At 45.1% G+C, this 72089-nt stretch overlaps 2 protein-coding genes and 1 pseudogene across 2 annotated transcripts; 2 read left to right on the top strand and 1 right to left on the bottom strand.

Moving 5' to 3' along the window:
* Positions 1 to 41333: 41333 nt before the first annotated feature.
* LOC139833831 (uncharacterized) lies at positions 41334 to 42967 on the top strand (annotated as a pseudogene).
* A 2599-nt stretch (positions 42968 to 45566) lies between these two features.
* LOC127314364 (uncharacterized) lies at positions 45567 to 51200 on the top strand. The gene is made up of 2 exons (XM_051344822.1): positions 45567 to 46003; positions 50810 to 51200. Exons 1-2 carry the CDS (start codon positions 45642 to 45644, stop codon positions 50925 to 50927), a joined length of 480 nt encoding a protein of 159 aa, XP_051200782.1. The 5' UTR covers positions 45567 to 45641; the 3' UTR covers positions 50928 to 51200.
* Positions 51201 to 53361: 2161 nt separating this feature from the next.
* LOC127314365 (BTB/POZ and MATH domain-containing protein 1-like) lies at positions 53362 to 54832 on the bottom strand. Its single transcript, XM_051344823.1, has one exon. The coding sequence runs from the start codon at positions 54577 to 54579 to the stop codon at positions 53515 to 53517; it is 1065 nt and encodes a 354-aa protein (XP_051200783.1). The 5' UTR covers positions 54580 to 54832; the 3' UTR covers positions 53362 to 53514.
* Between the last annotated feature and the right edge of the window lie 17257 nt (positions 54833 to 72089).

Raw genomic sequence — 72089 nt, 5'->3', positions numbered from 1 at the left:
TAGGTGACCCTCCTGCAGAAACTGAAACCGATGAAGTAAAAGCTGTTTACGAGACTCGGAAAACTCGGTACTCTCAAGTTCAATGTGCCATCCTGTGCAGTCTGGAATCCGATCTTTAAAAACGTTTTGAGCACCACGATCCTCATGAGTTGATGAAAGAGCTGAAAGCTATTTTTGAGACTCATGCGGCCGTGGAATGCTATGAAGCATCGAAACATTTCTTCAGCTGCATGATGGAAGAAGGCAGCTCCGTTAGTGAGCACATGCTCGCCATGACCGGGCATGCGAAGAAACTCAGTGACTTGGGAATAGTGATTCCTAACAGACTGGGGATTAATCGTGTCCTTCAATCACTGCCACCAAGTTACAAGAACTTTGTGATGAACTACAATATGCAGAACATGAACAAGGAGTTACCTGAACTCTTTGGCAAGCTAAAAGCTGCTGAGATTGAGATCAAGAAAGAGCACCAAGTGTTGATGGTCAACAAGACAACCAGTTTCAAGAAACAGGGCAAGTCTAAGGGAAAATTCAAGAAGGGTGGCAAGAAAGCTGCCACGCCTCCTATGAAACCTAAGAACGGCCCTAAGCCTGATGCTGAGTGCTATTACTACAAGGAGAAGGGACACTGGAAGCGTAATTGCTCCAAGTATCTGGCTGATCTGAAGAGCGGCCTTATCAAGAAGAAGAAAGAAGGTATATCTGATATACATGTTATAGATGTTTATCTCACTGGTTCTCGTTCTAGTACCTGGGTATTTGATACTGGTTCGGTTGCTCATATTTGTAACTCGAAACAGGAACTAAAGAATAAACGAAGACTACTGAAAGATGAAGTGACGATGCGCGTTGGAAACGGATCCAAAGTCGATGTGATCGCTGTCGGCACACTTCCTTTACATCTACCTTCGGGATTAGTTTTAAGCCTAAATAATTGTTATTTTGTACCCGCGTTGAGCATGAACATTATATCTGGATCTTGTTTAATGCAAGACGGTTATTCATTCAAGTCTGAGAATAATGGTTGTTCTATTTTTATGAATAATATCTTTTATGGTCGAGCACCAGAAAAGAATGGCTTATTTCTGTTAGATCTCGATAGTAGTGATACGCATATACATAACATTGATGCTAAGCGAATTAAATTGAATGATAATTCTACTTATATGTGGCAATCGCTGCCTTGGTCATATTGGAGTGAAACGCATGAAGAAACTCCATACTGATGGATTACTTGAATCACTTGACTTTGAGTCACTTGATAGATGCGAAGCATGTCTAATGGGTAAAATGACTAAGACTCCATTTTCTGGTATGATGGAGCGAGCTACTGACTTATTGGAAATCATACATACCGATGTGTGCGGACCAATGAGCGTAGCATCGCGCGGTGGTTATCGTTATGTTCTAACCTTCACAGATGATCTGAGTAGATATGGGTATATCTATTTCATGAAACATAAATCCGAAACTTTCGAGAAGTTTAAGGAATTCCAAAGTGAAGTAGAAAATCACCGTAACAAGAAGATTAAATTTCTACGATCTGATCGTGGAGGTGAATATCTGAGTTATGAGTTTGGCATGCATTTAAAGAAATGCGGAATACTTTCACAATTGACACCGCCGGGAACACCTCAACGAAACGGTGTGTCCGAACGTCGTAATCGAACTCTCTTAGATATGGTTCATTCTATGATGTCTCTTACTAATTTGCCGTTATCCTTTTGGAGTTATGCATTAGAGACAGCCGCATTCACTTTAAATAGAGCACCATCAAAATCCGTAGAAACGACACCGTATGAATTATGGTTTAATAAGAAACCTAAGCTGTCGTTCCTGAAAGTTTGTGGTTGCGAAGCCTATGTAAAGAAGTTACAACTGGACAAGCTAGAACCCAAAGCGGAGAAATGCGTCTTCATAGGATACCCTAAGGAAACTATAGGGTACACTTTCTATCACAAATCCGAAGGCAAAATCTTTGTTGCTAAGAACGGAACCTTTCTTGAGAAAGAATTTCTCACTAAAGAAGTGACTGGAAGAAAAGTAGAACTCGATGAGATTGATGAATCTATACTCGTTGATCAGAGTAGCGCAGTACCGGAAACTGTTCCTGTACCGCCTGCACCGGCAACAGAGGAAGCTAATGATAATGATCATGAAACTTCGAACGAGGAAACTACTGAACCTCGCAGATCGACAAGGGTGTCGAGGGTACTCCTCGCCAATGCCCTCCGATAGGGGCTTAGGGTTGATGGAATCCTGTAGGCTGACACGAGACATCGGTTCACAGACAAGCGGGGAGAGCGATTTACCCAGGTTCGGGGCCCTCGATGAGGTAAAACCCTTACGTCCTGCCTGTCTGTTCTTTGATTATGATGACAATGGGTTACAATGGGGTGCCGAATACTTCGGCTGAGATCTAGTCGAGATTGCTATTGCTAGGGTTACCTAGCTCTAAGCTTTTCCGGGCTAAGATTGCTAAGATTGTTCGTGTCCCTCGGCAGCCCCTCTCCTGGCCTTTATATAGGAGGCCAGGTCTCAAGAGGTCTAACCGAATACGACTAGATTTACAGTAGTTTAGATCCAATCTTTCCTTGTTTGTTTGCTTCCTTGTCTTGCCCGTCAAGGAATCTTCTGGTGCGCCGACCTAGTGGCCCATCTCGCCTTTAGGTATCTTCATGGGCCTCCAATTTGTCAATACCGGATAGGGCAATACTGGTTACCCGAAGGGTAATGCCCACGTCAAAGGGAGCGTGCCACTCTTGATTGGTATGATCCTTGTCTAAATGTCATGATTGTGGATAACAATGATGAGGACCCTGCAACGTATGAAGAAGCGATGATGAGCCCAGATTCCAACAAATGGCAAGAAGCCATGAAATCCGAAATGGGATCCATGTATGATAACAAAGTATGGACTTTGGTAGACTTACCTGATAGCCGAAAGGCTGTCGAGAATAAATGGATCTTCAAGAGAAAAACAGATGCTGATGGTAATATTACTGTCTACAAAGCTCGACTTGTCGCAAAGGGTTTCCGACAAATTCAAGGAGTTGACTACGATGAGACTTTCTCACCTGTAGCGAAGCTAAAATCTGTGAGGATTTTGTTAGCAATAGCTGCATTTTTCGATTATGAGATTTGGCAGATGGATGTCAAAACAGCGTTCCTTAATGGAGACATTGAGGAAGAGTTGTATATGATACAACCCAAAGGTTTTGTCGATCCTAAAAATGCTGACAAAGTATGCAAACTTCAGCGTTCAATCTATGGACTGAAGCAAGCATCAAGAAGTTGGAACCGACGCTTTGATAAGGTGATCAAAGACTTCGGGTTTATACAGTGTCATGGAGAGGCCTGTATTTACAAGAAAGTGAGTGGGAACTCTGTAGCATTCCTGATATTATATGTAGATGACATATTATTGATCGGGAATGATATAGAACTATTAAGCAGTGTAAAAGGTTATTTGAATAATAATTTTTCAATGAAAGACCTTGGTGAAGCATCGTATATATTAGGCATCAAGATTTACAGAGATAGATCAAGACGCCTAATAGGGCTATCACAGAGTACATATCTGGACAAGATTCTAAAGAAGTTTAGAATGGACGAAAGTAAGAAAGGGTTCTTACCTATGTTACCAGGCAAGGTCTTGAGTAAGACTCAAGGACCGGCTACGGTAGAAGAAAGAGAAAGGATGAGTAATATCCCCTATGCCTCGGCAAAGAGGATCTATCATGTATGCCATGCTATGTACTAGACCGGATATAGCACATGCTGTTAGTTTGACTAGCAGATATCAAAGTGATCCAGGAATGGAACACTGGACAGCGGTCAAGAATATCCTGAAGTACTTGAAAAGAACTAAGGATATGTTACTTTGTTATGGAGGTGACCAAGAGCTCGTTGTAAGCGGTTACACCGATGCAAGTTGGAACACTGATCCTGATGACTCTAAGTCACAATCTGGGTACGTGTTTATATTGAATGGTGCTGCAGTAAGCTAGGCAAGCTCAAAGCAGTGCACAGTGGCGAAGTCTTCAACAGAATCAGAGTACATAGCGGCTTCAGAGGCTTCATCAGAAGCGGTATGGATGAAGAGGTTCATTGTAGAGCTCGGTGTGGTTCCTAGTGCATTGGACCCATTAATCATTTACTGTGATAACATGGGTGCCATCGCCAATGCACAAGAGCCAAGGTCACACAAGAGGCTGAAGCATATCAAGCTGCGTTACCACTCGATTCGCGAGTACATCGAAGATGGAGAAGTAAAGATTTGCAAAGTACACACTGATCTGAATGTAGCAGATCCGTTGACTAAAGCTCTCCCTAGGGCAAAGCATGACCAACACCAGAATGCCATGGGTGTTAGGTATATTACAATGTAATCTAGATTATTGACTCTAGTGCAAGTGGGAGACTGAAGGAGATATGCCCTAGAGGCAATAATAAAGTGGTTATTATTTATATCTCTATGTTTATGATAAATGTTTATATGTCATGCTATAATTGTATTAACCGAAACATTAGTACATGTGTGATGTGTAGACAACAAAGAGTCCCTAGTATGCCTCTTAACTAGCTTGTTGATTAATGGATGATTAGTTTCATAATCATGAACATTGGATGTTATTAATAACAAGGTTATGTCATTATATGAATGATGTAATGGACACACCCAATTAAGCATAGCATAAGATCTCGTCATTAAGTTATTTGCTATAAGCTTTCGATACATAGTTACCTAGTCCTTATGACCATGAGATCATGTAAATCACTTATACCGGAAAGGTACTTTGATTACACCAAACGCCACTGCGTAAATGGGTGGTTATAAAGGTGGGATTAAGTATCCGGAAAGTATGAGTTGAGGCATATGGATCAACAGTGGGATTTGTCCATCCCGATGACGGATAGATATACTCTGGGCCCTGTCGGTGGAATGTCGTCTAATGTCTTGCAAGCATATGAGTAAGTTCATAAGAGACCACATACCACGGTACGAGTAAAGAGTACTTGTCAGGAGACGAGGTTGAACAAGGTATAGAGTGATACCGAAGATCAAACCTCGGACAAGTAAAATATCGCGTGACAAAGGGAATTGGTATCGTATGTGAATGGTTCATTCGATCACTAAAAGTCATCGTTGAATATGTGGGAGCCATTATGGATCTCCAGATCCCGCTATTGGTTATTGGTCGGAGTGAGTACTCAACCATGTCCGCATAGTTCACGAACCGTAGGGTGACACACTTAAAGTTGGATGTTGAAATGGTAGAACTTGAATATGGAATGGAGTTCGAATATTTGTTCGGAGTCCCGGATGAGATCCCGGACATCACGAGGAGTTCTGGAATGGTCCGGAGAATAAGATTCATATATAGGATGTCATTTTATGTGAATTAAAATGATCCGGAAGGTTCTATGGAAGGTTCTAGAAGGTTCTAGAAAAGTCCGGAAGAAACCACCAAGGAAGGTGGAGTCCCGGAGGGACTCCACCTCCATGGCCGGCCAACCCTAGAGGGGGAGGAGTCCCAAGTGGACTCCCCCTATGGGGCCGGCCAACCCCCCACATGGAAGGGGGGAATCCCACCCCAAGTGGGATTCCCACCTTGGCTAGGTTTCCCTATCACATGGAAAGTTTTGGGTTCGGGTCTTATTCGGAGACTTGTAGTCCAACACTTGGGGCTTCCACCTATATAATGAGGGGCCAAGGGGAGGGGGCCGGCCACCCCAAGACCACAACCTGGCCGCCCCCCTTGAGTGGCCGGCCACCCCCTCCCAAACCCTAGCCGCCCCCTCTCCTCCATAAGCTCCCGCACGCTTAGCGAAGCTCCGCCGGAGTTCTCCACCGCCACCGACACCACGCCGTCGTGCTGTCGGATTCAAGAGGAGCTACTACTTCCGCTGCCCGCTGGAACGGGAGGTGGACGTCGTCTTCATCAACAACCGAATGTGTGACCGAGTACGGAGGTGCTGCCCGTTCGTGGCGCCGGAGGGATCGTGATCAAGATCTTCTACGCGCTTTTGCAAGCGGCAAGTGAACGTCTACCGCAGCAACAAGAGCCTCATCTTGTAGGCTTTGGAATCTCTTCAAGGGTGAGACTCGATAAACCCCTCGTTGCTACCGTCTTCTAGATTGCATCTTGGCTTGGATTGTGTGTTCGCAGTAGGAATTTTTTTGCTTTCTATGCAATGTTATCCTACACGGAAAGCAGCCGAGGATGAAGCCGTGTGCTTGGAGGGAGAGCAGAAGGAGTATGACCAACTGGTCATGCAAACTGACGCGCTCGCACTTCGTAAGTTCTTCTTTTTCTGTTCCGGCTTCTGCTTATAAGCTTATCTCTTCCGGTAGCATGTGCTTATCTTTTTTCCTTTGTCTTGTAGGGCTCTTTCCGGATTCGCAGGCGTATGCGGTGAAGAAGGTGGCAGAGCGCCGGGTCGCGCAAGCATACAAGAACCTGGATGCGCCCTGGGACCCTGATGACCACCTGGTCGCGCTGTCTGCCCGTGTCTCCCACATGCGTGCGGTGGATCGGAATCTCGTCGACATCCCTGAGGTGGCAATCCAGCTTTTCAAGGTGCTCTGGCCTGAGGAGGAGGTGCCGGCTAACTTGTTGCTCACCAACGATCGCCTGAAAGGTGCCGGTCGGAGGATCCGGGAGTGGCAATGCTCAGCGGCCCGTGCCGGAGCGGATTCGGCGCTACGCGTCGCCTGCTCCTGGTACCCGGACTTGGACCTGGACGCCCTCATTGGCGTGCGCGAGAATGCTCCGACTGACCTGGATCCGGTCCTCACCGCGAAGCGGCAGGATCGAGCCTACCGGATCGCAGAGTACGCCTCGGTCCGCACCTTCATCCCCCCTCCTCCCGACGTCAAAGACTATCTCAGCGACGAGGAAGAAGGAGAAGATGAGGAAGATGAAGGTGCTGGAGCTGGTGATGCGCCTCCGGAAGCTCCAGATGCCGGTGTCGTTCCTCCCGAAGCTCCTTCTGCTTGAGTGCCTCTTACAATGTGTTTGCCTGTCCTGCTTATCTCAAAACAATGCTCATCAAATTCTACCACGGTATACAGGGGTTTATGATGTAATATAAAACTTAGCTGTCCTTTTGGTTGTGCTACAACAATTTATGCCGGTATGTTATACCGGTAGCCTATTAACTTATGTTTGTCTTAGCATTTTGCTCGTTGTGTTGTTTTTATCTTGCACTGCCGGAATTGTTTCCGCATCCAATCCGATGCACACTTGGCTCTTTTGCTCTGGCTCTGCCTACCTTCTCTGGGAGTTTTGGCGTATGAGCACAAAGTTCTTTTACCAAGCAAGCACTTTCTTGAACTTAGAAATAACTCGAAATTTTCACAAAAAACCGGTTTAACCGGGGTTAGTTAAACTTTTCCGGATTGTTCGTTCCCACTCTCTCTTTTCGCAGTTCACGTGCTTAATTCCTACCGGTTTATCTTGCTTGCCATGAAGCCGGGTTGCGGACAGCAGCAGAGTCGAAGATTCCGATAGGTTTAGCACGTTACTAAACCGGAAAGAAAAAAAATTCAACAAGCAACCGGTAAACTGAAAAAATAAACATATTGCATGCAATTTAGGTAGGGGTAGTCCCCGAGATTCATTCGAGGTCCCGACATCTTTTATTCATAGCAAATAAGGTACAAAAAGGAACTTCTTACACCACAACTTCAAGAGTAGAAAGGACACAACAGAGCTACGTTCCACGGACGCTTGGTCTCCTCTCCGGACCTGTCTGCCTTTCCTTTTTTCCATTCCTGTGCATCGATCGGGTAATAGGCATCATTGTGAAGAGCTTTGCTCACAATGAAGGGTCCCTCCCATGGGGGTGAGAGTTTATGCCGGCCTTCAGTGCGCTGCACTAGGCGCAACACCAGATCTCCTTCCCGGAATACTCTCGGGTTAACCTTCCGGTTGTGATAGCGTCTGAGATTTTGCTGGTAAATGGCTGTTCTTGCCAATGCCAACTCTCTTGCTTCTTCTAGCAAGTCCACATCATTTTCTCTGGCCTCTTTTACCTCTTGCTCGGTATAGAGCTGCACTCTTGGTGAGTCATGGAGAATGTCGGTTGGTATGACCGCTTCTGCTCCGTAAACCATAAAGAATGGAGTGTATCCGGTGGACCGGTTTGGAGTCATTCTTATGCTCCACAACACTGATGGTAGCTCATCAAGCCAACACCCCAGTGACTTTTCCACCGCCTCGATGAGTCTTGGTTTGATACCGGAAAGTACCAAAGCATTTGTTCTTTCCACCTGGCCATTGCCTTGTGGGTGTGCCACTGAGCACAAATCCAACCGGATATTGTTATCCTCACAAAATCTTTTGAACTCACCTTGAGCAAAGTTGGTTCCATTGTCAGTGATAATGCTATGTGGGTAGCCATACCGCAAGATAACATCTTTTAAGAACTTCACCGCTGTGCGCCCATCACATTTTGCAATAGGTTTTACTTCTAGCCACTTGGTGAATTTGTCCACCATAACCAAGATGTGGGTCATATTTCCCCTTGCAGTTTTGAATGGGCCAACCATGTCAAGGCACCAAACAGCAAACGGCCAAGTTAGCGGTATGGTTTTTAAACCGGATGCTGGGGTATGATTTTGCTTGGCGTACCTCTGGCACCCATTGCACTTTCTTACCAAATCCTCAGCATTCTCCAAAGCAGTGGGCCAATAGAACCCATGCCGGAACACTTTTGCCACTAGCGCTCTTGACGAAGCGTGATGCCCAGATTCTCCTTGGTGAATCTCTGCAAGCATTTGTTTTCCCTCTTCTGGTTCCACACACCTTTGAAGGACACCGGTGACACTTCTCTTGTACACCTCGCCATTGATGATGGTGTATGCTTTGGACCTCCTCTGGATCCTTCTGGACTCATTTTCGTCATCCGGCAAGGTGCCGTTGATCAGGAATTCCTTAATAGGTTTAACCCAAGATGGTGCCTCTCGAGCCAGAAACACCGGTATGTCTATCTCCATGTTATCCACCGGCATTGTTTCTTCCGGTATGGCTGCAGTAGTCCCCGAGCTTACCGGAACAGTCCCCGAGCTTGCCGGAACAGTCCCCGAGTTTGCCGGAACAGTCCCCGGGTTCCCTTCATCGATATCCATGGGTACCACATGTGATTCCGGTACGAAAATTGATTCCGATTCCGGGCTTGGTTTGATCGATGGTACTCTTAAGTGTGCCAATGCTATTCCGGGAGGAATTTCTTGCCTAGATGAACCCAGCTTGGACAAAGCATCCGCGGCCTCATTTTCCGCTCGTGGCACATGGTGAAACTCACATCCTTCAAAGAAGCCGGCAATCTTTTGCACGTGAAACCGGTACGAAGCCATGTTGGCATCTTTTGCGTCCCAATCTCCGGAACATTGTTGCACCACAAGATCTGAATCTCCATAGCAAATGATCCGGTGCGCACCGATTTCTTTTGTGACCTTAAGTCCGTGAATCAGAGCTTCCTACTCAGCGACATTGTTTGATGCCCTGAAGTGTACTTGCAAAACATACCGGAGATGATCTCCCTTAGGCGATGTAAGTACCACACCGGCACCCAATCCCTCTTTGAGTTTGGATCCGTCAAAGTGCATCTTCCAGTATTCTATTTTTTGGTCTGGCGGCTTGTATTGCATTTCCGTCCAATCAACAAGAAAATCAGCCAAAGCTTGCGATTTTATGGCATCTCTTCTTTCATACAACGGTACATATGGTGATATCTGGATTGCCCATTTTGCAATCCTACCGCTAGCATCTTTGTTGCACATGATATCGGAAATGGGTGCCTCACTCACCACTTTCATTGGGTGCTCCTCAAAGTAATGCTTAAGCTTTGTGGCGGCCATGAACACGCCATAAGTCATTTTCTGGAAGTGCGGGTAGTTTTGTTTTGAGAGGGAGAGCACCTCGCTCAGGTAGTATACCGGCCTCTGCACAGTTTTTCCTTCCTCTTCTCTTTCAACCACAACTACCACACTCACAACCCGGTTTGTTGCTGCTATGTATAATAGCATAGGCTCTCTTTCTAGAGGTGAAGCCAGTATAGGCGCTTTGGCCAGCATTATTTTTAACTCTTTAAACGCCGCGTCTGCCTGAGGGGTCCAGACGAACGTATCGGATTTTTTCATCAAAGCGTAGAGTGGCAAAGCCTTTTCTCCCAACTTGCTTATGAACCGGCTTGGCGATGCTAAGCTTCCGGTAAACTTTTGCACGTCCTTGAGATCGCGCGGTATAGTCATTCTTTCGATTGCCCGGATTTTTACCGGATTAACCTCAATGCCCCGGCTTGATACTAGAAAGCCAAGCAGTTTGCCGGCGGGAACACCGAAGGTGCATTTTGCCGGATTGAGTTTCATCCGGAATCTTCTTAAGTTATCAAATGTTTGCCGGAGGTCATCGATTAAGGTTTCTTTTACCTTAGTTTTTACTACAACATCGTCCACATAGACTTGCACATTTTTTCCGATTTGATCAAACAAGCATTTTTGCATACAGCGCTGGTACGTTGCACCAGCGTTGCGCAAACCAAAAGGCATAGTGACATAGCAATAAGCCCCGTGCGGGGTAATGAACGCAGTTTTTATTTGATCTTCCTTTTTCAGGGGGATTTGGTGGAAACCGGAATAGGCATCCAAAAAAGACAACAGTTCACAACCAGCAGTGGAATCAATCACTTGATCGATCCGGGGCAAAGGGAAAGGGTCTTTCGGGCATGCTTTGTTCAGGTTGGTGTAGTCGATGCACATGCGCCACACCTTTGGAGCTTTTGCTTCTAGGTTCTCTTCTTTCTTCTTTTCGACCAGCACCGGATTGGCTAGCCACTCAGTATGCAGCAATTCCACAATGAAACCGGCAACCAGCAACTTTGTCACCTCTTCTCCAATGATCTTTCTCCTGTCTTCAGCAAACCGGCGCAGCGGCTGCCTTACCGGCTTCGCATCCTTCCAGACATTCAAAGAGTGCTCAACCAGCTCCCTCGGAACACCTACCAAGTCATCAGTAGACCAGGCAAAGATATTCCGATTCTCACAGAGGAAGCTAACGAGCGCGCTTTCCTATGCCTCATTCATGCCGGCACCGATACGAATGGTGCGCTCAGGGTAAGCCGGATCCAGCACAATGTCCTTTGTTTCTTTTGTCGGCTTGAATGCCGGTGTGCCCAAGTTCGCACTCATTGCCGCTAAGCTCAGCTGTGAGGACTGAGCCAGCGCAACAGCAGTTTGCATCCTCCTTGTTTCCTCTGCGATCACCAGCGATTCTGCCAGGTTTGATCCGGCTGAAGCGGTTTCCAGTGAGACTTTGTAGTTTCCTACCACAATTAAGGGTCCACGAGGTGCCGGCATCTTCATCTTGAGATAGGCCGTGTGAGTTGAGGCCATGAAAGCTGCCAATGCCGGTCTCCCCAGCAATGCGTGGTAGGGGCTATCTAAGTCTACCACCTCGAACTCAATGTTTTCAACCCGGCAATTGTCACGTCCTCCAAATGACACATCCACCCGGACTTTTCCAACCGGCGAGCAGGACAAGCCCGAAACGATTCCGTGGAAAGTTGTACGAGTTGGCTGAAGCATGTTTTCTGTTATGCCCAGCGTATGCATGGTGTGCCGGTACATGATGTTTATGCTACTTCCATTGTCTATCAGCACCTTGCTGAATCTGACTCGAGCGTTTGGCCCATGCATGATTGGGTCTACCACAAGAGCGTAACCACCCGGATTAGGCATTACCTTGGGGTGATCCTTGAACGACCAGGAGATCTCTTGATCTGACCATAGCATGTATTTTGGCACTGCCGGCATCACTGCATTCACTTCCATAGAACGGCGATGCAGGCTTTGTCTGTCGGTTGGCTCAGTGACGAACACAACGCAGCACATATCTGGATCATGGTAAACATTCCGGCCCAAAGGTGCCGGTGGAGGTGGTTGGCCATTGCCTTCTCCCACCTGGTTAACTTGCTGGTACTGTTGTTGCCGGTTTGGCTGAGGCTGTACCGGTAAAGCATTTGCTCTGGTAAGCGGCGGTGGTGGTGGTAGTGGATGTTGATGTAGCATATCTTGAGATGGTGGTTGCATTGTGGAGCACCCTTGTGCTTGCGCATCTTTTACTGCTCCCTTGAGCATCAAGTACTTGGTCCAAGAACAATCCTTCGTCAGATGATTTGATGGGTGAGCCGGATTCGGAGTGTGCCACCGGCATGGTTGATCCATCGTGGCTTCCATGGTATATTTCACAGGTTCCTGCCAATTCTTTTTCTGGCCCCAGGGTTTCTTTTCGACCCATTTCTTCTTTGGACCCGCCCATGGCTGCGATCCGGTTCTTTGCCTCTGACTGCCACTGGCCTCAGAGTTCTCTTGTACAGCAGCAACTTGCTACGGACCGTATCTTCGATCCGGGAAATCTTCCCTTCTTTTGTTGTTCCGGTTATCCCGGTGTTGCTCTTGGCGCTGCTGAGGCGGGTTTGATTGTTCCGGCTCAGCTAGTACTGCCGGTTGCAATGGGTCTCCCAATGCGTAGTTATCTGCCACACGTATCATTTCCGCCAGAGTTGCCGGCATGTTCCGCTGCAGCTTTTGCCACAACGGCGAGCCTCTTCTGCACCCACTGCTAAACCAAGCAATGGCTTGCGCCTCTATCACCCCTTCACAGGAGTTCCTTGTGGTGTTCCACCGGGCCAGGAAATCCCGGTGTGTTTCATTTGGGTGCTGTATGCACAAGGCGAGCTGCTGCGGCCTGTTTGGCCTCCGGTACATGCTGCTGAAGTTACTTACAAAAGCCTCCTCAAAGTCCAGCCAACCGTTTATGCTTCCTGTCGGCAAGTTGTTCAGCCAGATTCGTGCTGGTCCCACCAAGAATGATGGTATGATTCTCACGGCCCAACGCCGGTTTCCTCCTCCAGCTACGGTTCCTCCGCCACCAGCGACGTATACCGCGGTCACGTAATCCGCGAGCCAGTCTTCCGGCTTAGTGGTGCCATCATACGTTTTCGTGTCACGGGGCAACTGGAAGTTGCGAACCGGTGGTCCCTCTTTCATGATCCTTGGACCAAAACATTTTGGGCCCGGAGGACCTTCTGCCTCGATCATCTCCGACAAATATACTCTATCCAGACGGTGCCTCGCATCCCGCTCTGGCAGGTATCTTTCTCCTAGGCGTTCTCCCAATGGGTTCCGGTGTGCTGTGAGTCTTGTTGAATCAGCCTCATCATAACAATCCGGTACCGCGGCCCTTGCCTGCCGGTACCTCGGGGGAAGCATTTCCTCCTCCTCATACGCCGCCCTTGCAGCTTGATAATTTTGCCCGGTCTCATGTTTACCGGCATGATTGTTTCTGACATAGCCTCCTTTGGCGTATCCTCGATCTGCCCCTTGGCTTTTTCTACCGGCGTCGTGTTGCCCGGCCTGTTGTTTTCCGGCAAGAACCGGATCATACACAGTCATCTGCTGTGCATTCATCTCTTTTTCTCTTCTTCTGTCCGGATGGGGGGACGAGGCCTGCCCATGGGACTTGCTACCGGCATTCTTTGTTGAACGCGCGGATTTTGAAGCCACATCCTTGTTCAGCTTAGCAAGCTGCTCAGCGTTTTGCTGCTCGATGGTTTCAAGCAGCTCCCGGACGCGCTCTTGTTGTTTTGCCAGAGCGTCCCCGGAAAGCGATCCACACAGCTCTACCGCAGCCTTAGCAGCTTTTATGGTTTTATCCGGGCTACTGTACTTAGGTTTCTCTACGATGCTCACAGATGCAGAGACACTTTTGCCAGCAAGAATTTCCTTACGCAATTCCTGATCTAGATTGCGAGCCTTAAGCCGGTTTTTCGGTATCCTAGCAGCATGAGCGCTAACTGAAGCAAAGCCATGGGCAGCGTTATACTCACGTATGGTTAGGTTCAGCTCGCGCTGCGCCCTGACGACGTCTTTGCCGTTCTCGAGCAGCTTCTGGCGCTGCGCCTCCAGCTCCGCCTGAGCCGCTGCCGGGTCGATGTTTTGCGCGATGGGCGTGGCGAGGACGCTCATTGCCGCTTGGAGTGGTGTCTCCGGTAGCGCGGACGATGCTCCCACAGCGCCTGCGTCGCGCTCCAGCGGTGGCTTGGCCGCACGGGTTGATGCCGCATGCCCATCACCTTCATCCACAGCTTCCTTGCCAGCGCCGACCATGCCAGCCATCATCACCTCCACGCTGCCGGCGGCGCGGCCAGCACATAGCCACCTTGGCGGATCCGGCGCCACCAGCACCGGCGAAAGGCGCTGGCGCACAGGGACAGTGCCGAAGTAGACGCGGTGGCTGCCGAACTCGATGATGCGGCCGTTCTTGGGGAAGATGCCGCCGTTGGCGAAGCAGCCCGCATTGTCGTTGATGAAATCCATGGAGTAGATGCGCTGCACCAGCGCGGACACCGTACGCTGGCCGGCGACGTCGAGGATGCCCGCCCGAATGTGAACTCCAGCAAGCGCCACTTCATGCCCCACGGTGGGCGCCAACTGTCGTCGTGGTGAACGAGCAGATGCCATGGGATGGCTTAAGTTGGGGCCGAATGGGTGCAAGAGGATTCGGGGGAGGGTTTTTGATTAGATAGGATGAACTTTCGGATGGTTTCTTCAAGAACTCAGCCAAAGGCAAAGATAGAAGAAGAAACACACAAGGAAGAACTCTGCTCTAGATCTTTCTCTTCATTGATCTCAACAAGATACAGGTTTGTTCATACATGGTTTCTCTAGTGACCGATCATCTCGTGTACGGGTGTGCCCCCTCTCCTTATATAGGGGAGAGGGTGGCTTAGAGGGGAAGAAACCCTAATGGCATCTTTGACTAGACAAACTACTTTACAAAGTTACTTTAATCACAGATGACGCCGGGGTCTTCTTTAATCAGGGAGGCTGACGTCCTCCGGCTTCTTTCAGCGTCACGTTCCTCTTTGGCGACAGGGCTTCGTTTAAAGCTACTTTGCTTAGCTCATCTTTGTCCTCTAGCTCTGAAGAGAATCTTTGACCAGTCTTGCCAACATGCTTTTCTTACCGGCAGACCGGTGTCTTCTTTACCCGGTTCCGGTATGCCCCTCTTGGGGATACCGGCTTAGCTTTACTTAGCCAAACACTTAACTTTGTGCTCCGGTAAACATTAAACCGGTATCTCGACGGGCCAAACCATCCGGTTTGGCATGCCTTTGGCATACCGGGGGTCATCCCCCCAACAGTCACAGTACACGATGTAATTATTGCCAACTTCCGGAACTGCTAACACCGGTGCCGTGGTGAGTTTCTCCTTCAGAGTTTGAAAACTCGTCTCACACTCCTCCGACCACACGAATGGTGTGTTCTTCCTTAACAGCTTAGTCATCGGTCCTGCTATCTTGGAGAATCCTTCAATGAATCTCCGGTAGTAGCCTGCCATTCCTAGGAATCCTCGGATTTCCTTGACAGTCTTGGGTGCTTCCCAATCTAAAACTGCTGCTACCTTGCTTGGGTTAATAGCTATTCCATCCTTGCTAATAACATGACCAAGAAATTCCACTTGATCTAGCCAAAATTCACACTTGCTGAATTTGGCATAGAGTTGATGTTCTCTTAGTGTTTGCAGCACTAACCTCAGATGTTCAGCATGTTCAGTTTTATCTTTGGAGTATATCAAGATATCATCGATGAATACGATGACAAACTTGTCTAGATATGGCATGAAGATCTTATTCGTAAGATTCATGAAGATTGCTGGGGCATTGGTTAATCCAAAAGGCACTACAAGGTATTCATGATGTCCATACCTTGAAACAAAGACTGTTTTCGGAACATCTTCCTTCTTTATCTTTATCTGATGATAACCGGACCTTAGATCAATCTTGGAAAAGACTCCTGCGCCTCTAACTTGATCAAATAGATCTTGTATTCTAGGAAGTGGGTACTTGTTCTTGATAGTAACATTATTCAGATTCCTGTAGTCTCTGCACATCCTTCTGCCTCCATCTCTTTTATCCACGAAGATCACAGGTGATCCCCATGGTGAAACACTCTCTTGTATGAATCCTTTCTGTTCCAAGTCATCCAATTGCTCCTTAAGTTTCTTCAATTCCTTGGGCCCCATCTTGTATGGTGCCTTAGCAATCGGAGCTGTTCCTGGAATTAGGTCGATAGTAAATTCTATCTCCCTATCTGGTGGCATTCCAGGTAATTTCTTAGGAAACACATCCTGGAATTCATTTACTACAGGTATATCCTCCAACTTCACCTCCTTCATGTTGTTCAGCTGTAGCTCGACTTCGATCTGTGTATGCTTGTCTCCTTGGTAGATCATTCTACTTCCATCAGGGCTTTTCAGAGACACAGTCTTATTCACACAGTCGATCAATGCTCCGTTGGCTTCTAACCAGTTCATACCAAGAATGACATCAATGTCCTTCATCGGTAAAATCAACAGGTCTGCGTCAAACGCGCATTTATTGATCATAATGACTTGTTTTTGTTTGGTATGGGTTACTACTATCGTTCCCCCCGCGGAAAGTATGGTTATGGGTGTATCTAACTTAGTGCAGCTAATCCCATGTTTGATGATGAATTGCTGAGAAATGAATGATGTAGTTGCACCAGTATCAAAAAGTACTTTGCCAGGATGAGTAAGTATCTGGAGCGTACCTATCACTGCCTGATCGGAGTTAACCACCTCCTCCAAGCTGGTGCAGTTTAACTTGCCGAAGGGTTTCTTGTTCTTCCAATTCCCTCCGTTGTTTCCTCCTCGGCTTCCTCCTCCTCCTCCAGATTGACCTCCTCCACTCTTTTTCTTAGGGCAATCCCTAAGCATGTGTCCTTCCTCACGACAACCAAAGCATATCACTCTTGGCTTCTTGCAATCCTTCGAGTAATGCCCTGTATATCCACAGCTTCGGCAAACTATTTGCGCCATGTTAGGATTGCTTGGAGCCTTCCTGTAGTTGTTGTTGTTGTAGTTGTTGTTGTTGTTGTTGTACCTTGGTTTGAAACTCAAGCCAGTATTAGGCTTATTGCTGACATACCTCTTAGGCTCAAATTTAGCCTTCTTCCTCTTCTCCTCCTGCAGTTGCTTGAAGTCATCTTCAAGAGTGATGCTGCATCCACCAACTCTTGGAACTCAGTTGCTCTCATCATTCTGAGCTGAACTTTGAACTGGGGATTCAATCCCCTCATGAACCTCTTCTTCTTATTGTCCTCGGTGTTGACCTCCTCAACGGCATACCGAGACAACTTCGAAAACTCCCTGACATAAGTCAGGATGGCCTTATCCTTCTGCTCGAGACTTTCAAATTCTCGACGCTTCAACTCCACAATGCTTTCAGGGACATTGGATTCCCTGAACTTCCTCTTGAACTCCTCCCAGGTGAATACCTTCTCAGCCGGATAAACGGCTACTATATTGTCCCACCATGATGCGGAAGGTCCACACAACAAGTGTGTTGCATATCTGACCTTCTCCAGGTCATTGCATCCAACGGTGTTGAGCTTTCGCTCCGTGTCCATCAGCCAATCCTCCGTGTCCATAGGCTCGGGCGCGTATGCGAAGGATATTGGTTTTGTGTTCTGGAAGTCTGACAGAGTGACTCCCTGATTATCAGGTCTTGATGACCCACAAGTATAGGGGGTGTATCGTAGTATCTTCGATAAGTAAGAATGTCGATCCCAACGAGGAGCAGAAGGTGTTGACAAGCAGTTTCGATGAAGGATTCACTGTAAATGCTCACAGACAAGTATTCAGGGGGTTTTGATGTAGCAGATGAATAAAGTACGAGTAAGTAAAGTGCGAGAGTAACAATTGCAGCGAGTGGCCCAATCCTTTTTAGCACAAAGGACAAGCCGGTTTGTTTACTTATAATGACCAAACGTTCTCGAGGACACACGGGATTTTAGTCTAGTGCTTTCGCTACATACGGCTAATTAATCTTCATTGTTTTGATAAGTGTTGTGTGGGTGAACCTGTGCTAATGTACCGCCCTTCCTAGGACTAATACATACTTGTGATTATACCCCTTGCAAGCATCCGCAACTACAAGAAAGTAATTAAGATAAATCTAACCACAGCCTTAAACTCTGAGATCCTGCTATCCCTCCTGCATCGATATACCAACGGGGGCTTAGGTTTCTGTCACTCCGGCAACCCCGCAATTGGCAAACGAGTACAAGATGCATTCCCCTAGGCCCATAAAGGTGAAGTGTCGTGTAGTCGACGTTCACACGACACCACTAGAAGAATAACACCACAACTTAAATATCATAACATTGAGTATTACTCAACCATACTTCACTACTAACATTTAGACTTCACCCATGTCCTCAAGAACTAAACGAACTACTCACGAGACATCATATGGAACATGATCAGAGGTGATATGATGGTGAATAACAATCTGAAGATAAACCTTGGTCCAACGGTTTCACTCAATAGCATCAATAACAAGTAGAAATCAATACCGGGAGAGTTTCCCCTATCAAACAATCAAGATCAAACCCAAATTGCTACAGCGGTGACGATGTGCAGCGGTGGAGACGGCGGTGATGATGATGAAGATGATGATGATGGTGATGGAGATGATGTCCAACTTGATGGCGGTGGCGATGGCGTCGATTTCCCCCTCCCGGAGGGAATTTCCCCGGCGGATCTCAGCCCGCCGGAGAGCTCTTTTCTCTCTGGTGTTCTCCGCCCCGCAGAGGCAGCTGTAACTCTTCGTGAGGTACCCTCTGGAGCTTAGGTCTTCGGGACGAAGGATTTCGCGAAGAAAAGGAGGCGAGAGGGGCTGTGGGCCCCCCTCCTCACTGGGCGGCGCAGCCAGGCCCTGGGCCGCGCCGGCCTATGGGGTGGGCCCACCTCGGGTCCACTCAGCTCCCCCTTCTGGCTCCCTTCGTCTTCTGGAAAAATAGGATTTTTGGTATAATTTCCGTCAACTGTTGATCTTCCGAAATATTGCATTCTGACGGTGCTTTTTCCAGCAGAATCCTAGCTCCGGTGCTCGATCCTCCAATAATCATGAAACATGCAAAATAGATGAAATAACATAAGTATTATGTCCAAATATGAAATATATCAATGAATAACATTAAATTATGATATAAAATAGTGATGCAAATTGGACGTATCAGGTCTCTCCACCTTGTTCTGTTGAAGCAGCTCCTGGAAGAACTTGTTCTGCTGCTCCAACGTTATACGTTGCCTTTCCTCCAACATTTGCATGTATTGGAGGAAGTTTTGCTGCGTCATGGGTGGTGGTGGTGGTGGAAACTGGTTTCTGGCTGCTTCATTAGCCCCCTCCTTCTGCTTGGCTTCGCGCTCCATGCGCTGCGCATCACTCTCCTCACCTACCGGTCCCGACATATCCCCCTAGTTCTGCAACACAAAGTGGTACTCATAATTACTCCATGCGCAAGTTTTCTGAGCTCAACTTTGTGCACAGAACTAGTCACACAATGGAAATCAAGAAGCAAATCCAAATCATTCAAAACATATACCATGTATATACATACTTAAGTGGTTTTATTACAATACTCAGTGATGATGTGAGTATGCAAACTCACTTATTGAAGTATATGTACAAATTTCTACAAATATTACACACTACAATACATATGGTACTTTTGTATTGTAGTCACGCCTCCCTTGGTGGTCTCTAGTCATGCTTCACTCCCGGTACATCCCAGGCTTCCATCCGGTCGAACGTGTCGTCCTCCTGATAGAATCTGGAACGTAGGGTCTTCCCGTCGGCTGGTAGTCGGAATCAGAGGATGATCCGAGGGAGAAATATGTGTTCATGAATTGATTATTCAAAACATCATAATCCACCCATCGGGTATACTCCCCTGTGACTCCGCCATAGGTATTACCTCCATCAGTATTTGACTCAATCAGTATAGGGTACTCCTCATAGTCACCCCTATTATACTGATTGTCCTGGAACTTGGTTGTGGCGTCCTCATTCATCTCCGCATTATTTCTAACTGTATCGCCAGAGTTTCCTGTGTCTGACCCCCAACGCCAACCTGTTGAGTTCTCTATAGGAGTCTCGGAACGCTGATGGTTTCCGGATTCCTCTCCACCCTCATATCCTCCACGGGAACTACTAGGATAGTACCTAGGTGTAATGGGTGTGGTTTCTAGTTCGGGATGGTCAATACTAATGTAATCACCAGCTGAATAAACTGGTGTGTGCACTTCGTTCTCCATTGGTTCCTTCCCTTTAGTCTCCTCCTTGGGCTCAGTGAACTCCTCTAGCATTGTATCAATTGCCCCCGACAGATGTCGGTTCAACTGAAAGAACAATGACAGTAAGTTGCGGCTATTGTCCATGTACTTAGCGGCTTCTGCTGGTTTGCGTTTTGCAAATTTGAAGTGGTTAAGCATAGGATCATCTTCCTCCTCCATATGAGGAATGTGTGAGAATTCGGAACCCATAAGCTCTTTCGTCTTATGCTCCCGAATATCAGTGATGGCTCTCATAATGGCTATGTGGTAGGCTGTTTGGGTAGTTCTAGCCTCACCTGCTGGCATCACTATGCTCATTCATAGGGATTCTGGAAGTCTTAGTCCTACCCTACACTTCGCCAATACAGTACCGTCGTAGTACATGTATTTCTTTACTTGGATCTGGGGATCACACCCAAATTCAAGTAATATGGCACGAAGAATATCTGCGAGTCCTCCTTCATATTCACTCAGTGTTGAATCCATCACTTTCACGTTTCGTCCCGGACGTGAACTTGCCATAGTTGGCTGTAGAATAGAAAGAATATAAGATTAGTAATAATGCATCATAATAGAGATAATAAAGAATTATCGCACTAAAAGATATGATTGTTTTATTCTCAAGTGAATACACACCATATTTTTAGAGAATTCTTTACTAATCCTATTTGACTCCTAACATTCTGTCCCATTTACTAGGTTCCAACCTAAGGTCAAAGCTTTTGCTCTGATACCAACTGTGGTGACCTTGCATACCACTGCATGTTGTAGTATGCTAGTCGTTGATATAACATTCACGAAGTACCATTCCGCAAATATTACATCCCTCAGAGTAGTACAACAGAACATAGCAGGTCCATAACTCATTCATTTATTATTACAAGCATAATGTACATATCATCTCGGAGCTCCTCTTGGGTCCTAAGAGGGATACTCCTGGGTTCGAGGCGAACCCAACTTAGCTTACAATATAGAAGTCTTACTAAGTTATACATTTATTCCCACGAGTAGTAAAGTACTAAGAGTTCGTACTGCTCGGATACTAGTACTACTAGGTAGGTCTACACGTGCTCTCCTCCGGAACCCTCCCCGGTTCCGTAGACTATGAGGTAGTCTACACCTTCGACACCTCCCGAGAGGTCTGGTTCTTCATAGCCGATGATGTCGGCTCCGTCAGAGTTGTGGTTGTCCTCCTCCAGATGGTTCAGACAATCTAAGCAGGGGATTTGTAACAACCCAAAAATTTCAAAACAAAACAAATGAATTTCCCTAGTTCCAAATTTTGGAACCAACAAAAACTTTTATTAAAATAAGATTGATACAAATAGATCTTGTTCAAATCTTGAGTTTTGCCATGATGAGTGTTTTTATGCTTATGTGTTAAACCCTAAAACCCTAAAGTGATCAAGTGAAGGTCACCAACCCAATAAAATAAAGGAGAAAGAAATCAAATAAGGAAAACCTTAAACCCTAAGCTTCTCCTTAAATCAATTGGATCTATTTTGAGAAACCCAAAATAAAATAAAAGACCTATGGGAACATATAACCCCCAATAGGTAATTCTTGAACCCTACCTTTATTAATTATGCTAAATGGTGGTGAACCTTTGTGAACCCCACTAAAACCCTAAACCTCACCCCTCTTTTCACCACCCTAGCTAAAATGAAATAAAAAGAAATTAAATAAGAAGAAGGCATATGTGCCTATGGCTATTTTTATAAAACTTTACCCTAAGCTTTGCTACTTTGCTTAGAGGTTTAGAAAACCTTCATACACCTTACCTAGTACCTACCAAACCAATTCCAAGTGGTTTCCAAAGAAAATAAAAAGAAACTAAAAATGCCATAGAGGCATATGTGAGAAAAATGCAAATTTGTGAATTTGAGAAGTTTGACCCTAGGACTTGTTGTGAATGGTTGGATCACTTCCAAATACCATTTCAATACTCAACAACATCAATTGGGCCAAGAACACTCAAATCAAAAATCAATACAACATATGCATAGAGGCATATGAGAACCATAGCCCTTTTCACCAAATCTTGACCTATGCTTTTCTACCTTGACCAAATGGTGTGAAACCTTCTCCAAACCTAATATAACCCCAAATTGACCCTAACCCATGTCCAAGTGAAGCAAGGTGAACCCTTTACAAAAATAATAAAATTTAACACATCACCTCTTATGTGTTATGGCCATTTTTGCAAATCTTTGACCAAGACCTTTTGAAATGGATTCAATGGTTCGAAAATGTTTCTAAACTCATAAGAATCACATTAGAGTCAACAAAAGTCAAAACAAATGGAGAGAAATCAATTGGTGAGAAAATCCCATTTTCACTCAATTACACATAGAGCCAAATTTGCAAATCTTCAACCAAGGCCACCTTTGCTTGATCTCTTGCTTGTAAAACTCTTATATATGATAAACAAACACAATTGCATCAAAGAAACAAGAATCAAATCAAAGGAAAATTCAAAACTCACATACATGTGATAATGGTCATATGATCCATTTATAAAATCTTCCCTACTTTACACCCCTGCATTTGACTTTTCTTCAACCAAACTTGGTCAACTATGACCATGTCATCCAAGACCCTGTCAAGGTCAACAACTTCCATGTTGACCATCCCTGCAGAAGTTGACTAGGTTGACCAGTATAGTGTTGCCAAGTGGAGACTTTGGAATAAAGAGAAGATCATCTCACTTTTGCCAATTTGCAATTCTTTTCCAAATTGAACCCCACCACCACCTTTCCATCTCTATGGATATATAAATGAGATCCACCAAAGGATTTTCCAAAATTTGACAAAAACTTTCTTGCGGGCATTACCTCGAACACCTTGCAGGCAGGGTGTGGAATGTTGCCCATGCTGGAAATTTGGGAAGACCAAGTCCAACCCTGGCCCTCCCCTGCTGCTCTGTGACACCACTACCCCTCTGGACACCATCCAAGCCACTTGCCTGCCCTTGCTTTGGACCAACATGACCAATGCCAAGCCATGCCGGCCCTCTTGTCACCTCACCATGCCATCCCTTCCTCCTCTCACATCCATCTCCCCTCACCTTGTCATTTGATTTCCCCTGACCCTCCTGAAGCTGACCATGCATGCCCTGGACCAAGAAGACATCGGCATTGACCAGCAGCCGCGCGCCCAGACCACGCCCAGAGACGTCCACGCGCGCCAGGACGCGCACGCTGGCAACCCTGGACGCGACCGGACGCCGCTGGCCCCCATCGCCTCACGCCTCCCCTCACTCTGCCCATGCACCAGTCGCCTCGCCATGACGCCAGCAGCCTCCCAGACAACCTCACTGGCCCGCGGGAACCCTGTGCACGACGCCATGATCGACGACCACCCGCCACTGCCGCCAGAGTGCGAGGACGATGACGAGCGCCATCGGCCCTCGTTTTCACCACAATCACGCTCTACAGCTCCGCCATGACGTCGCCTGCACGAGAGCATCATCGCCAGTACCCCTGCGACCCCCCTACCGTCGTCACCATGACCGACCGAACCTTGCCGCGCTGCCCTCCCTCGCCGCTATAAAAGGAGGCATCCCCGCACCTAGCTCTCCACACCAATCTTGCTCACCTTCCCCTTCTCAAGCTCCTCGTCCACTCGCTTTGCTCGATTAGCCTCCGCCGCCGTCCAATTTGACCACCGGAGCCGCGGAGGTGCTGAGAAGAGCGCCGTCGTTGCAGCGCACCCCCGGCGGCGAGACTGCTACAGGCTGCCTCCCCTTCCTCGACAGCTACTTCTCCGCGCCTCGCCGACCCTCGCCGCGCCGCCGGTAAGCCGCCGACCCCCTGCCAGCGCCGCCCGTGCCCTCCCCTCTCGCCGGAGACGACGCTGTCTCTGGTCCATCCGATCTACATCTAATCTAACGGCCTCCATTTCGCGTACCGCTTCGGCGTTTTTAAACGCCCTGACAGTGGACCCCACTGTCAGGCGGCCCGCCCGCATTCGCCAGCAAAGCTGGGCCGGCCCGTTTAAGTTCCCGCCCCCGTTTGAATTCAAAATGGTTTATTTCTTTTCCATATAATTTGCAATCTGATGCTAGCTTCAAAATTTAATAGATCCAAATCTACTGAGCCAATTTCAACAAATTTTATATATTGGGAAAGCTCATCAAAATCTCTATCCAATGCCACTGGATTCAAACCTAGATCTGTTGTAGAATTACAGTGAGAAAATAAACAAGGCAGGTACTTTTCTGCCTAAGATTAATTATTAAAAATCAACCATAAACTATTTTGAGGTGGTTCCACCTCTCAAAAATCACATTTGATGTTGTCTAATTTATTATGTAATAAAATACTATAGTTGTTTCATATGATCATGGGCTAGATTCAAATAATGGCTATCTGGCCATTTCTAGCTCATTTAAACTACTTCCAAAATAGTATTTAAATTGTATGAGAGATTCCTTCTCATTTAAATCTTGTCTCAACTAATTCAACATGAGGTAGATACCATGGTTAGCTAAATCTCATACTGAATTAGTTGAGGATATTAAATCTTTACTAGTGTTATTAAAATACATGAGGTACACCACCTCATTTAAAGTATGTTCAAAATTAGGATTCAAATCTATGAGGTGTAACACCTCATTTAAATCAACTTACCAAGTGGCCTAAAGTAATGTGATGACCCTGGTTGTTTGGTCTCATATATGCTCACTTGAGGATATTAATAGGAATTAAATAGCATGAGGTATGGAACCTCATTTAAATCTTTTTCTCAACTGATAAGTATGAAGAGGTTGACTTTGGTCAACCTAGGTCCTATCTTATTCATAAGGGAAATTAAATCCTAATAAGATAATGAGAAGAAGCCTTTTCCCTAAGTAATTAAAAATAACACCTAATTTAGTATGAGAGGAAAATATTTTTCCTAAATAAGAAAACAACACAGTTACCCACTTAATAGTAAAGAGTAATGTTAGTTTACTTGTGTAAATTATATGAGGTGTCTCACTTCATTTAAATCTTATCCCAAGTATTCTCATATGAAGTTTGAACCCCGGGTCAAATACTCTCACATGAAATACTTGGAGATTTTAAATCATAATAGGCCTTATTAAATGGTATGAGGTATCCCTACCTCATTTAAATCATTTTCTCAAATGATGATGATGAATGGTTGACTTGGGTCAACATAAATTCATGTGTGATGGTTTGAGAAATTAAATCTTAAAGAAGATTCAATGAGAGGAAATTATTCCTCAAGAACTATAAGGAAACTATCTCTTACATATAAAATGAGAGGAAATTATTCTTCCTCAAAGCAAGACCACCAATGCACCAAATTGTATTAATAGTGTGAATAGAATAGTTTGTGTGAATATATGTGATGTTTGGAATAGCCAATGAATTGTTTGGTGATTGTATCCTCGTATTCGTTTATAGACGCTAGTACCGGAGACTATCAAGAAGAGGAGGTATTCTACCAAGAAGAAGGAGAAGAAGACCACTTTGATCAATACACCAACCAAGGCAAGCTAACAATCTTGCATGCTATTTACCAATGCAAGCTAATGTTCTTGCAAAGTGCAAAGCTCTACTAGAGCAAGGCACCCTCACCAATTTACTTTATGCTTCATGATCCCATCCCAAGTTTTATTCTTACAAGCTTTTGTTTTTGATTATTTATAACTTGCTTTTATAGTTAACCTTGGTCTAGAGATAGAATACTACAAGAGTATCAAACTTAGCCTAGAAGGCTATAAGCTAGTTAGCACCCCTCATGACTAGTTGCTAGTGCTCAATATCAAAAGTGGCTACTCTAGTTGGGAACTTGTGTTTTGAAATGACTTTGAAAACCTTGGAATGATGAGTCATTCTATTGAAAGATTTTTGAAGGTGAATATGACTGGTGAATGACTTGGTGAATTTTACAAAAACTGATGGTTGGGTTTGGATGCGATACCTTTCCAATTTTGCAAGTACCCCCACAATACCTGATATGGGTAGGGCTTAACTAGAAGTTTATGTATCTTAGTATGGGTTCCCTCTAAACAAGCGTCATCGGGGTTATGCTGGAGGCTGCCTCTACAAAAGTGAAGTGATATGAAATGACGTGAATATGAGGTGAATGTCCGGCCCAAGCCCTGTGCAGTTCCCGGGTTAACCGTTGGTTTTCACCGGGAGGCCAAGCTCATGGGGAGAGATGCCTATACTAGGATATGTAAGTGAAAGGTTATGGTTGGTAGTCCGCACACGGAGTGTGGTAAATCAGGGCCAGTTAACCCTGACGGATTATTGCAAATGTTGTGGCACAAGTGTACGACCTCTGCAGAGTGTAGATCTATTCGAATAGCCGCGTCCTCGGTTATGGACGGTTGGAATGGCCATACTGTTCCGTCATCAGACTTTTTTTTTCAAAATGTGACATGTGAAGGGTGACTTGAGTTTTGAACTTGAAAGGTGAATGGTGAATTTGACTTGAATCACAACTGAGTTGTGGGAATGACACTAATGTTCCCACTTGAGTTAGTTAGCGAATGAAGAGGCTTTTTACTAAATGTTTTGTGAACTAAAATTGGCTTTATGCAAATGAAACTAGAGCTTAGCATCCCCTTCTATAGTTGATAGTGTTTACCTTAGTATTAGTTTGCGAGTACTTTAAAGTACTCATGGCTTTGTCCCTGGCTATTCAAATGGCCAGACTATGAAGAGGAGTACCAGAACCCGGAAGAAGGACAGCAGGACGTCTACGACAACTAGGATCACTCCTGACGTCAACAGTTGCCTGTGGAATAGATGGACTACTACTACGCTACTTCGCTTCCGCTATGTGTTTTGTAATTGATCAATAGATCATCTACTATTGTAATGAGACTGGATCATGTGATCCCTTGTTGTAAGAGAATTATGCGTTGTAATGAATGATGTGTTGTGATATTAATCTATTATGTCTCGCAAAAACGATATTCCTGGGATTGCGATGAATGGCATAATAGGCATCTGGACTTAAAAATCCGGGTGTTGACAAGTTGGTATCAGAGCCATTGTTGACCTTAGGAGACCCTAGTTAGAATGGACGTCTGAAAAACTTAGTTTCAAAAACCAAAGAGGTGAATATTTGTGAAAAACTTATTTCCACTCTTACCCTTGAAATCTTTTTTCAAAATGAGAAATTCATGCTCTACTTTTTCTTTGTAGCACTACCTAAAATGTTGCACACTTGACTACTTCTTTAACTTACTTATCCTACGTGCTCACAGATGAAGTACCGATGGGAATCCTATAAGCTTGGATCCGGAGACGACAAAAGTTTCGAAAAGGAGTTGAAGCAACTGGTGGACTATCTAGGACACCCGTATCCCGAGTTCTTCGGAATACCCCTCAAGGCTCAGTTAGGAGAACCACCTCAGTGGGACGTTTCTACTGATCTACGAAGGAAGCCTGATGCCCCGGTATGGGAAACCATATGGTTTTCTGTAACGGGAAACACTTGGAAGGAAGGACTAGACAAAGCTATGCAGGAAGCAATTTCCCGTCTGTGTGGACAAAATGAAGACAAGATCAAGAGCACTCGCTTCATCTACTACCCAAGACATGACTCCATGGGAAGACCGATGACCATGCCCCCACCACAACCAAAAATGAACCCCTATGAAGCGCCTCAGGACTTCAGGCAGTACAAAACCCGCAGAGATTTGGACAACGCCCTCGCCTCTCGCCAAGCATCTCACCCGTGAAGAAGAAGAATCCACTCGGAAGAGTAGTATCCTTTAAGCACTTAAGTAGGTGTGAGTTGTATCAGGATCCCCCTTGTATCGTAGAACGATGAATGGTTCTTCAAACCAACGGTGTGTTAGCTTTGTAATGTATGATGCTTGGTATGAATGAAAAAGTGTTGTTGGTTTTTACCCCCGCAACACTACTCAAATTTTTCAATTTGTGAACTTTTAAAAATTTAACAAAACAAACCATAGAAATTTCCCTCTTATCTTATCATCTACCTCGATGTCCAGATGACCCCACCAACCCGCAACACCACCCCAGATGCCATGATGCAACTACTGCAGACAATGATGGCAGACCGAGAAGTCGAGAGAGCTGAACGCCAAGCCAACATCGCCGCACTGCAACAGATAGCTCAGAACAATCAAGGCCATGGAACCCACGATCACCCTGGATCGAAGCTGAAGAACTTTCAGCACACCAACCCTCCGATATTCAACAAGACTGAAGAGCCCCTCGATGCTGATGACTGGCTCCAGACCATGGAAAATAACCTCGAAGTTGCCCAAGTTGAAGCCGCAGAGAAAGTGCTGTTCGCCACGCACTACTTAGCAGGACCAGCCAGAGCTTGGTGGACCAGCACCCGTGCCATGAATGCAGGACAGATGATGACCTGGGAAGACTTCAAGCTGAAATTTAGCAAGTACCATGTGCCCCAAGGACTGATCAAGAAGATGAGAGACGAGTTCCGTGAACTCAAGCAAGGAAGAATGTCCGTGGTGGAATACCGCGACAGGTTTCTCACTCTGTCAAGGTACGCCCCGGATGAGACCGACACCAATGAGAAGAGAAAGGAAAGATTTCTGAACGGACTGCACGACGAGATGCAAACTGTGTTAGTGAACATTCCGTTCGCTGACTTAGAAGCCCTCGTGGACTCAGCCATACAGATGGAAGGGAAACTCCACCAAGCTAATGAGAACCGCAAGAGAAGAATGATGAACCAGAATGGACCCCACCATAATCAGAAGTATCTCAATAACTCCTCTGGAGGATTCACCCCAAGATACAACAAGCCAACCCCTCGTAATTATCGCCCCAACTACACCAACAACAACGGAGGACCCCGAAGCCGGAGGGAACAACAACAACAACAACCGCCCCAACAACAAGAACCACAATGGAAACAACAACAACCCCAATATCGCCCCAAGGACTGGAAGCAATGCTACCCCGTCAACCCCTACGACAAGTCCACCGTCAACTGCTATGAATGTGGAGTTGTGGTTCACTTCTCAAAAGAGTGCCCCAAAAAGATTGCCATGATTGCCGCCAATACAGAAGCACATGCTCAGCAACAACGCCGCTTTGCGGGAAGAAGGAACCAGAACAACCACAACGGCCGTCTCTACCACATGACTGCCACCGAAGCTCAGGAAGCACCCCTGCACCATGCCAAGTATGTCCTCCTGTTATTAAGATACTCAATCTCTCTTAGGAACCTAACTTTTCTTAAAATCTCGGGACGAGATTTGTTTAAGGGGGAAGGGTTTGTAACAACCCAAAAATTTCAAAACAAAACAAATGAATTTCCCTAGTTCCAAATTTTGGAACCAACAAAAACTTTTATTAAAATAAGATTGATACAAATAGATCTTGTTCAAATCTTGAGTTTTGCCATGATGAGTGTTTTTATGCTTATGTGTTAAACCCTAAAACCCTAAAGTGATCAAGTGAAGGTCACCAACCCAATAAAATAAAGGAGAAAGAAATCAAATAAGGAAAACCTTAAACCCTAAGCTTCTCCTTAAATCAATTGGATCTATTTTGAGAAACCCAAAATAAAATAAAAGACCTATGGGAACATATAACCCCAATAGGTAATTCTTGAACCCTACCTTTATTAATTATGCTAAATGGTGGTGAACCTTTGTGAACCCCACTAAAACCCTAAACCTCACCCCTCTTTTCACCACCCTAGCTAAAATGAAATAAAAAGAAATTAAATAAGAAGAAGGCATATGTGCCTATGGCTATTTTTATAAAACTTTACCCTAAGCTTTGCTACTTTGCTTAGAGGTTTAGAAAACCTTCATACACCTTACCTAGTACCTACCAAACCAATTCCAAGTGGTTTCCAAAGAAAATAAAAAGAAACTAAAAATGCCATAGAGGCATATGTGAGAAAAATGCAAATTTGTGAATTTGAGAAGTTTGACCCTAGGACTTGTTGTGAATGGTTGGATCACTTCCAAATACCATTTCAATACTCAACAACATCAATTGGGCCAAGAACACTCAAATCAAAAATCAATACAACATATGCATAGAGGCATATGAGAACCATAGCCCTTTTCACCAAATCTTGACCTATGCTTTTCTACCTTGACCAAATGGTGTGAAACCTTCTCCAAACCTAATATAACCCCAAATTGACCCTAACCCATGTCCAAGTGAAGCAAGGTGAACCCTTTACAAAAATAATAAAATTTAACACATCACCTCTTATGTGTTATGGCCATTTTTGCAAATCTTTGACCAAGACCTTTTGAAATGGATTCAATGGTTCGAAAATGTTTCTAAACTCATAAGAATCACATTAGAGTCAACAAAAGTCAAAACAAATGGAGAGAAATCAATTGGTGAGAAAATCCCATTTTCACTCAATTACACATAGAGCCAAATTTGCAAATCTTCAACCAAGGCCACCTTTGCTTGATCTCTTGCTTGTAAAACTCTTATATATGATAAACAAACACAATTGCATCAAAGAAACAAGAATCAAATCAAAGGAAAATTCAAAACTCACATACATGTGATAATGGTCATATGATCCATTTATAAAATCTTCCCTACTTTACACCCCTGCATTTGACTTTTCTTCAACCAAACTTGGTCAACTATGACCATGTCATCCAAGACCCTGTCAAGGTCAACAACTTCCATGTTGACCATCCCTGCAGAAGTTGACTAGGTTGACCAGTATAGTGTTGCCAAGTGGAGACTTTGGAATAAAGAGAAGATCATCTCACTTTTGCCAATTTGCAATTCTTTTCCAAATTGAACCCCACCACCACCTTTCCATCTCTATGGATATATAAATGAGATCCACCAAAGGATTTTCCAAAATTTGACAAAAACTTTCTTGCGGGCATTACCTCGAACACCTTGCAGGCAGGGTGTGGAATGTTGCCCATGCTGGAAATTTGGGAAGACCAAGTCCAACCCTGGCCCTCCCCTGCTGCTCTGTGACACCACTACCCCTCTGGACACCATCCAAGCCACTTGCCTGCCCTTGCTTTGGACCAACATGACCAATGCCAAGCCATGCCGGCCCTCTTGTCACCTCACCATGCCATCCCTTCCTCCTCTCACATCCATCTCCCCTCACCTTGTCATTTGATTTCCCCTGACCCTCCTGAAGCTGACCATGCATGCCCTGGACCAAGAAGACATCGGCATTGACCAGCAGCCGCGCGCCCAGACCACGCCCAGAGACGTCCACGCGCGCCAGGACGCGCACGCTGGCAACCCTGGACGCGACCGGACGCCGCTGGCCCCCGTCGCCTCACGCCTCCCCTCACTCTGCCCATGCACCAGTCGCCTCGCCATGACGCCAGCAGCCTCCCAGACAACCTCACTGGCCCGCGGGAACCCTGTGCACGACGCCATGATCGACGACCACCCGCCACTGCCGCCAGAGTGCGAGGACGATGACGAGCGCCATCGGCCCTCGTTTTCACCACAATCACGCTCTACAGCCTCCGCCATGACGTCGCTCGCACGAGAGCATCATCGCCAGTACCCCTGCGACCCCCCTACCGTCGTCACCATGACCGACCGAACCTTGCCGCGCTGCCCTCCCTCGCCGCTATAAAAGGAGGCATCCCCGCACCTAGCTCTCCACACCAATCTTGCTCACCTTCCCCTTCTCAAGCTCCTCGTCCACTCGCTTTGCTCGATTAGCCTCCGCCGCCGTCCAATTTGACCACCGGAGCCGCGGAGGTGCTGAGAAGAGCGCCGTCGTTGCAGCGCACCCCCGGCGGCGAGACTGCTACAGGCTGCCTCCCCTTCCTCGACAGCTACTTCTCCGCGCCTCGCCGACCCTCGCCGCGCCGCCGGTAAGCCGCCGACCCCCTGCCAGCGCCGCCCGTGCCCTCCCCTCTCGCCGGAGACGACGCTGTCTCTGGTCCATCCGATCTACATCTAATCTAACGGCCTCCATTTCGCGTACCGCTTCGGCGTTTTTAAACGCCCTGACAGTGGACCCCACTGTCAGGCGGCCCGCCCGCATTCGCCAAAGAAAGCTGGGCCGGCCCGTTTAAGTTCCCGCCCCCGTTTGAATTCAAAATGGTTTATTTCTTTTCCATATAATTTGCAATCTGATGCTAGCTTCAAAATTTAATAGATCCAAATCTACTGAGCCAATTTCAACAAATTTTATATATTGGGAAAGCTCATCAAAATCTCTATCCAATGCCACTGGATTCAAACCTAGATCTGTTGTAGAATTACAGTGAGAAAATAAACAAGGCAGGTACTTTTCTGCCTAAGATTAATTATTAAAAATCAACCATAAACTATTTTGAGGTGGTTCCACCTCTCAAAAATCACATTTGATGTTGTCTAATTTATTATGTAATAAAATACTATAGTTGTTTCATATGATCATGGGCTAGATTCAAATAATGGCTATCTGGCCATTTCTAGCTCATTTAAACTACTTCCAAAATAGTATTTAAATTGTATGAGAGATTCCTTCTCATTTAAATCTTGTCTCAACTAATTCAACATGAGGTAGATACCATGGTTAGCTAAATCTCATACTGAATTAGTTGAGGATATTAAATCTTTACTAGTGTTATTAAAATACATGAGGTACACCACCTCATTTAAAGTATGTTCAAAATTAGGATTCAAATCTATGAGGTGTAACACCTCATTTAAATCAACTTACCAAGTGGCCTAAAGTAATGTGATGACCCTGGTTGTTTGGTCTCATATATGCTCACTTGAGGATATTAATAGGAATTAAATAGCATGAGGTATGGAACCTCATTTAAATCTTTTTCTCAACTGATAAGTATGAAGAGGTTGACTTTGGTCAACCTAGGTCCTATCTTATTCATAAGGGAAATTAAATCCTAATAAGATAATGAGAAGAAGCCTTTTCCCTAAGTAATTAAAAATAACACCTAATTTAGTATGAGAGGAAAATATTTTTCCTAAATAAGAAAACAACACAGTTACCCACTTAATAGTAAAGAGTAATGTTAGTTTACTTGTGTAAATTATATGAGGTGTCTCACTTCATTTAAATCTTATCCCAAGTATTCTCATATGAAGTTTGAACCCCGGGTCAAATACTCTCACATGAAATACTTGGAGATTTTAAATCATAATAGGCCTTATTAAATGGTATGAGGTATCCCTACCTCATTTAAATCATTTTCTCAAATGATGATGATGAATGGTTGACTTGGGTCAACATAAATTCATGTGTGATGGTTTGAGAAATTAAATCTTAAAGAAGATTCAATGAGAGGAAATTATTCCTCAAGAACTATAAGGAAACTATCTCTTACATATAAAATGAGAGGAAATTATTCTTCCTCAAAGCAAGACCACCAATGCACCAAATTGTATTAATAGTGTGAATAGAATAGTTTGTGTGAATATATGTGATGTTTGGAATAGCCAATGAATTGTTTGGTGATTGTATCCTCGTATTCGTTTATAGACGCTAGTACCGGAGACTATCAAGAAGAGGAGGTATTCTACCAAGAAGAAGGAGAAGAAGACCACTTTGATCAATACACCAACCAAGGCAAGCTAACAATCTTGCATGCTATTTACCAATGCAAGCTAATGTTCTTGCAAAGTGCAAAGCTCTACTAGAGCAAGGCACCCTCACCAATTTACTTTATGCTTCATGATCCCATCCCAAGTTTTATTCTTACAAGCTTTTGTTTTTGATTATTTATAACTTGCTTTTATAGTTAACCTTGGTCTAGAGATAGAATACTACAAGAGTATCAAACTTAGCCTAGAAGGCTATAAGCTAGTTAGCACCCCTCATGACTAGTTGCTAGTGCTCAATATCAAAAGTGGCTACTCTAGTTGGGAACTTGTGTTTTGAAATGACTTTGAAAACCTTGGAATGATGAGTCATTCTATTGAAAGATTTTTGAAGGTGAATATGACTGGTGAATGACTTGGTGAATTTTACAAAAACTGATGGTTGGGTTTGGATGCGATACCTTTCCAATTTTGCAAGTACCCCCACAATACCTGATATGGGTAGGGCTTAACTAGAAGTTTATGTATCTTAGTATGGGTTCCCTCTAAACAAGCGTCATCGGGGTTATGCTGGAGGCTGCCTCTACAAAAGTGAAGTGATATGAAATGACGTGAATATGAGGTGAATGTCCGGCCCAAGCCTCGTGTGCGATTCCGGGTTAACCGTTGGTTTTCACCGGGAGGCCAAGCTCATGGGGAGAGATGCCTATACTAGGATATGTAAGTGAAAGGTTATGGTTGGTAGTCCGCACACGGAGTGTGGTAAATCAGGGCCAGTTAACCCTGACGGATTATTGCAAATGTTGTGGCACAAGTGTACGACCTCTGCAGAGTGTAGATCTATTCGAATAGCCGCGTCCTCGGTTATGGACGGTTGGAATGGCCATACTGTTCCGTCATCAGACTTTTTTTTTCAAAATGTGACATGTGAAGGGTGACTTGAGTTTTGAACTTGAAAGGTGAATGGTGAATTTGACTTGAATCACAACTGAGTTGTGGGAATGACACTAATGTTCCCACTTGAGTTAGTTAGCGAATGAAGAGGCTTTTTACTAAATGTTTTGTGAACTAAAATTGGCTTTATGCAAATGAAACTAGAGCTTAGCATCCCCTTCTATAGTTGATAGTGTTTACCTTAGTATTAGTTTGCGAGTACTTTAAAGTACTCATGGCTTTGTCCCTGGCTATTCAAATGGCCAGACTATGAAGAGGAGTACCAGAACCCGGAAGAAGGACAGCAGGACGTCTACGACAACTAGGATCACTCCTGACGTCAACAGTTGCCTGTGGAATAGATGGACTACTACTACGCTACTTCGCTTCCGCTATGTGTTTTGTAATTGATCAATAGATCATCTACTATTGTAATGAGACTGGATCATGTGATCCCTTGTTGTAAGACAATTATGCGTTGTAATGAATGATGTGTTGTGATATTAATCTATTATGTCTCGCAAAAACGATATTCCTGGGATTGCGATGAATGGCATAATAGGCATCTGGACTTAAAAATCCGGGTGTTGACAGGATTTAAGAGTGGTATGAGTACGAGCGTACTCAACAAGTTCATTATAGAAAAGAGGTGTTTAATGCACTAGCTACGATATTAGACCAGAAAGTCTAATACCAATGCAGGTTTTGATAAACATTTCTTCAAGAGGTTGTTTTTATTTCAAAGAACTATGTCCGTCAGCCTTCACCGGTTTACTAGAACTTCATGGAGCTTCTTTCCGGCCGCGTTCGCAGTTCCATATCCCGGAACAGGGAGTGACAGGTCACGGTTCTTTACACTCTGCAGAGGTGTGTTGCTTTACCCATAAGAGATCTTAACCTTGGTGCCAACCGGGCAGCTTTACCGTCCACACTTCCTTCGGTGTGAGGCCCGGTATAAGGTCATAGCCAATCATATTCCTCCGCTGCCTCGCACACCCACCCTTTGTTGCAAACCCCAACCCTGGGTCCTCGCCGGTCCTCTTACACCAATTAAGGATGGACCCCGACCGCGACAACAATTCTGGGCTCTACCATAAACTCCTTCGCCGGTAGCTGCAACCCATCATAGACCGCATTACCGTGGGGAATTAGAATGGGATCCCCACCCTCCGGTTGTTCTCGCAAGACACAACTGCTACGGTAAGAGCATCCGTTGATGTACAAGAGGTGGAAATACGATTGACTATTCCGTCCCACTCCAGATCTTATGGTTAACACGGGTTTTACGGCACAAGAATCACTGGACGACATTTGTTGTTTAATCCTAGATGGATATAAACCCTTGCAATGGAACCTCCACCATATCAACACAATCCATGGTTCCATTGCCCACCACTTAGTCATATTCATAGTTATGAAAATAGTGGTTTTGCTTTTTATGCAATAGTGATAAACATAGTACTTTGCAAGTAATTTGGTAAAAATACTCAAATGACATGAGCAAGCGATGAACTTGCCTGAACACTGCAAAGTGTTGCAGTTGGATGGTGTGGACTGACCCTTGTCCTCTGTTGTTGAAAAATAGCATCATTGTCCGATAAGGGCAATGGTTAAAGAAGCATTGATGTATGATTCCAGTTTTAGGGTTTGTTCCCCCCTTCCGATGTCTTTATTATTTCATGTGAGAGGTTAATACTAAGAATAATTTAGGGATACTCTATTTAGGGTAAAATACAACCTTGAAATGTTGTCAAGGTGTTTTTAGAGTCCAAAAGAATTTATGGACTTATTTTCATTATTGAAAATAAAATGTGTGATTTAAATGATTATTTAAATCATCAAATTTGAACTTATTCTTGTTTAACTTCAAAAATTCTATTTCATATTTTATTATAATAGAATTTTTTATACTGAGTGGTTTTCATATTTTTAATTATTTTTTTAGAGCTGTTAAACATTTGTTATGTATTTTCAAAGTTTCTGTATTATTAAAGAAATGTGAAATGGCACATTTGCCCCTGGGCCCACCTGTCGGTGTAACCCAGTGGGGTTAGGTCGAACCGACCCACCTGGTCCGGCTCGACCAGCCTCACTCCTCTCTCTCTCTCGCGCGCGCGTGTGGAACCCTAACCCTAATCCCTCTCTCTGGCGACCTGCGTCGCCTCCGCCGTCGCCGCTCGATTCCGGCGAGCTCCGCCGGACTTGGCCCCCGCCATGGTGCGCAATCGACACGGCGCTTGACGGCGCGTCGATCTATCCGCGTCAATTTGATGCGGGCTACCTGGTGCGCTCATCCTCGACCCTCTCTGGTGCTAGGGTTACGGTCCTCGCCGGCGATGCGTGTTGGCGGACGCCCCAGACATGATGGCGCCGCCGTGGCTTCGCCGCCGTGGTGCGGGTGGTGCTGTGGCGCCACCATGGCTTGGCTTGGCCTGGCGCCGCCGCGCTCCGGCTTGTGCCGCCGTGGCCGCCATGGCTGCGTCGGTCTGCTCGACCCCGGGTAAGTGCGCCTCCCTTCTTTCCCTCTCCTGTGCCTGTTCTTCTTCCTCCTCTAGCTCTGGCTATGGTTTGTCTCTCTGTGTAGAGATGCTCGCCATGCCGATGCTCTACTGTTGCGCTTTGCTTGCCTGCTCATGAGTTGTTGTGCTCTGCTGCTGCGCCATGCTTGCCTGCTCCTGAGCTGTTGTGCTATGCTCCTTTGTTGTTATGTTGCTGCTGTGTTCCTGCTGGCCTTGGCCAATGCTGTCATGACCATGCCAGGCTTGTGCTACTGCTGTGTGCAGCCCTGCCATGCCTCTGTGCAAGAATTTCTAGTCTAAGTGCTTGCTCTGCTTGTATTTCTTGTCTAATTCTATCTCTGTGCCTCTGTTCTTGTTAATAAGCTTGCCAGATACTCAAGTGTATTCATGTATATTGCCCTAGCTTAATTACAGTGTGTAGTTCTTGAAATTTTTCAAGTGCCTGTGCAATAGTGTGTTGTTTCTTGTGCTCAAATTCATGAGTATGCTCAATTGAGCATTGCTGTTGGCTTATCAGTGTTATTCAGTGATGAGTCTATGTGCTTTCCTTGTGTATCTTGATCCAGTGGCTCATCAAGCCTTTGATGTGCTTCTGGATACAATCATAAAGTTATTAATTCAGTTATCTGTTGATTCAGTAATGACATGGTTGGATTTATTCAGTGGCTGGTTAATTTCTGTTGCTGTACTTGGCTGTGGCAACCTGTAGCAAGAGCTAGTGGTGCTCTGATGATCAATTGATCAATACTTGCTTGTGAGTAAGTGTGTGCTCCTCTCTGTGACTCACTGGTGCTCATCCAGTGTTGTGTGTGCTTAGTACAGGCTTAGCCTGTGTGTGCTGGTGCTTGCCCAAGCATCAGTGGATGCTTGCAATGATCCATTGGATCATCTGCAAGGCTCTGTGCATCAGTTGCTTGTCTGTTTCATTTATCTGTTTATTTTTCCTTGATGAATGGATGAATGATGTGAACTGTGACACAATGATGATCATTTCAATTAAATTAGCTAGGGCTAGATGGATGACAACCTCTGGTTGGTACCCTAGCCCTCTACTGAATCCAAATGGATAATGATGTGGTGGTTTCTTGTGCTGGCTTAGGGTTGAGGTGGCCCTGGCAGCACTTGTGGTGCTGTCATGGTTGCTCCCCTCTCTGTAACTTGCTATGGTTGGTGATTGTTTGCTGGGATGGAACAACTGCTCACTGGCTTGATCCAATATTGGACTTCCAGTGGCTTTTGATGTTGACAAAATATATAGACAAGGAACTGTCTATAGTCTGATGGCATAGTTAGCTGTAGGTGCTAAGTGTGTGGGCTAGGCTGGCTGTGATTTCATTCCTTGCTGGATTTCTTTAGTTATGCACTGATTTGCATAACTGATGTTCCCATAGGATGATTGCCTAATGGTCTTACCCATATTTGCTTGCACCAAATGGCTTTACAGCCAGATGATGACACAAACAGTGTATTCTACCCTTATGTGCTTCTGTGATGCATTGGATGCTTATTTATGAGCAAAACTTGGTTTTGCTCAGGTTGATTTGGTTTATACCTCACTCCAGCTCCTAGATGGTTTTGTTGTTGTAGAGGATTGCTTCTATGTTGAGCTTATGCTTGCCCTGCTCCTCCTTGCAAGCCTGTGATGCTTGATTTGGTACTGTGGTGATTTTGGACAGGTTGAACAGCAGTGCTGTTCTTCCTGTTCTTGTGTTCTTGTTATCTGGTGACTTACCAAGCTGCTTGTCGATGGATGAGGCTAGGGTTTACTGTGGAGGCTTTTATACCTCCCCTTCTTTGCTCTCCTGGTCGACAGCTTGGCCTGGTAAGCTTTTGGTGACTCACGGGCCTGTGTGTGCTGTTGGGCATGCACACTGCCTGGTGAGCTGTTTGGCTGTGTGTGTGTGTGTGTGTAGCCTGGCTTGGGACTTGGGTTGTGAGTAGATTAGCTCAGCAGAGTTGATCATATCTGCTCAATTCACCATTTCTTTTCTAACCTGCCAAGTGGTAATGCCACTTGGCATAACTAGTGCTTTTCTTTGTTGTGTGCAGGGAGCTTGGAGATGATCAAGTGAAGATCAAGTGAAGATCAAGTTCAAGCCTTAGTGGAGATTAGCTTGTAGTTTTAGGATAGAATATGACATTGTACTTTTCTTTCTTTTTCTTTCTTCATTTCTGCCAATTCTTGTAATGTGTTGTAAGGTTCTTATATTTCAATTATGAATATTGTAAAGACAATGTATATTGTGTGTTTATCAATAAAGCTCAAAGTTTTCTCTAATGAGCTTTACTTATTATTTGTATTGTTCATATTGTGTATTATTTATAATTTGCTTAATGAATTATCTCAAGTTTGAATTATGAGATATCTATTTGATGTTTTAATTTGAAATTCAAATTCAACTTAGTTTGAATTCAATCATGCAACTTAAGTTTTAATTCAGTCATGCACTTAAGTTGTGATGCAATACCTCTCCTCTCTTCTCAAAAACCCTAACTTAGTTGAGTAAGAAACAAGTTTATCGCACTCTCAAAACCCTAACCCTGTAAGATGTCGAGAGAGAAACTTGTCCCCCTTCGATGCAGTTTTGTTTTAAAGCGCGAAATTTCCCCAGAATTTACGATGCAATGCACATCCCTTTCTAAAATCTACCCCTCGATCGTCTCTAAACCTGGGACATTACAGTTACGAGTTGTATTTTTCTCAAGAAATGTTCGACTCTAAGAGGTTTTTATATGAGTTGCACTTTTATCAAGAAATGTGTAACTCTATCTAGTTTTTTATATAAGTTGCACTTTTTTCCAAGAAATGTGTAACTCTATCAGATTTATGTTATTAGTTGCATTTTTCTCAAGAAATATGCAACAATAACCATTTTTTCTTACAAGTTGCACTTTTCTTAAGAAATGTGTAACTCTATGTGGTCTTTTATATGAGTTGTACTTTTTCCCAAGAAATGTGTAACTCTGTCGGATTTATGTTATTAGTTGCATTTTTCTAAAGAAATGTGCAACTATAACTTTTTTTATACGAGTTGCATTTTTCTCAAAAAAATGTTTGACTCTAAGCGGTTTTTATATGAGTTGCACTTTTCTTTAAAAAATCTGCAACTCCATCCCACTTTTTATACGAGTTGCAATTCTAACTAGTATTTTATATGAGTTGTACTTTTCTCATGAAATGTGTGAGAAAAGTGCAACTCTATCTGATTTTTAATATGAGTTGCACCTTTCTCAAGAAATGTGCAACTCTAACCGTTTTTTCACACAAGTTGCAATTTTGTCATGAAATATTGAACTATAAACGTTTTTATATGAGTTGCACTTTTCTCAAGAAATGCCTAACTCTATCCAGATATTTTTATATGAGTTTCAACTATAATTAATTTTTGATATGAGTTGCACTTTTCTTGAGAAAATGTGTAACTCTATCCGGGTTTTGAGTTGCACTGTGATGTTTTCCAACATAAGAAGGGTGGTAATACAGATGACGTGCTAAATTAATTAAGCTAGTAGGTACCAGCACACTTCGCGAACAAAAAAAAAGTTTTTACATGCATATGCATGCAGGTGTCTCCGATGTGTTTACTATGGGCATAGAAGATAAAGTATCTAGTGGGCCTTTAGAAACTAGAACCTGTTATTTTCTTCGCAGTCGAAGGAAACACAAATACAAGGACACAAGCATCCATAGTTGTACTCGCGATGGAGCTAGCTACCTGTACCATCGATCGACTGAGACTTTAGACTGCTTCCTAGGCAGACCCAATTACCAATGTATATCCCTCTGGAAAAAGGTGCTGATGACGCCACGACCTGCTTCAACTTTCTACTAATAAATATACTTATATACTACAATAGGAGAAAATTTATCTCTATTGTCAAAGAAGGAGAAAGAATCTAAAAAAGCTGAGGTATCTCTTTAGGAAGACGCCCGTTGAAGAATACATTAGATCAGATACAGGATTCCGTCTCGGATATGTAAAGAAATGTAACGACTAGCTTGGGTCTTTGTGTAGTTGATCAATGCTATCGATTAATATATGGTTCACAAATCACATGCTTACAAAATATGAACCCCACATGGATGTCAATATATAGCATGCTGTATTGTATGGTTCTTCATCAGACAGATAGAGCATCTCGTGATCGAGGCTCATCGCAGCACTCCAGATTCAGAAATGGTGCACGGCATAGACACCGCATCTGAAATATTGATACCTATCCATGAGTTGGTGAGGAGCACGACTGAGAGACTTGAGGCCGATTTCTTCAAAATCGGAACCAAGATCCATAGGTTCCCCCGAGGCCTAAGATCGATCGGCGACCGCTACATCGTCCCAACCTTCGTCGCCCTCGGCCCCTACCACCATGGCCTGCCCCATTTGCAAGAGGCTGAGGAGGTGAAGCACGCGGCGGCCGGCGGCCCACTACTTCTGTGCCAAGTTGGGCCAATCGGTCGAGCACGTCTATGGGAAGATCCTCTCTATCGCCGGCACAGCCCGTGGCTGCTACGCTGCCGATGTGGCGCGTTTTAGCGACGCGGAATTTGCGGCGATGATGTTCCTCGACGGTTGCTTCCTGCTGTGGTACGTGTGTCCTCATCGGGAATGTGCTTTATTGTCCAATCGGATGACCTTGTCCACGGGGCCATGTATGCTGAGGGATATCTTTCTACTAGAGAACCAGCTTCCCTGGCTGGTGCTCGAGGTGCTCATGGAATTTCAGACCGAAGATGTGTTCCGGTATGTCTCTCGTATGGTAAGTTTTTATGACATAAGTGTACATCATCGTGCGTTTGTGGACGAGACCCACAGGCCGCCACAACCGCATATCCTTGGACTCCTTCGATACTATAACATATGCAACATAACTACGGCCCAAGAGGTGAGCTCCATGGCCACCTGTGCTTTGGCTAGCAGTGCCATTGAGCTCGAGGAAATGGGAATCCATCTGGTCGCCAGCAATGACAGGACCTGCTCCGCGGACATGAGCATCCAGAAACGCCTGATCTTCGGCGAGCTGTCCCTAAAGCCATTGTTCCTGAACGACATCAATGCTTGCTGGCTCGTCAACATGGCGGCGTTCGAGGCTTGCACCTCCACCCGCTATCCCAACGATGGCTTTGTTATCAGTGTTGCCTCTCAATCTCACTCACAGCTAGTGCTCGCGATCTCAAGAAGAAGAACAATGGCGGATGATCACAGAGAGAAGACGCTGAGATTTTGGTGCGGGTTCAACTGACCGCTTTTCTGTTTCTTCTTCACCTTTTATTCAGCTCGCAACGGAGCGATCGTGGTGACCAAGCCCACTTACCAGGTCGTGCCATCCCACGTCCAGGAACTGGTCCACGATGAGCTACAATCTAGGATCAAGCCGCCTAGCACGGGATCAATCCGTTTACAGAAAAACTGAAGGGAAAAAACTGCTAAGTGTCTAACTGACGAAACTGAAAGTGAAACTCCCTAACAGCTAGATGCAGGGTTTATTCCAACAATCAGCTCCTACCTCTCCCTCCTGGCGATGCTCATGGACAGTGAGGAGGACGTGCACAACCTGCGAGCGAAACATCTCCTACAAAGCTTCTTCAGCAATCGAGAAATGGTGGAGCCTCGCTCGCCACCTGCGCCTGGGTCATCGCTACTTCGTCCTCGTGACGAAGATCCGTGATTACGAGCGTGAGAGGCCCATCCGGATCGCCATTCATAAGTTCGTCTACAACAACTTCAAGACCATCGTCGCCTTGCTCTCTATTGCTAGTGTGCTCGTTGGAATCTTCAAAACTCTCATGTCTCTGAAGCAGCATCAGCAGTAGCAAGGTTCATGCGCATGTTTTACCATAATTGTGAATTTAGTTTCGGTCGAGATATCTCTATATGATCAGGAACGACCATGTACCCAACCACTTGACTGTTTGAGATTCTTAGTGAGGTCAATGCTGTACTATGTTATGTTTTTTTCTTACCCAAAAATAATGTATTGTATTATGTACGTGTAACCCATTGTGTTACTTCCACGTTACTCCATTAAGTGTACGTCTTTCTTGCACTGATCCACATCTAGTACTGTACTTCCATACTTGCAAGCTCGTAGTCTAGCTTGATCCTACATATTTTATACTTCCATCATTTTGTAGTGAAATCTTTGGTTGGTATATATTGTTACCAAGTGGCAGCCGTCGCATGTCTTCTCCTCTTCCGGCCCGACTTAGATTGGCCTCCTGGGGAAATTTTATCTTAAAGGGGGAATAAAGATTCAAACAACCATATAGGGTACACAATCTGGACATCTGGTGGTTCAACCACACTTGGTGACCAAAAGGATGCGATATAGAGTTTGTACCAACTAAGTGAGCATCCTCGTTACAATCCCTACTCTCAAGTTGGTGTTGGATATTCTTTTCATGTGGGTTGTAAGGAGATGGCCTATTAAAACTTTTCAGACGGTCCAGACAGGTGCAAGAATCCACTACCCATTAGGGTTATGTCCAAGTGTCATTTTGAATATTGCACATGAGGGAAGAGGGATGTTAAGTCTCCATTCAACCTCTACTAGGTGGAGTGACGAAAATCAGATAGCGTCCATTGGAGAAGAAAGGCCAAAAAAGAAGAGAAAGAGAAAATTGAAGAAATAAACTAAATCAAGCGTTGGGATTAGCCCACAGGTCTCCTTCAAGCTGTTGTTCCACTATCTTTGGCGAGATTACTCCAATCTCTAGCTCTTTTGCCCCGAATCTTGTTGTTGGCATCAAAGATCTGCTTGTATCTTGATGTTTGAGATTCTCGAGTGCTCTCTAGAGAATAATTTGTTGCATCCCCATTTGATTATAGTGGAAGAAGATTTAGGTGGCTTTGACCCATAGTTTTTCTTCCCAAGTTGAGAGGTTTTTCACGTAAAAAGGATTGATGTCCTCGTGCATTGATTTTCTACAGCATTTCCCACTTCTGAAATTCTAAGCATTGGATCAGGCATTGGATCGAGACTCTTGTCAAGTGCTTAATCTATTTCCTCCATATATGTTTCCGTATATGTTTCCTTTCGACACTAGCAACGATCCACGTGTTAGTACACAGTGGTGTTGAAGTTTACATTGATTCTGTGTATAGAGAAATACCCACCACATGCAATATGTTTAATTAGCACAGAACACGAGAGCATTCCAACATAAATAATTACGCTATTTATCACTTGCTTTTTATTTTCTTGGTATCTAAAATATGATTTTGTGGACTTGTATATGTACAAGAACGGAGGAAGTACTTTTTTAAATCTACCGGCAGCTCCTACATTAGTTAAACACTAGCATGGAGGACAAAGCCTCTGCGAAGAAGCACAATACCAATGCAACTAGGGAGGATAGAATGTGAATCTCTCCTATGATTGCTGAACAACCTTCACTTAATGCACCGGTACAATCATCTCTCATTTCATATTGTTCACTGGATGCCCCTACTATTTTTTTAATGGTTGCAGGAACATACAACACCATATTCTGTCGTTACAACTTTTTTTTAAGGATAAACGTCCCCTTTTATTATTCAATCATCGAAGGTACAATAAAAGTATCAGGCGAGTTTAGAAGCCAGACATTACGGCCAAGGTCTAAGGAAATAGTAGAGCGAGCTAGATTGTGAGCATGAGTTTAAAACATCTCCTCTCATGGCTGAACCTGGAATCTTGGACCTCAGTGCGACATTGATCGATCTCACCCAGGACCAAGTAATAGTTGCATCTATTTGAATCTCTAATGGCATTGATTACATCCAAACAATCTGAAGCAATGTAAGGGTGTTGGACATGTAAATCAACAGCAAGCGATAAACCCTCAAGGCATGCAATTGCTTTTAGTGTAGCGGGATCAGAATCAGTACTGCAAGAACCGATGCTCCAAGAAACTGGCCCGGGCCATTCCTACGTACAACTGCAATAATCCTCCGATACTTTGTTTGGAGACCGCGTCATCAACATTAACCTTAGTAAAATTATCTTGAGGCGAGATCCAGGTAACAGTCGATGGCGTGGCATCCCCCTGATGACGTGCTCGCTTAGCAATGCAATGTCCAATTCAACAAGGTAGCTTGCAATAAACCCATAGATTGATAGGCTCTCAAATATCTCATGATGTATCGCTTTTCGCCTTGCACTCCAACTGCCCAAAGTGTAACCACGACCTTTAGTAAAATTCTCATGAGAAAGTGACTCAATGAGGAAGAAGATCCATTCCTTAGCATCTCCACAGAAGCTTCACATCGCACTTTTTTTTTAAGAACAAGCTTCACAGCGCACACAGCAGTAACAAGAAGGCGCCAAAAAAAGTCCCCTTGTGGGCTGGTCCAATTTACTTTCACAGGCCCACAGAAATTTGGTGTAGCCGGAGGTCCAACTTATAGGCCCATTTCTAGTAGTATCTGGCTTTCTGGCTGCCCTCGATCCGGCCGAAACCCCAAAGCCCACCACCCCGTCCCCGTCCGTCGCCGGCGCGCGCCACCATGGCCACCGCGGCCGCCGCACAAGCCTTCTTCTCAGCGCCGGCAACCCCTCCTCTCCTCCACGGGGGACACCGAACCTCAGTCGCCTTCTTCCCGCGGGGATCGCCTCCTGCAGCCGCCCTCTCCCTCTCCGTCTCCGCCCCCGCCTCGCCGTGGACGCCGGCGGCCAACCCCAAGTACCACAACGCGAAGGCGGACGCGGGCGAAGAGGACGTGGATGCTGGAGAGCTCCTGCGGCGGTTCACGCGGGAGGTGGCGCGCTCCGGCGTCATGCACGAGGTCAGGCGGCGGCGGAGGCACGAGGACGCGCGGGACAAGCGCAAGCGCAAGTCCCGCGACGCCGCCTGGAGGTTAAGCCGGAGGTGCGTCCCCCTGCTCGATTCGATCGCTTGCCTGATCCCGTGATCCTGCTTACGCTGATGAGCAATTTCGATCTCTTTCATTTTGCTCTCCCCACTTAGTTGGCCCTGACTCCTCTTTGCTCCGTTCGCTTACCCATTTTAGGTGCTACAAATCACATGAATACATGATTTTTTTTCTGTTGTGCCATTGATTATGTAACATTTAAGCAACGTAATATAAGACTTTGGTGGCTGATTGCATCCACATATGAACACGATGTTGCATCGAAATTAAGCAGGAAATTCATGCCACATTGGACTGCTAAATGCGGATCATGTCAGATAACACTACTCATTATTTAACAGTAGAAATTTAACTAGTGCTAGCTGTACTATGTTAGTACAAACTAGTTCCAAATGGAAGAGATCGTGTATATGAAATTGTTCAAGTGAATTGTTTCGTGTGGATATCAAACGAGTTACAAATGAAAGTAATTGTGAATGTCAAATTATTCATGTGCGTGTCTGTCTTCTTCTTTTTTTACGAAAATGCAGCAAGATGTTGCTTTTTCACTGATATAAGAAGAAAAGAAAGTCATAGGAATTGTCAAGGGAATTAAAAGAGAAAGGAACTAAAGAGCTACTACTGTGCTGCAATAAATTTTGAAAAGGAGTACTCCCTCCATACCGGATTAGAAGGCAAAAAACTTCCGTTTAGAAGAGAAACCAATTTGTTAGGCCTATATTCACTCCTGGCCTATTCTTTTCTTCCTTTATAGTTTTTCTTGACGTTTGCATGTCGTGTGAATGGTGCGCTGCATGCAATGTGAAAATAAAAATTGTTTCAACCGGGATCCTTCTCCTTCCCCCGATTTGACCGTTCCTATAAAACGACCATCTTATTAAGGATGTTCTATCGGAGGAGATGGAGAAGGACGACACTACTAGCGAGGGAGAGGGAATAGAATGGCCATCTTGGGAGAGGGAGAAGGTCGAGCCCGATCTCAGTGCATGGATGGAAGAGGAGTCGGTAGTGGCCAAGAAGAGGAAGGAAGAATAAGGGATGATCTTGTCCGAGAAGAGAAAAGAACAAGAGGAGATGGTGGTGGCCGATAATAGCAAGGAGGAAGAGGAGATGACCATGGCTGAGAAGAAAAAGGAAGAAGAGGAGATGGTGCCGGCCAAGAAGATAAAGGTGTCAGAGGAGCCGGCCGTGGAGGAAAAGCATGGCAAGATGGATGTACTTCTAGCTCTGCCCGTGCCCTCAATGTACCACTCAACGTGTGAAAGATGCATATTCCCTCCCATATGCAACAAGTGTGGCGTCGTCGGGGACATAAGCGTGTTTCGTTGTTAGGGATGTCAACTACGGTTCCGAAAGACTTTCGCCATTGCGATGCTTGTGGAAAAGCAATCGTGACTCAGAAGTATTGGTGCAAGGATTGTGCAACCAAGTACGGGGTGCCACAGTGTGGTGATGTTTCGTTTGTGGTCGCAGCCCAGGCGATGTCATTATCGATAATGAAGTTGTGCCCGAACCGAGGAGAGATATGGGAATATTTGTGTTGAAGCACTAGTGGTTGTACGAATGTCTACACGATGAATGCAATTGTTCAAGATGAAATTTGTGTGTTTTTCTTTGCCGTGGTACAATGTATTTGCAAAGTCCATGACACACGTAATGTTTGAACAACATATTCTTGCAAAGTCCATTGCATACATAAAATTTGAAAAACCAAACAACACATTGTCACGTACAAGTGTTCATTGAGAATTAAGCAATGCAATGGCCACATCCACAAACTCCTTTTCCACCTTCACCCTAACCGACAGCTTTCCTTGTCTCTCAAGAGCCTTTTTCTTCATGTGAGGGAGGTCGTATTAAATTGATCCTTTGTGTTTAATTACCTCTCGCATACAATTTTGGTGCCTCAAGAAAATTCTATTTAGCTTCTCATGTTCATACTCCCTAAGTGATTCCTCTACCTTGGTAACAATTTATGGGAGAGTTTTGGCATTTTTTGTTGAAACATGGCTTGGATGGAACAAAACCAACCAAGATCTAAAATATTCATGTCAGGAGAGTTAGGAGGTTGAAAAACCATACTAATGTCCCAATTACCTTTAGCCTCTTCGGCAACCACAACAGGATCATCACAAGTGACATGGGTCTTGGCATTGTCTTGCTGAATATAAATAGTGCTCCATCTATCACTTAGAGACCACTTGTTCTTGATTGTCGGTAGCACGTACTTCACCAAATACTCGAGGCTATCAGATTTACCAACTTTATCCATTGGCTTGAGCTCATAAGTCCCCCTCAATCTGCAAGGTAAATATGTTTGTAAGAATATGCATGTGAATGATCAAACCATTTCATATAGTAAACTCATGATCAAGAACAAGTGGCCTCTAAGTGATAGATGGAGCACTATTTATATTCAGCAAAACAATACCAAGACCCATGTCACTTGATGATCCTGTTGTGGTTGCCAAAGCGCTAAAGGTAATTGGGATATTAGGATGGTTTTTCAACCTCCTAACTCTCCTGACATGAATATTTTAGATATTTGTTGGTTTTCTTTCATCCAAGCCATGTTTCAACAAAAGATGCGAAACTCCTAGAAATTTTTACCAAGGTAGAGGAATCACTTAGTATGAACATTAGAAGCTAAATAGAATTTTTTTGAGCCACCAAGATTGTATGTGAGAGGTAATTAAACACATGGGATCAATTTATTAGAGACAAGGAAAGTTGCCGGTTCGGGTGAAGGTGGAAAAGGAGTTTGTGGATGCGGCCATTGCATGGCTTAATTCTCAATAAGCACTTGTACGTGACAATGTGTTGTTTCACTTTTCAAGTTTTATGTATGCAATGGACTTTGCAAAAATATGGTTTTCAAACATTACGTGTGTCATGGACTTTGCAAATACATTGTACCGCGGCAGGGAAAAACAAACAAATTTCATCTTGAACAATTTCATTCATCATGTAGACATTCGTACAACCACTAGTGCTTCAACACAAATATTCCCATATCTCTCCTCGGTCTCGGGCACAACTTCATCATTGACAATGACATCGCCTGGGCTGTGACCACAAACGAAACATACGCCACACTTTGTCACCCCATACTTGGTTGCACAATCCTTGCACCGATACTTCTGAGTCACAATTGCTTTTCCACAAGCATCGCAATGGCGTAAGTTTTTCGGAATCGAAAGTTGACATCCCCAACAACGAAACACGCTTATGTCCCCGACGATGCCACACTTGTTGCATATGGGAGGGAATATGCATCTTTCACACTGTTTAGTGGTATATTGAGGGCACGGGTAGAGGTAGAAGTGCGTCCATCTTGCCATGCTTTTTTCTTCCATGGTAGGCTCCTTCGACACCTTTCTCTTCTTGGCCGGCACCATCTCCTCTTCTTCTCAGCCATGGTCATCTCCTCTTCCTCCTTGCTATTATCGGCCACCACCATCTCCTCTTGTTCCTTCCTCTTCTCGGATAGGATCAGCTCTTCTTCTTCCTTCCTCTTCTTGGCCACCACCGACTCCTCTTCCATCCATGCACTGGGATCAGGCTCGACCTTCTCCCTCTCCCAAGATGGCCATTCTATTCCCTTGCCAGTAGTGTTGTCCTTCTCCATCCTCCGATAGAACATGCTTCATAAGATGGTCGTTTCATAAGATGGCTATTATCGGCCACCATCTCCTCTTGTTCCTTCCTCTTCTCGGACAGGATCATCTCTTCTTCTTCCTTCTCTTCTTGGCCACCACCGACTCCTCTTCCATCCATGCACTGAGATCAGGCTCGACCTTCTCCCTCTCCCAAGATGGTCATTCTATTCCCTCGCCAGTAGTGTCGTCCTTCTCCGTCCTCCGATAGAACATGCTTCATAAGATGGTCGTTTTATAGGAACGGACAAATCGGGGGAAGGAGAAGGATCCCGGTTGAAACAATTTCTTTTCACATTGCATGCAGCGCACCATTCACACGACATGCAAACGTCAAGAGAAATTATAGGGGAAGGAAAGGAAAGGCCTGGAGTGAATATAGGAATCCAGCCCCACGGGCTACAATAATTGTGGGACTTAATTCCGCTAATTGTCTAACAAATCGGTTTCTCTTCTGAACATAAGTTTGCCTTCTAATCCGGTATGGAGGGAGTACAACTAGTGGAAGCAATAATAAATCACAGATAAAAGAGCAAGAAAGTCTGTATAAAGCACTATGTTTTCACACTGTTTGGCTACGTGATTTCTCCTTCTTGTAGCCGATCTTTGAGCCACGTGGTGCCCGCATCTGCCTAGAGTTCGTCCAAACACTTCGTGCAGCGAGCTCGCCATGTTGCTGAATACCCGCTCATTTTGCTCTTTATAGAGCATCCACCAAGTGAGGATAGTAGCTGATTCGCATTTCTTCTTTTCATCATGACTCAGGCTAGCATTTACAGCCATATGCAGTGTCAAATGAGGTACGCAGTTTAGTGGTGGTACGGCTCCAAATTCCATCATCAAAAGAACATTCAGCAAGGAGATGCTGGGCCGTTTCTGACTCACGGTTACATAGCCTGCATATAGGATTGCGATGAATTGCACGCTTAAGGTGTGTCTGTCGTATGTGCTACTCATGATTCATGGTAACAATGTGTGTTGTCAATACACTGAGAGTTTATAATAATGAATTATGTAGTGTGCAAGGGGTGTCCTAGTTCCATACGCTCAAAGATACAGTTATACTTGGTGATGCAAAAGCACCTCAAAATTCATCTTAACTATAGTATTTGTTCCTCCTAAGTGGTGCTAGTCCTGTTCTCGCAGGCGCTTCAGGGGTCCATATCCATTTGATGAGGAGCAGCAACCGAAGGAGGGAGCCACCGACGACGATGGACATGACAATTGGGATCTTCCTGGAGGAGAGCTTCCTTCTTACAGATGAACAAAGAGGCCACACTTCCGTTTCTGGTTCGGCCTGACAAAGAATTCTGACGCCTAGAGTTCAGTTCTGTTTCTTTAGTAGGACGAGGAACTTGACATTTTTTGTTTGACTAGGTAGGGTTTACCTGCATATTCAGGATCTAAACTTTGTTATGAATTTAATTGTAATATGATACTCCTATATCTCAAAGCCCTATGTAAGGTGTGATCTCGGCTGTGTAATTCAGTCTGAATTTCCAGTTTGCTGCAATGATAAGGCCATGTGTCTTCTTAATTCTCTTCGTCAATCTATAATATCTATAAAGTTCATCCACACTAAGAATCATTTAATGTTTGCAAGCTCAAACCTGGTGCATCCACGTCACTCCATTTATACATATCCGTCCGATTGAAATCCGATGATCACCCCTAACTGATTTCTGTACGTGCAACCCTCCACCTCAGGAGACCCTTCACATCACACCCCACAGTATTGTTTTTGTATGGTTGAGTAAATGACTTTAGCAACTCAAGTTCTGGAAGCGTCACGGATGCGATGAGTCAAGGGCCAATCCCTTGCCCTTCCACTTGGACCTTTCACCTTCACTGCCTTATATATGCCACGGTCAATGGCAGTCTTGATCAATTTCTTTGTTTCCCAATGAAAAGCCACACCCGCTCCCCCAAATCCATATCTAACTCTCATGGTATTATGAGACATGCCGTGCACTGAGTTGATTTGTTGTTGGCCCATTTGGTCTCCTAATAGGCCAGATCTAGTGGCCTAAGAGTCTTGCCAGCACTGGAGTTTTCCATTGATCTTCCCCCTTCTGTTTGTATATATACCATGAATTTTGATATTACTGACCGTGCGGGTTTCCTCATTGCTTTTTGAGAAGCAGTAGATGCAACACGCATCATCGGGGATGGCGTTTTGGCTCACTTGTGCATTTGCTCCTAGGATAAATAGTAAAAACATTGAACATACATGCTTATGCTTCCTCGAGTGTTTGAAATGTTTCATGAAGAAAAGATATGTGGTGTTTCCTGGATAAACCAGGTGTATAAAAAGCAATTTTCGAAATCATCTGATTTGTGTTTTAAGCAGGCCAAAAAAAAACTTTTCTTTTCTTGACGAAAATTAACATGTGCACATGGAAGATGGTCATGAACATCTCTGGACATTTTTCAGGTTGTTTTAACTATTGGCAATGAGAACACCATTTCTCACCAAAGAGCATATGCTATCGTGTGCCGCTTTGGATCACCGCACATCATCCCCTAAGAATAGATAAAGCATATTCATGGTGCATTTTCTCTCCGCAAAAAACATATGATTGTATATGAATCCGTTAATGATTCAAACTGGCAGTTCGGGATCCTAAAAGAAATGAAAGTCTGACAGTTTATGCCATTTTCTTACACGCAATTATGTACTGCTGTGGTTACAAAATTCTCGCGGGTGTCATAATTTGTGGGGAGAAGCCTAACCAACACCAAGGATTAATTGCAAGGTTTATGCGAGAAAGACACTGAACAAACGACAAGCAAGAAGAAACATGAGAAGTCGCAAGGCCCAGGCACGTCCATTTCGTTCGCCACACAGGTTCTTGGTATTATTAGGCGTATGATGATTGGGACTGCGCTTCTTCTCCTTCCGCTGCTGATTCGTCGAGTTGGCATTTGGCAGCTGCTATAGTTTTCTTGCACAACGGTCGAATGATGCAGCACAGCAGCGGAAGATTGCTTCTCGAGTTAGCGTCAACGGTCGAATTTAGATTTGATTTGTCTGATTTGATAGAATTGGTGCTTTTTTCCAAAAGCAACTACGAGTTACATCTAAAGATGCTAAGCATAAGGTTGTCATTATGCATATATCAAATAAAGTATAAGAAAGCAGGGTGGCGTAGATTGTCCGGGTGTAAATTTTCCATGAAAAGTCAAATATTCTTGCAGCAGCATTTGCGCAGCATGGACCAGCTTGTTTTGTCTCATGGAGTGACTGGAGGCTTAAAGTGAAATTTAACTGCAGATGAAATAGTTCGCCGTAGATACCCTCATTGCTATACTATTTCTGTAACAAGATATTGCAATTTTTATGTGTTGATAAAGAGATAGAACACTATTTCTTAATTTTAGGATATCTGCAAATAGAGAAGTCTCGGGTCTCAACATATTGTAAGGACTGTTCTTTCAATGAGCTAGAGCAGTCCTAGTATCCTTTTGAAAATCCTTTGAGAATGATACAAGTTCTATGGGAATTTTGCCCAGAAACTGGTTGTGTTGTCACGTGGCATCAACAGCCAAACTAACATCTATTGAATGTTTAAAAATAACAGTTTCTGACTAAAACGGAGAAGAGAACTATAAGCTTGCCTACAAACTGAGATCATAAAGAACTGTTCCTACTTACACCGACGACAATGGAACATAATTGTAGCAACATACAGCGCATATAGGAGAATTTTCATTCAGTTAGTTCTTATTGCTTCAAATAAATACACAAGGTTACTAGAAAGAGCAAGCTAAACAGGAACATAAGAACAACAGACAACCGGGGTACAATTCATCGACCCTACATTATTTGTATCACCATCGCGTCGTCGTGCCTAACAGAGTCTAGTTTTCTTGTGAGAGCCAGGGTCCACGATGGTCGGCTTTTCATGTGGTATCTTGAACATATCGCGTGCTTCAGCCAAGAGATTCGGAAAGCTCTGCATCAAACGGAGGTACTCACCAGATGTCGCAACCACCTTGAAATTGTCACCGTCGGCGAGGAAACTGAAGCACCTAGCCTTGAGTTTGGAGCAGACGTGCTGCTCCGCCAGCTCCAACATTGAAACCACACTGTCAACCGTGATACCATCAGCACACAGCTTGTCCTCGCAGATATTCTTTAGCCTCTCCACCGCGTACCTGTCAGCAGCTACAAGCAGATGCTGGTATTCTGCCACAGCGGAAGGAATAGCTATCTTGCTAGCGTCTGGTAATGAACCATGGTATATGAAATGGAGCATAGTTCTGAAGGTGGAGGCCTCCATATCTTGGACGGTGATAGATGCCATGTTGCTTTCAGCCATGGGGCCGTACAGCTCCGCTCTAAAGACTGCTGAGGCGGCCGCGAGCACCAGGCGATGTGCACCGAGGCTCTCCCCTCCAACGTCGAAGGAAACGTCAGTGAGTTCTTGTTTACCCCACAGCACGGCCAGATTATGGCCCAAATCTGGGAGCTCATTCTCCGTTGATGAAGACGGAGGTGCCCATGGAGGGATCGCTGGATCTGAATGGTGCTCAATGTTCACAGAGCAGAGCACCACGAAGTGGTTGTCCACAACACAGTTGGCCTTGACATCTTCTCTCGGTGCGCACAACACAAACATACCATCGACGTGAAACCTAGTCCCGATGGAAGGTGCCGGTGTGCCGGTCTTGTCGAGCAAAACCATGTGTGTGGACACCTTGGCAGCGGCTTTCAGAACGGGGCCAGTCGGGCGGATACCGAACTTGTCGCTGGGGCTCGTGCGTGCAGGCCAGTACAACGTACGGAATCTGCATCCAGCAACGACCGTGCTCAACTCTAGTAGTTCAGGGGTGGCATCCTCGGACGACGGGAGCCTTACCCGGAGACGGAAGATGTTGCTGTCTCTTGTAGGGACAATGTGGCAAGCAGCCATGGTTGGGCCTCGACCGATTCGATCGACTTGGGGAAGTGGCAGAATCAACGAGGAAGCAGCGTCGCGCGAGCGGATGTGCCGTCTGCACTGCACTTGCTTGTGGGAAATTAGGGATAACCTGGGGTTTTGAAGGGAGTTTCGCGGCGGAACGGAGGCGTCGGCCGGCCGGAGGTGGAAGAGGCGGCGTGGGAGGAGGACTGGGGAGTGAAGTGGGGCGCCTAGGGTTTGGACTGAGGATGGTGAGGACTGATGAGGGAGCATCAGCCTCAGCCCAGCACGGCACTGCCCGGCCTGACCTAGGGCGGCCCAAAGGACTTTCCTACTGGCCGGACCGGCCCACATGCCTTGTTCCAAAAATAAATAAATTACATAACAATATTATAAATCCTTTTCAAAATGTTAAAAAGTTTTGAACACAAGTGATTAATATACCATTCATTAGTAATGGTATTCGAATGTAGGAAATGATTGTGTGATTTTCCTTTTACTTGAGATGTATTTAAAAAGATGTTGCTACCTAGAACTAACTTTATTCTTGGTTATGTGAGGCCATCAAATTTCATGGAGGAAATTGCACGGACCAGTTGGAGCCAATATTGCGTAAACCAGTCACTCAAATTCGTTTTTACACAAACCAGCAACTTTATGAGTAATTATTTATATGGAGCTGTAATGATCAGATTAGAATGTCTAACAGCATACCTAGCAGCCACCGTGGCTTGGACATGTGCTGGGCGTGTGCCAGCTATTTGGGAGACAGCTGCTTTGCTCCATATTTCCCACATATACTTATAACAATCATTTAAGGGCATCTCTAACGGAACGACGCAAGCAAACAAACGTTGATTAACGGTTTGCGTCCGTGCGGACTAAAAATGCGCTTGACCTTGCTCCAGGGGACACCCAAATATGAGGCACGTTTACGTCTCCGTGGACGTTGTGCGGTCGCGTAAAATGACCGTGTAGGTTGCATCCGAACTCGCTAGGAAGTGACTAGGTAAGCAAAATATTCCTTCATTACTATTGATTAGCCAAAAGGACCATTTTTACAGAGATGGGTAGTCGAGTTAACCTACAACTACAACGCTACTAGCCGTCGCGCGGCCTACCACGAACCCGGGGTTACTCGCAGTGCGTGTAACATCCCAGTATTTGGGGTTACAAAAAATGAGAAAACACATGTGTACATTGCATTCATGCATAGAAAATCTATGGAATTTTCGCGCTTTCAAGTAAAACCTATCACATTAACTGAAGTTTCACTTGACCTGATGGAATTGAAGTAGCTCATCAAGTCAAGTGTTATAAACCTCAATGTGACCTTTGCTAAAACCTTGTTTTGTAGAGATGATTTGATCTAAGGGGTTAGATCAAATGGAACTAAAATCAACACCATAACACATTAATCAATGATCAACTGCTTGATCTTATAAACTATCATAATACAAATTCCTTGCCATAACATATGAACATCTATTCAACTACAAATCAAGTAACAATAAAATGAAGAAATCATTCTTCACTTATCTTTTCTATGTCTTAAAGTAATCCATGCTCCTACCATGAACCTCATGGTATTCATTCCACTTGAATCTTGGAATCATGACAAGGAGCTCAATTCTAGAAATGTTCACTCGTTTTCATTTGCTATATTCTTCTCTATTCAAATTATTATACATCAAAACGTAGAGGAGAGAGAGAGTTCTATATCTATTAGAGAAGCACTATTAACTTTGACTAAACCTTGGATATACATCCATATGCTAAAATCATCATTTTTAAGAAGAACCATAGGATATTATTGAAGTCATTTCCTAGAGAGAGAACCCATCTATGCTAATTATAGATATTAATGATCACATCATTCTCTATGGAGCCTAACCATAGGTTAGTCTTAAAGTCCTTCCCAAATGAGAGAGACCATTCATACCAATCCTAGCTTACCTATTTAAGAATAAATGACAACCCTTGAACTAAATAATTAGGGGAAAAACCATTTCATCTTGGAGTGGTGAGATAACCAAATACCGAATGGAATAATACCATATCCATGAATTGAGAAAGAAATGTGACGTGGGCATTACCCTTCGGGTAACCAGTATTGCCCTATCCGGTATTGACAAATTGGAGGCCCATGAAGATGCCTGAAGGCGAGATGGGCCACTAGGTCGGCGCACCAGAAGATTCCTTGACGGGCAAGATAAGGAAGCAAACAAACAAGGAAAGATTGGATCTAAACTACTGTAAATCTAGTCGTATTCGGTTAGACCTCTTGAGACTTGGCCTCCTATATAAAGGCCAGGAGAGGGGCTGCCGAGGGACACGAACAATCTTAGCAATCTTAGCCCGGAAAAGCTTAGAGCTAGGTAACCCTAGCAATAGCAATCTCGACTAGATCTCAGCCGAAGTATTCGGCACCCCATTGTAACCCATTGTCATCATAATCAAAGAACAGACAGGCAGGACGTAAGGGTTTTACCTCATCGAGGGCCCCGAACCTGGGTAAATCGCTCTCCCCGCTTGTCTGCGAACCGATGTCTCGTGTCAGCCTACAGGATTCCATCAACCCTAAGCCCCTATCGGAGGGCATTGGCGAGGAGTACCCTCGACAATTGGCGCCGTCTGTGGGAACCCTGTCGGCACAAGATCGGACATCGGCTGAACCCGTCATGTCATCAGCAGCTTCATCAGCACCATCATCGCCTCATCTGGGAAGCCCGATCCGTTTTGGCTCCTACGAATTCACCCCGCACAGCGAATCATCTCGCTCCACCTTCTCTGGTCTGCAAGGCAACATGGAGATGGCGTTCGGGAGCGTCCACTACAACGTCAACTCAGAAGGAATCCTCCGGCTGCTGGAATCTCCTATCTCCAGATCAACAAGCCCAAGCGCATCATCGACACCCGACCTTTCGGCTGGTCTGACAAACCCGTCAAGTTCGTCCGCGCCATCGACTCCTCGTTCGGCATCCTCCATGTCGGTTGGATCTGATGACCCCGTGCCCTCGGAGATGACCTCGTACTACTGCGTGAACTGCGACACCAGGCATGGACTAGGGTCAAGCGACACGCCATTCATCTGCAACGCCTACTATTCGTCGGGAGAGGACAGCATTGATAGCGTCGCCCGAGAAGACACCCGAAGAGTGGCGCCCCTCCAAGTCTACGTCGCTAATAGGGGAGACGGAGAACGCACCCCCCGTTCCAGCAGGCGGGCTACTTTTGGGGATAGCGCCAGCAATGACAATAGCGACCACACCATTACAGAAGAAGAGTGGGCAGCAGCCAAGGCAGCCGTGCTCAACAACACACCGCTTTCGGCGGGAACCACGGTTGGCACACTCAACGCACCGCTCCATATTGGAGAAAAATCGGGAGCGCCTGTCTAAGGAGCAAGCCACCCTCGAGAAACGCCTATCTGCGGCAGACCGGTCCAGCGAGCGACGAAGGGGCTCGCAGGGGAGTGCCTCTCGAAGTACCCACGGAGGAGGTAAACATCAATCGAGGATGTCCAGGCTTTCGGAAGATGACGCAAGGGAGATAACATCAAACCTGACCAAGTCTTTTATGACCACGGACACCGCGGGCATGCCACGGCCAAAAACCGTCGCAGGAGCAACAGCCAATCTTGCAGCGTACCTCATTAACCAGCGTCCCGAAGGATCCATGGCTCAGGCCCACCGTGGCGCTTTGGAGAGTCTTGCGATACTAGGACATAATCTAGTTCCACCGAAAGAAAAGACCCTGCAGGCCAACGGGTCAAAACATCGCGCAAAAGACGCTCGGGACGAAATCACACAGAGCAGGATCGACAAAGCAAGGCGACGACGCGCCATCAGAGAAGAACTTGACAGTGATTCTTCGGACGAGACCCAGGAGAACGACGGCGAGCTTAGAGGAGCTGATTGTTTGAGCTACAAAATTCGGGAGGCGATGACACCCAAGAAGTTCAAACCTACACCTACCGACACCGCCAAATATGATGGGCAGCAGGAACCGAGGTCCTGGATAGAGGACTATCTGCAGACAGTAATTCTGCAAAAAGGTGTAGCACCCTACCTTTTAATTAAAGGCAAGATACCTGTGTATAGTGCTATTCCCGGGATCACTGATAGCACACACATTACAAAATATAGTAATCATTGCAATAGTATCAAATTACTACAACGTAGATCCACAGGAGATAAAATAAAGTCTTACAAATTGCATAGTCACTTGGACTAGCTCAAATATAAATATCCAAAGCAAACACAGCGGAAATAAACTTCAGTGAGCCTCCATCATCTCCATGCGCCACAGGCAGACATGTTGGAATGTAGACTCGAGATCCTACTAGTACCCGTCTTCAGAATAACCTGCACGTTTGAATATGCAGCCCCACGAATGGAGGTCAGTACAATGATGTACTGGCAAATGATACTTATATGGTGGCTGTTTTGGGCATGACTATCTACATGATATTTCGCAAGTGGAGTTTAGGCAAATTTGCGCAAAGCCAATTTTATCCTACATTTTATTTAAAACAAAACACTTTTGAAAAACTTTGAATGACATTATGAAATCACACCATGGTTAAATCCTCCATGGGCTTTAGAGTAATCACATGGTTACATCTCCCATGAGTTTTCAAATGTTGATACAAATTTTAAATACATTCAGAAAACAATGATGAGATTCTTCCGTACATTCCCTGCCTAGAAGCTCAAATTGTCCGTAACCGGGGACACGACTAAGATCTTAGATTTAACTCTCGAGAGGTTGTGCACTTTCACCTTACGACCCACCCTTCCCAAGAGAAGAATGAGACAAGATCCTTCAGAAGAAGAATTCAACCATACAAACTAGACCCGTTCCCTTGGCCGTCGCCTCCACCCACTGTCTAGCCACAAGTTGAACCCTCACAACTTACTTAATCCCGGCAGAGCCCATAATACCATAAGGCTGCACTGGAAGCTATCTAAAACATGGACGACATAGTAATCTCTTTAATCCTGGGTGGCCAACCACAAGTGGAACTCACAGGCTTAAAACCCCTCACAGGTAGTAAACCCCCACACGATCCCCTGGTGAAAACCAGGTGTGCAATCAAAAGCGACCACTCTACAACATGCGAACTCTCAGGGATTCACCACTTCAGCCAACTAGGGGCGTGGACTTCGCCACTTCAGCCTACTAGGGCGTGGACCTGAGCAGCCGCCCGCCATCATCCAATCCACCCAGGTGTTTCATTAAGGTTGTTAATTTTCACTTTTCAAACACTCACAACCAATAACGAAACAGCATTTGGCATTTGATGTTGCAAAGCAAAAATTTAGGCATCCTAGCAATGGGTTCAGGAGTAGCTACACACCACTAGGTTTGCTAAGCATAGCATAATAGTTTACTTTTGAAAACAAAATCCTACCATGCATACTAGTTTCAAAACACTAATGCATAATTAAAATAAGTAGGATTTGAGTGTCACTTGCCTTGATCAAAGCAACCCGCACAATCACAGCAATCACAAGCACCACCTTGATCTCCTCCACGATCTACTCAAACAAGCACAACAAAAATAAACAAACATTCGATATGCACAATCATAGACATGTATGCATGCATGCTATGCAACAATTTGACTTCACACGAGAGGTGGTGTGTAAGTGTTGCATTATGTGCTCTCTGATATGTGTCATGTTAATAAAATATTCTGGACATTTAATTTGATTGAGAAAACCATTAATCGAGTATCTACTTAACATATACAATCTTAATAATTAGCTACTGCAAGCATTATGTGTTGTAAAAATATGAGTTTGACCTCCCTGGATGGGCTACAGTAACACAAGAGTAGGGCAATTGGAATTATTCGAAAACGATTTATAGAATTTGAATTATCGTCGAATTACTGATTCGAATAGATTTTACTAAAGTAAGTTTGTGCACGTATCAAAGTTGTACAACTCCTATGCCAAGTTTAAGTACATATTCTGAGGATTCCAGAAAGTACAAAATCATCAAATTTGGCCCAGTATATTATTTTATACAATTTTTATAGTGTAATCTGGTCTATTTCTCTATTTGAAATATAACACGAGATATATCACAGTACCTATGTCATATTATTACATAAACGTGTAGTACATACTGTAAGCTTTCCAAAACTATAAAGTTTGTAAAATTTGGCCGTACGGTTGATTTTATACGGATTTTACAAGATCTGCTATAAATCTGAGATTCAAAATTCGGATTCAAACTTGTGTTTGACTAGATCTGACCGGCCGGGCTGACTAGGCGCCACGCGGCGCGATCTAATTCGCCGGTACCGGTTCGGTTTTGAAGTTCTAACCTAGGCCGCTGGATCTAGATCTAACGCGCTAAATTAAACGGAAAATAAAAAAAACAAAAGAAAAAGAAAAGGGCTCACCTTTGCCTGGCCGACGGCAATGGGGCGGCAGGGCGGCAGTGAGCGACGGCGCGGCGGCTACGGCGGTGTAAGGCGGTGGCGGTGGTGGCTACGGCGTGCGGCGCGGCGCGGCAGAGCGGTTGGTGGCGGCGGCGCGGCGTTTGGCGGCTTAGGGCGGCCGCGGCGGGTGGCTGGAGGTGGCGGCGGGCTCAGCAACCACGGCGAGGAATTGCCGTCGATTGGAAGCGCGAGGAGCGGCGCGATCTGGGGAAAAAGGCGGCGGGGGTCCGGGGCCTTTTATAGGCGGTTTGGGCGTGCGCCCCACGGCACGGATGCCGAGGTGGGGCCGCCTAGGGTTAGGGCTGCGGCGGTGAGGAGTCCGTGTCGATCACGGCCGGAGGTAGGAGACGACGCCGACATGCGGGCCCCGCTGTCGGGCGGGTCCCACCTGTCTGTGAGAGCAGGAAAAAAAAGAAGAAAGGGGAGAGGTGGTTTGGGCGCGGGCTGACTTGCCGCCGAGGTGGGCCGATGCGGTCGGGCTGGCCCATTTTGGCCGGTCCGATCAGTTTCTCCTTTTTTTTTGTTCTTTTCGTTTTTCTTTTCTTTTTTACTGTTTTAGACATAACTTTTGATTTAGGAATCCAAATAGACCCAAACCAGTTTCTAAAATTTTGTAAAAATTAGGGCTTTGATTTAAACAATAGTGAACAAAGTTTTGAACCAAAATAGCATGGTACATAATTAGGACCTTTGCAAATAGGGTATGTAGCTGTGGTTGTGTCATATTTGTGCTTAATATTTTCTGTGAACAAACAAATGCAAAAATGACATGAATGCATGCAAGTTTTTGATTTTTTGAAAAACCTGGGATGTTACAGACTAACCCCCTTAAGATGAAGCACGTCCTCGGGCTTCGAAAAGGCTAGCAAATAGGTGTGGGTGATATTCTCGAAGATTTTCTTCATCTTCTCAAGCTGCCTCTTCCTCACTATGGGGACTCCACTGAACAGAACTATCTAGTATTGGCGCGAGTATTCCTTTACCATGGGTATCTGATCTAGGCTAACCCCCTTAAGATGTTTAGCCTAAACTCACCATTATGCAATTTGGGATGGAACTCGAACTATTGATATGAATGAATGTGATGCGCCACTATCAATTAAAACTAATGCTGTAACGAGTTGAGTGAAGACATACCCATCACAGTGTTAGGTTCATTCACCACTTCCTCCACATACAGGTGGTTCGCCTGTCCCTTCTGGACTGGATTAGGTTTGGTAACCTCCTCAGGCTTGTTCTCGGGGCATCTTTTGGCAAAGTGCCCAGTCTTCTTACACTTGTAGCATGTGATGTTGGACAAGTCCCTATTGTCCCCTGAATTGGGATGGTGCTGGCCATTGTTTCCATTGTGATGACCATTGTTACCATTGGGGTGACTATTGGAATAGTCTCCCTTGAATCCTTCATTGTGCCTATGACCATTGTAGTGGTTGACCATAGTAAAGGGAACGGCAACCACTACAATTGTCCTCAGGCTTGTTCTCGGGGCATCTTTTGGCAAAGTGCCCAGTCTTCTTACACTTGTAGCATGTGATGTTGGACAAGTCCCTATTGTCCCCTGAATTGGGATGGTGCTGGCCATTGTTTCCATTGTGATGACCATTGTTACCATTGGGGTGACTATTGGAATAGTCTCCCTTGAATCCTTCATTGTGCCTATGACCATTGTAGTGGTTGCCGTTCCCTTTACTGAAATGACCATTATGCTTGTGTGAGTTGTGACTCCCACTGTCTTCAGAAGAATGGTGCTTCTTGTGAAACGGCTCGGTGTGGCTCTTGCTATTGCTAAACTTCCTCTTGCGATTCTCCTCCTTCTTGATATTATTGTCCAGGGCGATGGCTTGATCAAGTAGGGACTGGTAATTGGGTGCGTAAGCTACAGTCAATGGAATCTTCAGTTCACCCTTAAGTCCATTGAGGAACTTCTCCTTCCTCTTAGCATCAGTGTCAATGTCCTCTGGGGCATACCTTGCTAAAGTACAGAAGTCATCCATGTATTCCTTCAGAGTTCTCCCTCCCTGTCTCAGACTGCGAAATTCATCTCTCTTGAGATTCATAATACCCGAGGAGATATGAGCAGTACGAAAACCTTCTTTGAACGTTTCCCAGTCTAGGTCATCAATGGGATGGGTGATTTGATATGTCTCCCACCACCTAGCAGCAGGTCCTTCCAACAAATGGGCAGTGAACCTTATCTTTTCAGCCTCCGTGCACTCACAGGTGACTAAGTCCTTGCTGACAGAACGAAGCCAGTCATCAGCTACTATGGGCTCCGTGGCACTTGAGAACTTTGCTGGCTTGAGTCTCAAGAATCTGGCGAGTCTATCCACTGGGGGTGGGGGTGGTGGTGGAGGTGGCGGCGGTGGTGGAGGTGGTGGATTGTTGTTGTTGTTCTGGGTGGTTTGGATGAACTGGGTCATCATCTGCATGAGCTGTGCCTGAGCTATCATCATCTGATTCAGTGCGTCCTGAGTTGGGTCACGTCTTGGCGGCATCTGTTATAGTTTTAGCATAGATGAGAACAAGATAGATAGATCTAGGAAGTAAAGTTTCATACCCATGCACAAACAAGGCACACAACCAAACAAAAACATTGAAAACTAGAAATTCAAACTTTACTTAAACTTATCGACTTTCGAAAATACGACTAAGATATACGGTACTGCCTTACATCAAATAGTAGGACAATACATAAGAGCGTAATGAAAAATTCTAAAAACTCTAAAGGGGTCTTCTAACGCCTCTTGATCGCTCCATAGCAAGATAGGGGGCTTCCTTCCTCGCTTGCTTTCCTCTTCAAGTCGTTCCCCTCAACAGTCGGCGCCTCCTGAGTAGCTGGATGAGGTGGCGATGGTGGTATCTGTTTGACTAGCTGCGCGCACTGCGCCTGTAGTGCCAAGATTATCGCCTGCTGATTGAAGGTCTCATCCTGTAGCTTTTCATTGTCCGCCTTGAGTTGAACAACCTCAGCATCTAGTTCATCCCTCTGTTCCTTCAGCTCATAATACTTCAGATTGTTCTCCTGGAGGATTTGCTTGGTCAGGTCACAGTTGTTCATCTCCATACGCAGGTGATGCTCCATCTTCCGGGCGTACCTCTCCATGTCCTCGAACTGGATTGCCGTCCATGTCATGCCTTCACGATTTCCCTTAGTCCTGAAGCAAAATCCCGCGGAGTTGCGACGTCCGAAGTACTGGATGTCCGAATCCTCATCGATGTCGTTCTCGTACCTGTAGACGATGCGCGCTAATGCCTCCTGCATTGCCATCACTACTCCATCTTCCCAGTCTGGATACGTCTTCAGGTAGACCACGGTGTCGGTAACTGGCTGAACAAGACGTCCCTCAATGGTGGTCTCGATCTCCCAGCGTTCCACGACGTGTACATCAGATATCACGGCTCTCCCGTGGAACATGGGTGCGCGTATACTCAGAGACCTGCACACCCGGGACAGCGTGTCACTGAAAGGGGTGTCATCCTCGGGGTAAGGGACCCAGAGCTTGGTGAAGGTGCCCATCTATATTTCGAAAAGTGAGGCAAGGTTAGAATAGAATCAAATGAATAGATAAGTGAAGAATTAAGATTTTCATAATTATAACTCAAATAAGTTTTATCCTATGGTTTTCCAAATCCTAGGGTCTCGATCCTACAGGCAACACTATGGTCTGATACCATTCTGTAGCACCCTACCTTTTAATTAAAGGCAAGATACCTGTGTATAGTGCTATTCCCGGGATCACTGATAGCACACACATTACAAAATATAGTAATCATTGCAATAGTATCAAATTACTACAACGTAGATCCACAGGAGATAAAATAAAGTCTTACAAATTGCATAGTCACTTGGACTAGCTCAAATATAAATATCCAAAGCAAACACAGCGGAAATAAACTTCAGTGAGCCTCCATCATCTCCATGCGCCACAGGCAGACATGTTGGAATGTAGACTCGAGATCCTACTAGTACCCGTCTTCAGAATAACCTGCACGTTTGAATATGCAGCCCCACGAATGGAGGTCAGTACAATGATGTACTGGCAAATGACACTTATATGGTGGCTGTTTTGGGCATGACTATCTACATGATATTTGGCAAGTGGAGTTTAGGCAAATTTGCGCAAAGCCAATTTTATCCTACATTTTATTTAAAACAAAACACTTTTGAAAAACTTTGAATGACATTATGAAATCACACCATGGTTAAATCCTCCATGGGTTTTAGAATAATCACATGGTTACGTCTCCCATGAGTTTTCAAAGGTTGATACAAATTTTAAATACATTCAGAAAACAATGATGAGATTCTTCCGTACATTCCCTGCCTAGAAGCTCAAATTGTCCGTAACCGGGGACACGGCTAAGATCTTAGATTTAAGTCTCGAGAGGTTGTGCACTTTCACCTTATAACCCACCCGTTCCAAGAGAAGAATGAGACAAGATCCTTCAGAAGAAGAATTCAACCAAACAAACTAGACCCGTTCCCTTGGCCGTCGCCTCCACCCACTGTCTAGCCACAAGTTGAACCCTCACAACTTACTTAATCCCGGCAGAGCCCATAATACCATAAGGCTGCACTGGAAGCTATCTAAAACATGGACGACATAGTAATCTCTTTAATCCTGGGTGGCCAACCACAAGTGGAACTCACAGGCTTAAAACCCCTCACAGGTAGTAAACCCCCACACGATCCCCTGGTGAAAACCAGGTGTGCAATCAAAAGCGACCACTCTACAACATGCGAACTCTCAGGGATTCACCACTTCAGCCAACTAGGGGCGTGGACTTCGCCACTTCAGCCTACTAGGGCGTGGACCTGAGCAGCCGCCCGCCATCATCCAATCCACCCAGGTGTTTCATTAAGGTTGTTAATTTTCACTTTTCAAATACTCACAACCAATAACGAAACAACATTTGGCATTTGATGTTGCAAAGCAAAAATTTAGGCATCCTAGCAATGGGTTCAGGAGTAGCTACACACCACTAGGTTTGCTAAGCATAGCATAATAGTTTACTTTTGAAAACAAAATCCTACCATGCATACTAGTTTCAAAACACTAATGCATAATTAAAATAAGTAGGATTTGAGTGTCACTTGCCTTGATCAAAGCAACCCGCACAATCACAGCAATCACAAGCACCACCTTGATCTCCTCCACGATCTACTCAAACAAGCACAACAAAAATAAACAAACATTCGATATGCACAATCATAGACATGTATGCATGCATGCTATGCAACAATTTGACTTCACACGAGAGGTGGTGTGTAAGTGTTGCATTATGTGCTCTCTGATATGTGTCATGTTAATAAAATATTCTGGATATTTAATTTGATTGAGAAAACAATTAATCGAGTATCTACTTAACATATACAATCTTAATAATTAGCTACTGCAAGCATTATGTGTTGTAAAAATATGAGTTTGACCTCCCTGGATGGGCTACCGTAACACAAGAGTAGGGCAATTGGAATTATTCAAAAACGATTTATAGAATTTGAATTATCGTCGAATTACTGATTCGAATAGATTTTACTAAAGTAAGTTTGTGCACGTATCAAAGTTGTACAACTCCTATGCCAAGTTGAAGTACATGTTCTGAGGATTCCAGAAAGTACAAAATCATCAAATTAGGCCCAGTATATTATTTTATACAATTTTTATAGTGTAATCTGGTCTATTTCTCTATTTGAAATTTAACACGAGATCTATCACAGTACCTATGTCATATTATTACATAAACGTGTAGTACATACTGTAAGCTTTCCAAAACTATAAAGTTTGTAAAATTTGGCCCTACGGTTGATTTTATACGGATTTTACAAGATCTGCTATAAATCTGAGATTCAAAATTCGGATTCAAACTTGTGTTTGACTAGATCTGACCGGCCGGGCTGACTAGGCGCCACGCGACGCGATCTAATTCGCTGGTACCGGTTCGGTTTTGAAGTTCTAACCTAGGCCGCTGGATCTAGATCTAACGCGCTAAATTAAACGGAAAATAAAAAAGCAAAAGAAAAAGAAAAGGGCTCACCTTTGCCTGGCCGACGGCAATGGGGCGGCAGGGCGGCAGTGAGCGACGGCGCGGCGGCTACGGCGGCGTAAGGCGGCGGCGGTGGTGGCTACGGCGTGCGGCGCGGCGTTTGGCGGCTTAGGGCGGCCGCGGCAGGTGGCTGGAGGTGGCGGCGGGCTCAGCAACCACGGCGAGGAATTGCCGTCGATTGGAAGCGCGAGGAGCGGCGCGATCTAGGGAAAAAGGCGGCGGGGGTCCGGGGCCTTTTATAGGCGGTCTGGGCGTGCGCCCCACGGCACGGACGCCGAGGTGGGGCCGCCTAGGGTTAGGGCTGCGGCGGTGAGGAGTCCGTGTCGGTCACGGCCGGAGGTAGGAGACGACGCCGACATGCGGGCCCCGCTGTCGGGCGGGTCCCACCTGTCTGTGAGAGCAGGAAAAAAAAGAAGAAAGGGGAGAGGTGGTTTGGGCGCGGGCTGAATTGCCGCCGAGGTGGGCCGATGCGGTCGGGCTGGCCCATCTTGGCCGGACCGATCAGTCTCTCCTTTTTTTTTTGTTCTTTTCGTTTTTCTTTTCTTTTTTACTGTTTTAGACATAACTTTTGATTTAGGAATCCAAATAGACCCAAACCAGTTTCTAAAATTTTGTAAAAATTAAGGCTTTGATTTAAACAATAGTGAACAAAGTTTTGAACCAAAATAGCATGCTACATAATTAGGACCTTTGCAAATAGGGTATGTAGCTGTGGTTGTGTCATATTTGTGCTTAATATTTTCTGTGAACAAACAAATGCAAAAATGACATGAATGCATGCAAGTTTTTGATTTTTTGAAAAACCTGGGATGTTACAAAAGGGAATCAGATAGCAGCAATGCAATGCCTGCAGCTTTACCTAAAGGACTCAGCACGATCCTGGCTCAGAGGGCTGCCGAAGGGTTCCATCAAGTCATGGGATGACCTAGTAGAAGCCTTTGTCGCTAACTTTCAAGCAACCTACAAAAGGCCCGTCGGGATCGAGGAGTTACGGCACTGTCAGCAAAAGCAGAAAGAATCGATGCGCGCATATATCGGGAGGTTCACCAAACTCCTGAATGCTGCGGAAGACGTATCCGTCGACAGAGCAATCGACGCTTTTAGTGATGGCATCCGACGTGAAAGCTATATAGAAGAACTTGGGCGCAAGAAGCCGAAAACCATAACCAAGTTAATGGAAATCGCCAACAGCTGGGCCGATGGTGAAGACAACGTCCGAAAGCCACGACAGCGCAGTGACGATGAAGAGGATGACCAGCCAAAAAATGATTCGGGTGGCCGAAGGGATCGGAGAAGAGAAGGAAGAACCGCAGTTACGATGACAATAACTTGGTGGCCGCAGGTTACTCTGATCGGCAGGATGATCGGTACGACAACAGGCGAGACGATCGGCAGGACGGTAATCGAAACGACTCTGGAAACCGTGGCAACTATAAGCCACGACCTCAGAGAACCCCCAAATTGCCTTACACTGAACAGATCAACGCCCCTTGCTACCTACATTCTTATACCGATTCTAAGGATGGAAAAGTAAAGTCTAGCCACCTGCTCAGGGATTGTCGGCAGTTCCTCGATATGCATGAACTCATCCAGCAGGGAAGCCAGAAACAGCTACCACCACCACCACCACCACCCCCGTCACAACATCAAGTACAGCAAGCTCAACCTCATCAACCCAACGAGGCGTTTCCACCGCCACGTGGGCAAATGAATATGATCCACAGGACAGGTGTTTCAAGGAGAGAGATGAAGAAGCTCACCCGAGAAATCAACCTGGCAGAAAGCGTCATGGCGAACATTCCTGAATATGTCGAATGGTCGTCTCAGGAAATCACGTTCAGTCGAATGGACCACCCGATGACTATACCAAAGCTAGGGCACGCCGCCCTAGTGGTCGAAGCACAGATAGGAGGGTTCAAGATGAGCAAAGTCTTCATGGATGGAGGAAGTGGACTCAACTTGATATTCCTCGACACAATTCAAAGTATGGGGATCACCATAAGAATGTTGGAAGACTCAGATACCCGCTTCCATGGGATACTCCCTACTTCACCAGCATACTCTCTTGGCAAAGCATACCTGAACGTCGTTTTCGGCAAACCCGACAACTTCAGGAAGGAGAAGATCGAGTTTGAAGTCGTGAATTGGGAATCGCAGTATCACGCCATACTCGGGAGACCAGCTTATGCCAAGTTCATGGCTGTACCGCACTATGCATACCTCAAGCTGAAGATGCCAGGGAACAACGGGACAAACATCACAGTCTACAGAAGCTTCTCGCGCTCGGACAATTGTGATCGTGACTTCCAAAGGATTGCTGCAAAGTTTGGGCCACGGTAAGGGACTGTCGACCCCCCGCCAAAATTGACGATACAAGAAATCAAGGAGGAAAAACTCGACAGGGAGATCAAGAAGAAGCCAACTCCGGAAGCACCAGCAGCAAAAGCATCGGCGGAAAAAATTTCGGCAGTGGCCAAAGCAGAAGAGATAGGAGGCGGCAAGATGCTAACAATCACTGCCCAAGCACCTGACGAAATCAATAGCGCTGCAGCAACCATCAGCATGGCAAAGAAATCGGAAGATGCCTCTGAAGAAGAGAAGAACCCCTTCCTTGATAAAACTCTTCCTTAGTTTTTAAATTTTTCCTTTACTTTACACAGGGCCTCTTGTTTTTCGCCCTCTAGTTTCGTATTTACCTTATCAATAAGCACTTAAGTTTCGATTCTTGTTAAAGTATTGCAGTAATCTAAAGCATCTATGACCGTGCTGCCGCCAAGTAACGGCATAACTTAACGCGCGGCAGAAGATAGCGCCCAGGGCAAAAGCCTCTACGAGCACTGCAAAGAAGAATAAGGACATTAATCCTCCCCTCTGCTTCAGATGCCTCTACGAGTGCCGTACAAAGCAAGAGTTTGGAAAACTTACACACAACCCACGCTCGATATTTCACTTATGGAAATATCAGAGAGCAACGGGCTCATCGGCAGAAACATTACACCCGAAAAATTCGGGAATGACTGTCGAAATTTACAAACGGTTGAAAGCAAAGTTGCGCATACAACAGGTTTAGCAAAACCTGCAACACGAGCTGATCACTCATAATGATTTGCTAACCAACTAGTACACATACATCCAACGGGCAATTAAGCTTCGCTCCTTTGAATATTTGCCAACGGCATGGTAAAAGTACATATTCATGTATTAATCAGATAAAAAGTTTTGGCTCAAAAATCCGAACACTCGGATGGACTAGCCAATACAATTTACAAAAGTAATTTTACACCTTTACATCACCCTTGCGGAGTTTCCCTTTCCTCAGGTACCTTTGACATCTCCTCAAGCCTGTCGACAATTATATGGGCAGGTGCTAAAACCTTCGGGTACAGTTCCTCGAAATCACCAGTTGCATTGGCGATAGATAACAAGCAAGCTGAAGGATAACAAGCAAGCACAAGGGCAAGCGTGCACTTGGCCCCTGCAAAGACTTGAGATCTTAGTAGCTCCCGAACCTTCTTGGCATTTCCAAACTCATACATCAAAGTCAAGAGAGTAGGAGGAACTGCATTCAAAGGAAACATCGTCTTCCAAACTACCCTCATAGCCTTGTAGCACTTGTCGAAGAACTGGTGGACCTGTTGCACTCGATCCTGAAATTTGACGACAGCCGAGGCCTTCGAGTGTTCCCGCTAGAAAATCTCTTCGGATGAGGAAAGCTGAGTCGAAGCATGCACTCGCTCGTGTATCCGCTTGTTCTCTTCCGCATGGTTCAAAGCTATGACTGTCAAAAGAATTAGTAAAGACTCAGACAAGAAGTTGCTAGCAAACAGGCAAAGGGATCAGGAAACTTACAGTTTAAACTTTCGGTGGCCTTATGCAGCTCGCTAAGAATGTATCGCTCCACGTCGGCTGCAATCTCGCTCTTTTTATTTATGATGGCAGCCAAGGCATAAGTGCTGCGTAAGTCCTTTTCCATCTGCGTGACCCGGTCCTTCATGCGCTGGATCCGGTCGCTTTCAGGAAGGGCACCCGACGAGTCGTCTGCAAATGAGGGTACTGGGAAGACCTGTAGAAAATACTGATTATAAAGGAGTGATGGATATGGTACAGCCGAACATCCAAAATAACTCCCATCGGGAGAAGTGCAAGAAAGTAATATCATAACAAAAGTGTGCTAACAACACTACTAGCACGGAGTTTATTACAAAGCATGAGTTTTGCGGCAGAGCAATGTTTCGCATCAGCTCAAGGCACAAGTTTGTTACAAGAATCAAGGGAGCTGAGTTTGAGTCGATAAACTGGGGCCAGTCGACGATTTCCTTGATGAAACCAGTTCAAGGAGCTGACGGGCACAAGTAAGAGCAGATGCCTTAAAGGTGTTCAAATCAACAGGCTGCCCGTCTTGCTCATTTGGAAGCCCCTTAGTCATTTCCTCGATGTCACCCTTAAAGCCGTAACCCATCATAAGTTGGAAGGCAAGGACAGCACGAAAAGTGCGCGATGTACGCTTGAATACCTCGATGACCTCCTTGGTGTCAACCTCGAAGGTATCGATCAGCTGTCCCAGGGTCTTCTCTTGCTTGATCTTGGGGAAGATCATCGAGTGCATCCGCGCCAGGGCACCCTTCCCCTTCACAAGAAGCTCTTGTGTAAGCTGGTGAGAAGCAAGAATCGTTGATACAGCATTCGCTGGGGAGTTATTTGGAACTCTCTCCAGGGCATCGACAGGGATGTTTGCTGCCTCTGCAGTGGAAAGGAAGGAAAAAATTCAGTCATTAACAAAAAGTTTTGAATCCATAAGTACGTCATTCGACAGAAGTATGTTAGAAATTACCAAGCAAGGCCAAAGAAGATTGACGAAGGACTTCATCCTTTTCGGCTGCTCGAGCCTCAGCCACCAGCCTGGATGCTTTCTCCTCCTCCAGCTCCTCTTTCATTCTGGCCAGTTCCTCTTTCAGAGAATCAATCTCTTGGCGAGCCGCGACAGCTATCTTGACTGCACCATCCAGTTTCGAGGAAGAAG

This window comes from Lolium perenne, chromosome 7 (assembly GCF_019359855.2).
Source record: "Lolium perenne isolate Kyuss_39 chromosome 7, Kyuss_2.0, whole genome shotgun sequence".
NCBI classification, from domain to species: Eukaryota; Viridiplantae; Streptophyta; class Magnoliopsida; order Poales; family Poaceae; genus Lolium; species Lolium perenne.
This window is presented reverse-complemented; position numbering and strand designations above follow the sequence as displayed.

Bases quoted from the DNA above. Each gene is read 5' to 3' on its own strand.
- LOC127314364 (XM_051344822.1), top strand. From the start codon at position 45,642: ATGGCCACCGCGGCCGCCGCACAAGCCTTCTTCTCAGCGCCGGCAACC. The intron at 46,004-50,809 runs GTGCGTCCCCCT...CTGTTCTCGCAG, and splicing joins GCCTGGAGGTTAAGCCGGAG to GCGCTTCAGGGGTCCATATC.
- LOC127314365 (XM_051344823.1), bottom strand. From the start codon at position 54,579: ATGGCTGCTTGCCACATTGTCCCTACAAGAGACAGCAACATCTTCCGT.